Here is a 58,721-nt window from a genome sequence, read left to right as displayed (position 1 = left end):
CCTAAAAATAAAAAAAAGGGGGAGAGGCCAGGGTGAAAACTTGCAAAGAGCACCTTGAGACCAAAGGGATTTTGGATTGAAAACCCGTAAAGGGCGATTCAAATTTTGATCAAAGCTGGGGCATGCGGTAGTCTTATGATACCTAAATTAACAAGGAAGAGAGATGTTACGTCTTGGGGCATCTACAAGGGTACTCTAGATCCCCTAAACACATATTAGGCAAAAAGGTAGTCCTCAAGAAGTTCGTACAAAGAAGCTCACACTGCAATATCTGGGGCACCTATTCCCTTTTATTCATTTTTTATTCCAGCAATGTTTGTTGACTGTAATTAATCTATTCCCTTCAAATGTTGTTTCTGATAAATTTCAGTTTTGTCATTATTATGATCTTTTTCAAACATTTTGCATTGAAATGATGATTAATGGACTAAAGCCATTTTCGTAAAAAGAGTTCTGCATATTACCCTGAAAGTTTCTAAATAGTACAGGAACCTGAAACAGGACTATTTTTTAGAACTAACCAAACTCAAAGATTGGGAGCATCTGAGAAGAAAGAGTTTAAATTGGGACTACCTTTTCGGGTTTTCTGTTCAAGATTTGAGTTGAACAAGAAGACAGGGTACCATTTTTGTGCAGGAACCTTGATGAACAAAGAGCAATGGCAACCTAAACAGGGATTCACACTCACAACATGCTGCACTCATAAATTCATAGATCATTCAGAAGTGCATCTAATTAGGAACATTTGATTCATTTTGATCATAGCATCCTAATTCTTTGACATAAGCATAAATACATGGAACTGATTCTACAGGTCATGTCCCTAGAATCAGTGAATTTGCAGATCTTATCTCCCTAAACAGTAGGGTAATAGGTTGAATTTACAGATCTTAACCCCCTAAACAGTAGGGAAACAGATCGAAGGCGATGGACCTTAACCCCCTAAGCAATAGGGTAACAGGCTGAAGATTTACAGATCTTAAACCCCCTAAGCAGTAGGGAAACAGATCGAATGCGATGGGCCTCAAACCCCTAAGCAGTAGGGTAACAGGCTGAATTTACAGATCTTAACCCCCTAAGAAGTAGGGAAATAGATCAAAGACGATAAGCCTTAAACCCCTAAGCAGTAGGGTAATAGGTTAAATTTACAAACCCTAAACAGTAGGGTAACAGGCTGAAGATTTATAGATCTTAAACCCCATAAGCAGTAGGGAAACAAATCGAATGTGACAAGCCTTAACCCCTAAACAGTAGGGTAACAGGCTAAATTTACAGATCTTAACACCCTAAGCAGTAGGGAAACAGATCGAAGACGATGGGCCTTAAACCCCTAAGCAGTAGGATACCAAGCTAAAAATTACAACTTTTTTCTCCCTGAAATGGCACTGGAGAGGCTCGAAGCCACTATTCGTACCTCCTTGAAGTTTTAGCGGATCTCTTTTCCTTGAAATGGCTTGGATTGGTTAAAAGCCACAGCAGATTTCCTTGAAGTTTCGGCAGAGAAGATTGAAGTCACAAGTCTTATTTTTCTGAAGTTACAGTGGAATGGATCGGAGCATCAAGATGTAATAGACTAAAGTGAGGCTACATAAAGAAGTGGAGCACAGAAGAATTCGAGACCAGGTGAGACCAGGCAAATTTGGCTCTTTTTAAGTCTTTGCTCCATTCTCGTTACACGACAATGAGCAAAAAGGGGCAGCTGTAGAGGCCCAAATTTGTCCGGCCCAACAAATTAAAATCAAACCTAAATCCTACCCAATTCACAAACCCAATTACAAAATCAGACCCAAAACTAAGCCCAAATAATAAAAACCCTAGCCCAATACAACCTAAACTTATTTTTTTATTTTTTTTTTAAAAAAAAGACAAAACCCTAGCCATCTTGCCTCCCACTTGCACCTACTCCACCACCTTGCCTCCCACTTGCACCTACTCCACCACATTGTCTTTCACTTGCACCTACACCATCAAATGGAGAAGAGACATAGAATGATAAGAAATGTATGCAAGATGGCTATAAAAGAAAAACCAAAAGTCCATTTTTTAAAAAAAAAAAAGAGAGGAGGAAAGAATTGTATTTTTGAAAGGTTTTTTTTATACAAAAAAAGAGAAGAATGTAAAAGCAAAAGGTTTGCAAGCAAATCTGAAATAAAAAAAAGCGAGTATTGAAGAAGAAAAGATTCAAACGCGTTAAGGTTTTTATTTATTTTTTCCTTTATATTTTCACTTTTTTTTGTACATATAAACATTTTTTCTTTTTTTCTTTTCTTTCAAAAATAGTATACATATATTTAGATATAAAAATAAAAAAGAAAACAAAAAATAATACATTTTTTAAATTTCAGCCACCGCGCACGGTGGCCGGCGACGACGGCAAAGACGGCGGACGGCGCCGGTCCGACGCCTGGGTACTGACCGGACCATGGCCGGAATGGGGAAAGAGGGAAAGAGTTGAGAGCTTTCTTTTATTTTAAGCCATTTTATTATTTTTACTATTATTTATATTATTATTATTATTTCTCATGTATATATTATTATTTATATTATTATTATATTATATATACTCTCTCTATATTTATTTATATTATTACTATCATTATTGTTACTTCTATTATTTTTTATTTCTGACTACTATTATTATATATATGTATTATTGTTTGTATTATTATTATTATTATCACCTCTATTGTTATTACTTTACTTTTGTATTCTAATATATTATTAATATTACTCATATTTTCATTATTTTTGTTATTACTATTATTATATATTAGTGTATATTTTTATGTATATATATATTTATATATAGTATTGTTTTTTATTACTTTAATTTAATATTTTTATTATATTTGCTTTTTGTATTTCTATATTTATTATTATTACTATATAGTAGTGTGTATTTCTATTATATACATATATATATATGTATATATATTTATATATATTATTATTATTTACTTTACTTTATTATTATTATTATTATTATTATCATTATATCCAACCCAATAATAATTCTTTCATAAAAATAATATTCTGTATTTGGTAATTCGAGACAATCGTGCCCTAACTTACTGGGTTTCGATTTTTCTCCTTTAACCTAAATAACGAAATACTCTTTTAAATCGCGACATGAGTTTTGAAAAATGCTTATTCTCGAAGATATGAGGTGTTGTGCCCTAACTTACCGGGTATGACATTTTGTTACCTCGAAATAAGATTTTTGCAAGTAAAGGCAATATTCGGTGTTCGGAAATCCGAGGAAACGTGCCCTAACTTACTGGGTTTCGATTTTCCTCGTTCACCTTAACTAACTGAATAACCTTTTGAAATACACGAATTTTTATATAAAAGGCAAGCTCGCTCTCGAAAATTCAAGATGTCGTGTCCTAACTTACTGGATGTGACATTTTATATTGTGAGACGAGAAGGTCTTTAACATTTGAGCATTTTCTTTACAAAGAGGGATCGTATTTTAAATTCTTTCAAGTTTTAAAATTTTCGACACTAAGACACTAATTAATCAACTAGGTACCAATTTTGGGCGTATCGAGGGTGCTAATCCTTCCTCGTGCGTAACCGACTCCCGAACTCATTTTCTGATTTTCGTAGACCAAAAATTATCGTTTTAGTAAATCTTAACTTTTATTAAAATGATTAATTTAAGGTGATCCGATCACACCTCATCAAAAAAGATTGGTGACGACTCCTCTATTCATTTTCATTTCCAAAAATCTAAGTCGATTCCCGTTTTTTCAAAAAAATGGTTGTTGCAGGCCCATTTGCCCGGGCCCAAGAAAGAAATAAAAGGCCCAGCACTCTGGCCCAACAGCCAAGCCCACATCAGACTAGGGTTTCAGAAACTGAAACCCTAGTATCCCACTTGCCGCTGCTCTCTGTCAGCCGCACGTCGCATCGCCACCCACCTGCTCCATCGCCTTGCAAACGTTGCCCACACGCCACCACCAACTCCTCTGGCACCTGCAATCAAAAGAAAAAGAACAGAGCAGAGCAAAGCAGCAAGCAACAGCAGCCACATTTTCTTAATATTGTAATCGGCTATAAAGCCTAAAGTGAAAAAACTATGAGGGGAATACAAAAAAAATCTCAAAAATTAAGAAAAGTTGTTCTTCTTTTCTTTTCTTCTTGTTTCCTGGTTCGTCTCTTTTTTCTTTCTTTCGTTTTTTCAATCATATATATATAAGAACATATACAAAAACAAAAAGGAAAAGACAAGGAGAATCCTTACCTGCGCTGCGCCGGAGGAGAAGCCGAAAGGTTTCCCTCCGATTCTGGGGCTCGCAACCACCTTTCACGAGGTTCAGCCTTGAATCTGTGTTCTAGAGGCTACTGGCTTCAAAAAGGGACTGGAAAGGCTTGATTTTGTACCTCCGGCCGCCGCTCGCGGTGGCTATACGACGGAGGTGCGTCGGAGCCGAGGCCGGACTGAGGAGAGGGGTTGAGAGAGAATGAAGGTTTTTTTTTGGAAAAAGAAAGGGGAAATGAAAACTTTTCTGAAAATTTTAGTTTTTATACGGTTTCAAAACGGCACCGGTTTTCCCTTCTAACCCGCGCATCGACCCGACCCGCAACCCAGGGTCCGCGTGTTTTTGTGCGAGTGGGCTATTTGCGCTGCGGATCCTTACGCATTTCGCCCATTTTGTGATTTAGTCCTTTTTTAGCAAATTTCTCCTATTTCTAATTTCGCCCTGAAGTTTTGTTCCGATTGCATCGGAGTCCCTCGAAGTGCAGCGTTTTGTGGATCGGGATATTTCCCGCTTTGATCCCCATGTTATTCTCGCGCTCCTCTTTTAGTCCTAATTCTGTTTTATTTTCATGCTTTTAATTAAATACGATTTAATCCATGCCTATTTAATTTAGTGCACTTGATTTTTTTATTTATCCTCTTTAAAATTCATTTTCTGTTGTTTTTAGATATATATATTTTAATCTAACTTTTAATATATTTTTAGTTTGTTATTAATACTATTCCAATATTATAATATATTATTATTTTAAATCTATCATTAATATTGTATAAATTTACCATGTATTATTATTATTCAAAATTTATTATGGGTCATCCTTTAAATTTGTCACTTTTTCATAATATACATACGCACATGTATTTTATACTTTATAATAATCTTAAAATATGTATATGTACATAAGATTTTTTCATATTTCATAATTTTATACATATACACATATATTTTTTTTATTCATATCTATGTATATATACATACTTACATATTTTTCACATATTTTACACATATACATATATATATCTTTTACCTTTTTAAATCTTGTTCATTTCTTTATTTATTTCTTTATTTACATTTTCATCAACATTTTATTTTTACGGGATGTTTTAATTTTATATGCATTGTTATTTTGTATGCTATTAATTTGCCCCTTTATTTGTCTTATTTTCGTTATTATCGCCCATATTATTACACCATTGTATTTATTATTATTTTGTTATGCGTATCCAATATAATTTATTTTCGCATTTTTCGCAATATCATATTTTACTTTATTCAATATATCAAAACTCATTTTCTTTTTCTCGTATTTCAATATTTGAAAAATCATACCTTAACTTACGGGATTTTGATATTCTCGACAAATTTAAATATGCGAATCACTTCAAACAAAAGTTTTAAACGATCTCGGCAATTAAGAAAAGATCGTGCCCTAACTTACTGGGCCTGATTTATTTCTAAAACCAAGATAATAAAATATCTTTTAAATAAGCATTTTTCATCCGCGTATCGGGAATTTGAGACATTGTGTCCTAACTTACTGGATATGATTCTCTTTCTCGAATAACGTGAAATATCCCCTTTTTCCTGAAAATTTTCAACGTTTTAATACAAGGATCGTATTTTTAAAATTCTTCAAGGTTCTCAATTTTTGACATCAAGACATTAAGTAATCAACTAGGTACCAATTTTGGGCGTATCGAGGGTGCTAATCCTTCCTCGTGCGTAACCGACTCCCGAACCCATTTTTCTGAATTTCGTGGACCAAACTTGTTGTTTTAATAAAATCAAACCGTTTATTAAAAACAACCCCTCTTCGAGGTGATCCAATCGCACCTCATAAAAAAAAAGGAGGATTGGTGGCGACTCCCGTTTCTTTTTTCAAAACCCAAGTCAACCCCGTTTTTCATCCAAAAAATGGTGTCAACAGCTTGGCGACTCCACTGGGGATTCTACACGAGAGTCAAGCCATGAGTTGATTACTTTTTGTCTTTTTGTCAAAAATCAAAAACCTAGTTTAAATATACGATCCTTTCATTGTATTTTTATTTATCTTTATTATGATCTTCGTCATTGTGATTCATAATTGCTGTGTTTAAGTTCAGATTTATTTTTGCACATTGCATTGCATGACCGTTGGTCATACCCTTTTAAGTGGGAGTGAGAAGCTACGCCTTCGTGAGGTTTTCACCTCCGCATGGGATAGTGAATCGCTTTCGGGATACATCCGTACCTATGTCTTCGTGAGATTTTCATCTCCGCATGGCCATAGGGAAATGTATTCCCCTGAACTGAACTCAGTCCGTATGAGCCTATAATGGGTGAGGATCGAGGAATCTGCTGGTTCGGGTACCCTTACTTTAGAACCAACCCTCATATAGTAGACTTAGGAACTTAACCTAGGTAGAGCCACTCCAAACCCCTAGTATCTACCCGATTAGGTACTTTTTGTTTTCTGTGCTTGCTTATGTTTTGTACTAACCCTTCTTGTTGTGTTTTGATTATGATTGCATTACATTGCATTTGCATCTTAGGAAAGAGATATGGATTCAAATCCAATTACTAAATTAGAAAGCTTGTCATGGAATACGAATTCCTTGATAAAGTGGAAAACAATACGACTTCCCAAACATATTCTGAGAAACACAAGAATGGCGATGGAAGAGTTCGTGACCTTGTTTGGTGGCCTGGGGATTCGAGACGATTGTCCAAAAGCCTTCAACAAGCTGACGAGCCTTATGAAGATGGGCAGATGATGGATCGCGACCAAGATCAAGAAAATGAGCTAGCAATGGCATCTATTGGTGAGATTACCTCAAACATGCGGATGAAGAAAAAATCGATGTTGTTTCTTGGAATATGAGGGTAAGATCGTACATGTATCCGTTTTATGTAAGGGAATTTGCTTTCTAGAAAAGTTTCCTAAATGTAATTGCATCAGAATCAACGTCTCTTTAGGCATTCATTTCATGCATTTGCATTACATTGCATCATATGCATTAGATTTTCACGAAGTGACCCTAATTATGTAAAATTATTTCAGCTAATCTGGAAAACCAATCAACCAAACATCCTTACGGTACTCGTCGCAAAGCCAAAGAAATGGATCAAAGATTAGAGAAACTGGAGCAAACGCAAAAAGAGATGCAAGACCAGTTACAGGTGCAAATGAAAGAACATATGGAAAAGATCCAGAAAGACATGGCACAAAAGATGAAGGAGTCTCAGGATGAACTAATGACTAAATTGACGCAATTAATAACCAAGGGAGTGGATAAAGGGAAAAATCCTGTGGTTTGCGATGAAGAAGGAAACAATGATGAGCCACTTTTTTCTCCAGGATACACGCCTCCGCAAGCGCAAATTCAGATTGAACCACATCCACGAAGATCTTCTGTTTCGATTAGGCCTCAGCACTTTCAAGGTGACGCTTCAATACCGAAGAACCTTCAGGTCAGATCTGGTTCTAGTCCTGACGATAATCTGGTTGTCCCGGACTTCGATGAAGTAGCGGAGAAAGACAAGATGAAGGAGGAGTTACCAAAGCAGTTTGAGGAGAAATGGAAATGGATTGAAGAGAAGTTTAGGGCGATAGAAAGTATCGACAGCTATCGTGGAATAGATGCGAAAGATCTGAGTTTAGTTCCGGATTTGGTACTTCCTTACAAATTTAAGATGCCGGAATTCGAGAAATATAATGGGACCAGCTGCCCAGAAGCTCATATTACTATGTTCTGTAGGCGTATGGCTGGATACGTCAACAACGACCAACTGCTCATACACTGCTTTCAAGATAGCCTCACAGGGGCAGCGTCTAAGTGGTACAATCAATTGACGCGTATCCAGATTAGCTCTTGGAGGAATTTAGCACAAGCCTTTATGAAACAATACAGTCATGTAGCTGATATGGTCCTTGACAGAATTACCCTTCAAAATATGGAGAAAAAGCCTAATGAAAGTTTTAGGCAATACGCACAAAGGTGGAGGGAGGTCGCTATCCAAGTTCAGCCGCCACTCCTAGAGAAAGAAATGACGATGCTCTTCATCAACACATTGAAGGCCCCGTTCATCACCCACATGTTAGGAAGTGCTTCGAAGAGTTTTTCAGACATAGTCATGAGCGGTGAAATGATTGAAAGTGCCGTGAGAAGTGGAAAGATTGATGCTGGAGAAAATAATAGGAGGTCAGACTTAAAGAAGAAGGAAAATGAGGTGAGCAATGTGAACACCTACAACAAATCGATTGCACAGCCAAGAAAGGTGATTACTAGTCAGCAAGGTTCATCTAGACAAGAATTGTATGTGAAGCAAGGCACTGAGAACCTTCAATTCACGCCAATTCCGATGTCATATAAGGAGTTATATCAAAGCTTATTCAACGCACGTATTGTCGCCCCTCTCTACACGAAACCTCCACAGCCTCCGTACCCCAAATGGCACGATGCGAATGCACAATGCGAGTATCATGCGAGAAATACGGGGCATTCCATAGAAAACTGCATTGCCTTTAAGAAACTGGTTGAAAGGCTTATCAGTATGGGCATCGTTAAATTTGATGATTCCTCCACTGCGGAAAATCCATTACCCAATCATAATTGACGAGTGGAGTGAATGCAATGCACAAGCAACTGAAGAAGGGAGCTTATTAGATGTTCGCCCTTATAAACCTGGGAGTGTTCTAAAGAAACCTTTGTAGTATTTAGAGCTTACTCAGAGTAATATTCAAAACACACTTGTTACTTTCAGCCTAGAGCAACAAGAAGTCTTTCGTGAAAAAGGCTTATGTCTGAACGTCATTATTTTAATGGAATGCATCTTTGCGATCTTTTGAACTAATATTTTTTCATTGATTATTCTTTTATTCTTCCATCCAAATCATTCTTTCATTCATTCATAATCATACTGTGCAGATAATTATTCTTAAATTCATACATTCTTTATATATTATTTTGTACCTACAATAGGTCCCTGGATATCAACGACATGAATGACACTTCTACAGACTTAGAATCTCCTTTTGAGCGAGACATGTGTTTAGAGGGATCTCACGACTTTGAAGATGACACAGATCGTAGCTTATCTCCAAACTTGTTGAGGATGGTAGAACAAAAGGATAAACAGATCCTACCTCTCAGTGAATCATTAGAAATTGTGAGCTTGATGAAGACTAGAATTGACCTGCCTACAGAGACGAAAAATTCAAAGATGTCTTTGTATGATCATACCAGGGTATGCCTCAATTCTTATAATAAAACCTGCACAACAGCACGATGTCAGAAATTTACAGTGCGAACGATGCAATTCTTTGCCGGGGCAATGCCTCTCTCGTTGAGTCAGCATAGCTTTACCCATTTGAAGTTGAGTTTCCATCCCTTCAAGATGTTGTTGGATTTTATCCTGATTAAAGAGGAATATCCAAATTTTTCTGTCGTAGTTGCGTCCCAAAAGGGCTCTATGAAAGAAATCTGGTACCAAAGAAGGTTTCTCACATACAAGATGAAAGTGGAAGATCTTATGTGGAAGACTTTAGAATAACATTGATTCTGGTCGAAAAGCATGACCAGAACTTGCCTAATCTCATGAATTCAAAAAATCAAAAATCAAAAAAATCAAAGTCAAAATAGAAAAAAGAAAAAAAAAGGAGAGGCCAAGGCGAAAACCCGCAAAGGGCGCTTTGACCAAAGGTGGATCTGAGTTGAAAACCCGAAAAAGGACGACTCAAATTTTGAGCACAATGGGGCATGGACATCACCATTATCGAAGACTTCTAATGGGCATTGTTTCATTTTGAGAGGCTACTTCATGAGCTAAAGTCATCGTATACCGATACAGAATTTCAGAGAAGAGAGTACTGGAGAATGCATTGAGGTTAAACAATAGCACGATAGCTGAAGTCTCAAATTAGCTCAGAAGTGGACACCACGATTCGTCACTGAAGTTCCTAGAGTTGAACATCAAAAATTGAAGGAAAATGACTGAGACTTACGAGGATTGACGTGAGAAATTACCATTTACCCTCATTGTTTGTCGAACATCGGCACTGGGGCAACACTTCTCTTTTTGGTTTACAGGATTGAGGTAGTTCTACCTATTAGAATCCCCTCATTGCTTGTTGAAGGGATCCAATCGCAATGTGATCAGTTGGCCCTAGAAAAAGGGTTAAAAGCTATTCATCAGGGTCAGATGTACCATAAATAAATAATATGAGCCCATAATAAACATGCTCGTCTCAGAGAATTCCACAAAAGGGCTGGATGTTGAAAAGATTCTTCCTTAACGAAAGGATTCTAAAGGGAAATGAATGTCAAACTAGGAAAGTCCCTATGTTGTAAAGAAGACCATTTTTAGAAGAGCACTGATCCTGAGTGAGAATGCTAATCCTATAAACTCGGATCCAGTCTAGAAACACTTCGTTTAAAGAAGAAGGAAGGACCCAGGTGAAAACCTGCAAAAGGGCACTTTGATTCAAAAAAAAAAAAAGAAGAAGAAGATGAAAAAATGAAAAATGAAAAGTAAAAATGGAGAGGCTAAGGGGAAAACCCGCAAAGGGCACCTTAGGCCAAAGGGGATTTGAGTTGAAAACCCGAAAGGGGCGGCTCAAATATTGATCAGAATGGGGTATGAAGTGATCAGATTGGGGCATGTGGTGATCCTGCTATACCTGAAAGAGTAGGGCGACATCTTGGGGCATCGACAAAGTCCTATAGGTCTCCTAAACACATGTCAAACTCAGGAAAGTCTTCAGAAAGTTTGTACAGAGAAGTTCAAGCTGCGATATCTGGGGCACCTAACCTTCATACTATTTATATATTGAATTTGTTGTTGTTCTTGGAATACTTCATTCTTTTTCAAGATACGTGTTCCAATCAATTCATCTTTTATTACCCTTGATAATTCATTCATTTCGAGCTTGCTCTCAAATCAATTCTATTTCATCCATTGTTATATTCTTTTTTGCAAGTATGTTGCATTGGAATGATGATACTTTCACAATGAAAGTTTTGCATATTACTCTAGAAGTTTCTAAATAATATAGGAACCTGAAACAGGACTATCGTTTCGAACGCACCAAGTTTAAAGGGTGAAATATCTAAGAGGGAATAGTTTAAGTTAAAGGCTATCTTTTCAGATTTTGTTGTCCAAATATTGATTGAGCAAAATGACAAGATGTCGTGTTGGTGGCAAAGCTTCAATGAGCCAACAAGCGATGTTTACTAGGCAATAGGAAGAGGTTACCTCGGAGAAGAGAGCCTTCATTTGTGCATGAGTCTTTGAAACGACACCCTGGAAATGGTGTAAGGGGGACCAGAAAGATTAAGATCCTATATCCTTGAATTGTGATAAAAGAGGATTGAGGAAAAACCATATTTCTACCCTTGGATTGTAGAGGGAGAATGATGGTACAAATTTTGTGCCCTAATGGATTAAACTTTAAGGTTTACAGTGGGGGGCAACCAGATTAAGTGTTTCTTTGGATATACCAGACGAGCAAAAAGGCGTTGTAGTACGTCAGTGATAAAACCTTAATAAGTTTTTACGTGATGTTAACCTAAGCATTAAGGAATCATCTTCATGACATTTTGCATTCATTCAAATGTCATTCATACATATCTAGTTAGGAGCATTTGATTCATTCTGATTATGTCATCCTAATCACTAGGCACAATTAGGTTCATAAAATAGAACATACAGGTCATGTTCCCCAAGGGACAGATCAATGAAGACAAAAGATCTTGCCTTCCTACATTGACAGCGAAGCAGATCGAAGACACAAACCTTGCCTCTTTCGGTTGTGATAGAGCTGGTTGAAGACAAAAGATCTTGCCTTCCTACATTGACAGCGAAGCAGATCGAAGACACAAACCTTGCCTCTTTCGGTTGTGATAGAGCTGGTTGAAGACAAAAGATCTTGCCTTCCTACATTAACAGCGAAGCAGATCGAAAACAAAGCCTTGCATCCATCGATTGCAGTGGAGCTAGTTAAAGAAGCAGATCTTGCCTTCCTGCATTAACAGCGAAGCAGATCAAAGACAAAGCCTTGCCTCCATCGGTTGCATTGGAGCTGGTTAAAGGTTACAGATTTTGTCTCCCTAAGCCGTAGCGGAGCAGATTAAAGACACTATCCTATCTCCCTAAAGTTACAGTGGAGTGGATTAAAATAAAGGATCTTATCTCTCTGAAGTTACAGGAGAGCAGATCGCATCAGGTCTTATCTCCTTGAGGTTACAGTGGAGTAGACCGAAGAATTTCAGATCTTATCTCCCTGAGGTTACAGTGGAGCAGATTGAAGCCAGAGATCTTATCTCCCTGAGATTGCAGCGGAGCAGATCAAAGACACTATCCTATCTCCCTGAAGTTACAGTGGAGCGGATTGAAATAAAAGATCTTATCTCTCTGAAGTTACAGTAGAGTAGATCGCATCAAATTAAAATAAAGGATCTTATCTCTCTGAGGTTACAGCAGAGTAGGTCGCATCAAGTCTTATTTCCCTGAAGATGCAGTGGAATAGATTGAAAACCACAAACCTCGTCCCCCTGAAGTTGCTACGAAGAAGATAAAGGCTACAGGACGCATCTCTCTAAAATGCAGTGGAATGGATCGAAGCAACAAGACCTAGTGGACTGGAATGAAACTACTTGAAATGGAGAAGTACCAGAACAAGTCAAGACTCGGCGAGACCGGGCAAAATGGGCCTTTCTTAGTCTTTGCTCTGTTATCGTTACACGACAACGAGCAAAGAGGGGCAGCTGTTGCAGGCCCATTTGCCCGGGCCCAAGAAAGAAATAAAAGGCCCAGCACCCTGGCCCAACAGCCAAGCCCACATCAGACTAGGGTTTCAGAAACTGAAACCCTAGTATCCCACTTGCCGCTGCTCTCTGTCAGCCGCACGTCGCATCGCCACCCACCTGCTCCACCGCCTTGCAAACGTTGCCCACACGCCACCACCAACTCCTCTGGCACCTGCAATCAAAAGAAAAAGAACAGAGCAGAGCAAAGCAGCAAGCAACAGCAGCCACATTTTCTTAATATTGTAATCGGCTATAAAGCCTAAAGTGAAAAAACTATGAGGGGAATACAAAAAAATCTCAAAAATTAAGAAAAGTTGTTCTTCTTTTCTTTTCTTCTTGTTTCCTGGTTCGTCTCTTTTTTCTTTCTTTCGTTTTTTCAATCATATATATATAAGAACATATACAAAACAAAAAGGAAAAGACAAGGAGAATCCTTACCTGCGCCGCGCCGGAGGAGAAGCCGAAAGGTTTCCCTCCGATTCTGGGGCTCGCAACCACCTTTCACGAGGTTCAGCCTTGAATCTGTGTTCTAGAGGCTACTGGCTTCAAAAAGGGACTGGAAAGGCTTGATTTTGTACCTCCGGCCGCCGCTCGCGGTGGCTATACGACGGAGGTGCGTCGGAGCCGAGGCCGGACTGAGGAGAGGGGTTGAGAGAGAATGAAGGTTTTTTTTTGGAAAAAGAAAGGGGAAATGAAAACTTTTCTGAAAATTTTAGTTTTTATACGGTTTCAAAACGGCGCCGGTTTCCCCTTCTAACCCGCGCGTCGACCCGACCCGCAACCCAGGGTCCGCGTGTTTTTGTGCGAGTGGGCTATTTGCGCTGCGGATCCTTACGCATTTCGCCCATTTTGTGATTTAGTCCTTTTTTAGCAAATTTCTCCTATTTCTAATTTCGCCCTGAAGTTTTGTTCCGATTGCATCGGAGTCCCTCGAAGTGCAGCGTTTTGTGGATTGGGATATTTCCCGCTTTGATCCCCATGTTATTCTCGCGCTCCTCTTTTAGTCCTAATTCTGTTTTATTTTCATGCTTTTAATTAAATACGATTTAATCCATGCCTATTTAATTTAGTGCACTTGATTTTTTTATTTATTCTCTTTAAAATTCATTTTCTGTTGTTTTTAGATATATATATTTTAATCTAACTTTTAATATATTTTTAGTTTGTTATTAATACTATTCCAATATTATAATATATTATTATTTTAAATCTATCATTAATATTGTATAAATTTACCATGTATTATTATTATTCAAAATTTATTATGGGTCATCCTTTAAATTTGTCACTTTTTCATAATATACATACGCACATGTATTTTATACTTTATAATAATCTTAAAATATGTATATGTACATAAGATTTTTTCATATTTCATAATTTTATACATATACACATATATTTTTTTATTCATATCTATGTATATATACATACTTACATATTTTTCACATATTTTACACATATACATATATATATCTTTTACCTTTTTAAATCTTGTTCATTTCTTTATTTATTTCTTTATTTACATTTTCATCAACATTTTATTTTTATGGGATGTTTTAATTTTATATGCATTGTTATTTTGTATGCTATTAATTTGCCCCTTTATTTGTCTTATTTTCGTTATTATCGCCCATATTATTACACCATTGTATTTATTATTATTTTGTTATGCGTATCCAATATAATTTATTTTCGCATTTTTCGCAATATCATATTTTACTTTATTCAATATATCAAACTCATTTTCTTTTCTCGTATTTCAATATTTGAAAAATCATACCTTAACTTACGGGATTTTGATATTCTCGACAAATTTAAATATGCGAATCACTTCAAACAAAAGTTTTAAACGATCTCGGCAATTAAGAAAAGATCGTGCCCTAACTTACTGGGCCTGATTTATTTCTAAAACCAAGATAATAAAATATCTTTTAAATAAGCATTTTTCATCCGCGTATCGGGAATTTGAGACATTGTGTCCTAACTTACTGGATATGATTCTCTTTCTCGAATAACGTGAAATATCCCCTTTTTCCTGAAAATTTTCAACGTTTTAATACAAGGATCGTATTTTTAAAATTCTTCAAGGTTCTCAATTTTTGACATCAAGACATTAAGTAATCAACTAGGTACCAATTTTGGGCGTATCGAGGGTGCTAATCCTTCCTCGTGCGTAACCGACTCCCGAACCCGTTTTTCTGAATTTCGTGGACCAAACTTGTTGTTTTAATAAAATCAAACCGTTTATTAAAAACAACCCCTCTTCGAGGTGATCCAATCGCACCTCATAAAAAAAAAGGAGGATTGGTGGCGACTCCCGTTTCTTTTTTCAAAACCCAAGTCAACCCCGTTTTTCATCCAAAAAATGGTGTCAACAATGGTTACGACAATGGGGTTTTGAAAGTGACATCTGGCGCATTTGTGATATTGAAGGGCATCAGGAAAAATAACTTGTATTACTACCAAGGTAGTACAGTTATTGGAGTAGTAGCTGCAGCTTCCGGTAACAAAGAATTGGACTTCATGCAATTGTGGCATATGAAGTTGGGACATGCCAGTGAAAAATCCTTGCAAATTCTGGCAAGGCAAGGATTGTTGAAAGGTGCAAAGGCTTGCAAATTAAAATTTTGCGAGCATTGTGTTCTGGGAAGGTAAAAGAGAGTGAAGTTCGGCCCTGCTATCCATAATACAAAAGGTATTTTGGTATATGTTCACTCAGATATGTGAGGGCCTTCCAAAACACCTTCATTGGGAGGAAAACACTACTTTGTTACTTTTGTTAATGACTTTTCCAGAAGAGTTTAGGTGTATACCATGAGAACTAAGGATGAAGTGCTTGGTGTTTTTCTTAAATGGAAAACTATGATCGAAAATCAGACTGGCAAGAAAATCAAGCGGCTTAGAACGGACAATGGAGGGGAATATAAAACTGATCCGTTCTTCGATGTGTGCCAAGAGTATGGTATTATTCGACACTTCACAGTTAGGGATACACCACAGCAGAATGGAGTGGCAGAGCATATGAATCGAACATTGTTGGAGAAAGTTTGACTTATGTTGTCCAATGCTGGGTTGGGCAAGCAATTTTGGGCTGAGGCTGTGACATACGCTGGCCATCTTGTTAATCGTTTGTCATCATCTCCATTAGAAAGGAAAACTCCTATGGAGTTATGGTCTGGAAAATCGGTTACAGATTATGATTCCTTACATGTGTTTGGATCCACTGCATATTACCATGTAAAGGAGTCAAAATTAGATCCGAGGGCAAAGAAAGCTCTCTTTATAGGAATCACCTCTAGAGTAAAGGGATTTCGTCTTTGGTGTTTAGACACAAAGAAAATGATCTGTAGCAAAGATGTTACCTTTGATGAATCTGCCACATTAAAAATGGTAGTAGATGAAGATATTCAGACAAGCGATACTCCACAATAGGTGGAGTGTACTCCAAAAAAGGTGGAGTTTGAGCAGGTGAGGATTTGCCTAGTTAATAAGTCTAATTCTCTAGCCACAATGGAGGAATAGAGGTTGAAAAGGTTCTGACCCAAGAACCGTTGAGTACACCAGAACCAGTTGCAGTTGCAAGGCCATGGAGAGAAATTCGCAGACCTGCTCAATTTACTGATATGGTAGCCTACGCCCTTCCCGTTGCTGCTGATGATATTCCTGTCACTTATCAAGAAGTAATTAAAAGCTTAGAAAGTGACAAATGGAAAAGCGCCATGGATGAAGAAATGCAGTCTCTCTGGAAGAACAATACTTAGGAGTTGGCGTAATTACCAAAAGGTAAAAGGGCAATCGAATGCAAGTGGGTATTTTCCAATGAAGATGGATCTCCTAGCAAGAAAGATGTTAGCTACAAGGCAAGATTGGTAGCTAAAGGCTACATTCAAAAGGAGGGAATTGACTATAATGATGTATTTTCCCCTGTTGTGAAGCATTCCTCCATTAGAATTTTGTTGGCCTTGGTGTAATAGCCCAAAATTGGGTCTAGTTGGAACAGAGGTTTCGGGACCACAAAATCTGAGATAGAAATAATTATTTTATGATTATTTTGAGGTCTATGATATGATTGCATGATTGTGTGAAATTTCGTGAAGAAATTCTATGCATAAAGTGCTCAATTTGAAGTTAGGGACTAAATTGAATAAGTTGCAAAACTTGCATTCTAGAAGTTTCTAGTATGAAATTGCTTTGAAATATTAATTAGGAGGTCTTAAATAGAAATTTGACCAATTTCTAAGTGATGGACAAAAATTGGACATGGATGGAATTTTTGAAAGTTTAGTAAGGAAGGGCATTTTGGTCATTTGGTAATTAAAAGAAATAAAAAGGGAAAATAAAGCCAAAATTGACTCATCTTTCTCATGGAGGCCGAAATTAGCATGGGGGAAGCCATGGCTAGGGTTTTCAAGCTTTCCAAGCTCAATAGTAAGTCCGTTCTAACCCCGTTTTTCAAGTTCTTTACGTTTTTGGAATCCCGGTAATTTGATTAAGCTTATTCTAGTAATAATTTAAGCTAGGGTTCATATTTGGAAAAATACCCATAGGTGAAATGTGTTTATTTTGCTGTTTTATAATAGAATATGAGGTTTTAAATTATGTTAGACAACTTGTGCTACTCGGTTTTGAGTGAAAACGAGTAAAAGGGCTTAATCGGTAAAAATAGCTAATAGTCATAAGTATATGTTAGAGTGAGAATTTGATGTTTCCATAGAAGGGAAAAGTGATCAGCATGTCATAAAACATAAAAATAAGGGATGAAGTTTAATTCCCGAGCCTAGGGGCAAAAGTGTAAATATGCAAAAGTTTATGGGGCAAAATTTAAGGACTGTTTTGAATAGTAAATTAATTAAATAAGTAAAATATGATGTTTTAGATCCCGGAAAATGAGATTTGAACCTAGAATGAGAGAAAAATCGAAAATTGGGAAAGTTGGTAAAATGGCCGTTTTAGTATCGAGGTAAGTTCATATGTATAATAAGCATTAATTTATGCATGTTTCAATGTAAAATTGATATATTCATTATGATTTCCGAGGTGTTGAAAGTATGTTTGGTATGATAATAATACAGCAATAATGCTATAATTTATATTTGAAAGTTAAATTTAGTGAATTAATTGAATTATATTAAATTAAATGATTATGGTGCCAAGTTTATGAATTGATTTAAAAATATGTCTATGGTACATGAAGTGCATTGAGTTATCATATATAAATGTGATTTCTATGATTATGGATATTATGGGAAATTGTAAGTTCATATGATTTTTAATAAGGCAATGTGTAATTTAATGTTATTGCCTTGATATTAAATGAGATGTAAGTTTATATGTAAGTAATACATCATTATTACTTGTATTATGATATTTTATAATAATATTGGAAATATGTTTGTGGATAATTACTTGATTAGTGAAATTATTAGAAAAGAGAGAGAAATCCCGGTTGAACCTTTGGAAAGATTGGATGATACAAATAGTATGTAGCTAGGTCACATGTATGGTGCTGAGTGCACATCATGTGCACAAGAGAGCTACAAGACATTATGATGTAGCTAGGTCGCATGGGTGATACTATGTGTACACCATGTAGAAAAGAGAGCTACGGGATATATGTAGCTAGGTCGCATGCGTGGTTTTAGGTGAAGGACACCATGTAGACAAGAGAGCTAAGAGATAAATTGGCTAGGTCACATGGGTGGTACTGAGTGTTCACCATGTGTACAAGAGAACCGAACTATATGATGGGTGGAGCTATGTGCTGAAACCACCAAGTATCGAGGATTGATCCGAAGTGTTCAATGGGAGACTCTCTATGTATTGCTTTGTGAGTTTTGTGATGAATAAGTGCAGGAACTTGTTTATGTGAATGATGTGTTCATTAAGTGACCAGGATGTGGTGAGGTTATAAACAAGTAAGTTATACATGAGGATGATTTTATGGTGACCTTGTGATCATGGACCTGTACTTGTGACGTATGAAATGTGGTGAAAATGATTTGTGATATGTACGTTAAAACGAGGTTAATACAAAAAAAGTGTGAAAGAGTGAATTAGCAATAAAACTATTTTGGATAGTAGCAGTGACGTGATTTTGAAAAATAACCAAAAATAGTAGAAATTGAATCAGAGACTGAATGAGATATCAAATTAAAGCTTAATGCGTCTATTTTCATATAAAAGAAACAGAGCAAGAAAAGGAGTTCTATATTTTGAGATATTTCTATTTTTGTGAGACTAGTTCAGAATGATTACGTGATCCCCTGTTCTAACTTTGGAAAATCAAAACAATTTGGATAAAAATAATTAGAGGATTAAACTATATTTTTAAAATCCCTAATGAGTTTATTTTCAAGATAAATCAACAAGAACATTATTCGAGTTCTGTACTGTGAGATAATTAATTTTTAGTGAAGAGAGGTCAGAACTGTCAGAAAGTGAAACAGGGGAAATTTTAATGAATAAACTGTACTAATTGGCTAACCAAAAATTATGAAAATTTTATGGTGGAAAGATATGTGAGTCTAGTTTTAGGAAAAATTTACGGATATTAATTTGGAGCTCTGTAGCTCGAATTATAAATAAGTAAGTGACTATGACTCGTGTAGACAGTTTGATGTGAACATTTATTAGTAAATTGTGAAATCGTACTTACAAGAATGCTATATCCATTAAGGATGTGGAATGGAGAGGAGGAGGAGGAAAATAAATATATGTGGAATACATGGAAACTATGGTATATGAAATATTGATATAATGAAATAAATGATATGTGTTTATAAGAAAACAGAAAGAGAATGATATGTATCATGACATGTATATATATATATGACTAGTCTCAATGTAATTCTTGTTGGGTATGGAGTTGAATTGAAATGTTTCAGGCAAACATGTTATTTTGCGCATCTGAATTGTGGTATTTTATAAAGATATGATCTAGTTTTAAATATGAATGCTTGATGATTAAGCTGAAGATATTTGGTAAGATGATAATCTTGGTATAAATGTATAAGTGGTACTATAATAAACAAGGTAAAATGAGTATGAGAGACACATGTATGATGACATACAAATGCTATGTTTGTGGTTTAATTGAGAGTATTTAATCATTAAATGAATATCATGTTATATGCTTTTGATTTTGTATAAGTGTGTAAGAGATTAAGGTTGACCAAAGCTTGGAAAATAGCCTAGGTATATTCCACACAAGTAGAAACACGACCATGTGTCTCAGCCGTGTATGGAACACGACTTTGGGACACGGGCATGTGGAGCCTTAAAGTATGAAATTTCCAAGATTTTCGTAAGTTCTCGGTTTAGTCCCGAACTCTTTCTAAAGTATGTTTTGGGCTTCGTAGACTCAAATAAGGGACTATGTGTAAGTGAATGAACGTTTTGAAATATGAATGAAATTTTATGGCCCGTATTTTAGTTTAATGTTTGTATGTTTGTCCGGTAACACCTCGTACCTTATCCCGGCCTCGGGTACGGGTAAGGGGTGTTACACTTGGTAGCACAATTGAATTTGGAGCTAGCTCAACTTGATGTAAAGACAGCTTTCTTGCATGGTGAGTTAGAAGAGGAGATCTGTGACAGCCCTAATTTGACCCTAGTCAGAAAGTGGTTTTGGGATCACAAAACCGAGTCACAAAAATAATTAAATGTTATATTCTGTGATTATTGCATATGAAAGTGCATGTGTGAAAATCTCATGCTTTGATTTTGCCATTTGTGAGTGAAATTATGAAATAGGACCTATGTGAAAATTTTTGAAAATGCTATAGGCAAATTTGTAATGGCCAAATAAATGGTAGTACAAAATAGGAGGATTTGCATGTCAAACTCCCCATTTTTTTGTGTAGTGGCCGGCCATGATGTTAATGGTAGACAACATGTGCAAAAATTTTTTATTGAAGTTATGGCATAGGTATGGCACAAATTAATATATGCCATTTTGTGTCATAAAATGTTTAGGAATAAAGAATAATAAGAATAACAAAATGAAAAAAAAAGGAGAAGGTTTGTTCATTCTTGTTCTTCATAGCCGAAATTTAGAGAAAAAGAGAGGAGGAAACTCTTGAAAAATTCAGTCACTAAGGAGGGAGAAGATGTAAGGTAAGTTCATGATAGTTTGCTTCTATTTTGATGTTCTTGAGTTCTTCTTGATTCTACCTTAACCCATGAAGCATATTTTTTATTTTTAGTTGTGTTGTGAGCATTCGGTCATGAATGGAAATGAAGGAAATGGTTGTTGTTTCATGCTCTTTTGATGAATAATGGAAGATAGGTGAAGTTGAGCCAAACAAATGAGCATGCATGTACATTAGATGCTAAAGGGAAAAATCGGCTAACATGTGTGTATTATGGCCGAATGTGAACTTGGATAATATTGAGTAATGTTTGTGCTTTAAAATGATGAAATGGAGATTATACTTAAGTAAAATCATAGATATGTGATGATTGATTGGTGATATACATGTTTAAATAACATGCATGCAAGGTATGTGTGAAAGAGCAATTTGGTAATAAATCTGCTTGGGACAGCAGCAATAACGTGACTTTGGAAAATCACCATAAATTGTGGGAGATGAGTCTAGTTTCTTATAAAAGAAACCATGTAAGCAAAAGAATTTCCGATAATGAGATATTTGAAGTGATGTGGGATAGGGTCAGAATGACTTCTAGATCCTCAGTTCTGTTTTTATAAAATCATTATAAATTGTAAAAAAATGGTCCTAAGATGAAATTTATATGCTTAGACTCCTTAATGAGTCTAGTTTCAAATGAAATAAACTAGAATATATTTTGAATTCTGTACAATGAGAAATTTGATTCGTAGCGAAGAGTGGTCAGATTAGTCAAACAGTGGAACAGGGGAAATTTTAAGAAAAATCTGGTATTGATTTGCTAAACAAAAAATTCTGAAAATTTTATGGATGGAAGCTATATGAGTCTATTTTCAGGGAAAATTAACGGCACTTGATTTGGAGTTTCGTAGCTCCAGTTATAAATGATTTAGTGACTGTTGCTCAGGAAGATAGCTTGCAGTGAAATTATGATTATGTGGTAAACATTGACAAAAATTTGTTAATGAGTTGCTTATTGATTTCTTATAAGCTTACTATGATCAGTAGGTGTGAAATTCGAATGTATATATATTATATTTTGAAAGTGATGCTTGAATAGTCGAATAATGACTAGTTTAAAATCTTTGAATTTAAGCTCAAGAGCATAGAGGGGCAAATTCAGATAAGGAAAAAAAGAGAGAAAGTAATTGAATAGCCGTTGTAATCGTTCGGCAACATTCAAGGTAAGTTCTTAAGTTTTTAAGCTTGATTCCCTTTTATATGCCTAAGAGTTAAATTAATATGGCAAGGAGAATGTAAATTTTATTTAGTTAATGTGCCGAATATGTAATGATTTAAGGCTATAAGCCGATTATGACTATTATGCTTAAGTTGAATTGGATTTGGAAATTTGATTATTGATGTGAATCGAATATATAAGAAATGGTTTCATGTTTACGTTCAACTATGAGACCTTGTGTTAAATCGACAATCCATTTCGTTCAATACATTAAGTTGGTCAGGTATGCGATATGTACTTATGCATATTAAATCGATTGGAATTGAATCATGAATGTGAATTGAGAAGCATAGGTAAAAATGCCTATGTCATATATGTGAGTAAGGGTAAAACCATCGTAAATCATCGATAAGGATGGGCTATGTGCGGAACCATCTTATAATTGCTAATTTGAAAGGTTATGTGCGAATCAGTCAGCAATATGTATATATTAGACAAATTGTGACCTTTTGGTTCTACTTGAATTAAGTTGTGCGATAAATAATTTATGTATATGACTTATAGTCGAATGGTCACTATGGGTTAAGTTTGAATGGTGAAATGGATATGTGATATTTATGTATGACCTTTGAACCGAAATGTAAATGATGGTGTTCATATGGAGCTTATATCCGAATGTAGCAAATGACTATTAATGTGATATTTTGAATGAGATGTATTAATATATGATTAAATATGCATGATATTTGATGTGTATCCGGGTTAAATCCCGCAAGCTTCGTGCTGGTATTATATCCGGGATAAATCCCGCAGGCCTAGTGCTGGTATTATATTCGGGCCTTCGTGCCTAGCAGGCTACGTGCCGGTGATGTGTATTCGGGCCTTCGTGCCTAGCAGGCTTCGTGCCGGTGATGTGTCTTCGAGCCTTCGTGCCTAGCAGGCGTAATGCCGGTGAAATAATATGTTACGTGAATTCGGTGTTCCTTGTAAGATAAGGGTTTAGTCGAATGTTAAAGATGAAATGATAGTGTATTGTATCATGCTTATATGGCGTAATGGCAAGTATAACATGTTGGTAAATATGCAATGTGCTTTTATAATCGAACGATAAGTTTGAAATGAATGTGAGTGAAATGTTATGCTTAAGCTATCAAATGCTGATGTGTGAAAATGAGATGAAAGAAAAGTGTTTGAGATGTATAATTACATACGTTCGAATGATGCTAGTACTTAATTGATATGAATATGTTATATGGAACTTGTTGATTTGATTATTCGAGCCTTTGAGCTTAGCAGACTATAATGCCAGTGAGATACTATTCGGTGATTTGAGAAAAGCCTATGACTAAGGTACCTCGTGTTAGATTGTCAAATGAATACATTTAATACGTTAAGTGGGCCAGGTACACAGTAGGTACTCATATGTGAGTTTGATTTGAAGTGAATCATAAGTGAGTAATATGATACGTACGTGAATAAATGTTAAAACTATACCTATGATCATGATACACCTGGTCAGGGTGTGAAAGTATGTGAAAGTATTTGATTTAATTATGTTATATGAATTCAGATTAAGTGTGATAAGAATGTTGAACGTGCATTATGTGCTTGTGTATATTCGGCCAGATGGCAATATCCCTAGAATTTGGCCTCTTAAGAAATTGAAAAATCAAAGTATAATTGGATTTATTTGTTTGCATTGCTTATGACCTACTAAGCTTATGAAAGCTTGCTCCGTTGTTACATTCCTCTATTTTATAGATTGTTGACTTCAGTTACCTGCTCGGGTTGGAGTTCGCCGGAGATATTATCACACTGTCTAGCTCACGCTATTGGTGTAAGTAAATTCTAGTATTTCGAGTTTATGGCATGTATAGGGTTTTAATGTTGAGTATGTGATATTATAATTTAGCCAAAGGTGTTGGCTAGTGATGTTTTAGGCCTCGTAATCCCATATATGAGACAGATTGCATGTGAAAAGAAAAGTTTTAAATTAATTGAAAATTTTTTTTGGCACGGTTTTTGTATGATTGACTGAGTTTAAGTCGAGTAACACCTCGAACCCTATTCCGGCGAGGGATACAGGCGAGGGGTGTTACAAGATCTATATGACTCAGCCTGAAAGATACAAAGATGCTGGTGGTAGAAATTGGGTTTGTAAGCTGAACAAATCGCTATATGGATTGAAGCAATCCCCGAGGCAGTGGTACAAGCGATTTGATAGCTTTATGAGATGGCAGAAATACACAAGAAGCAAATATGACAATTGTGTGTATTTGTAGAAGCTGTATGATAGATCTTTCATTTATCTACTCTTGTACGTTGATGATATGTTAATTTCTTCAAAAAGCCAAAAAGAGATAGATAAGCTGAAGGCTCAGTTGAATCAAGAGTTCGAGATGAAAGATCTAGGTGAGGCCAAGAAGATTCTCGGCATGGAGATAAGTAGAGATAGACAGAGAGGTAAGCTTTGTTTGAATCAGAAGCAATATCTGAAAAAGGTATTACAATGTTTTAGTGTAAATGAAAACACAAAACATGTAAGTACCCCACTTGCTTTTCATTTGAAACTTAGTGCTCAATTATCTCCGAAGACTAAAAAAGAAAGAGAATATATGGAAAAAGTCCCATATGCTAATGCAGTTGGGAGTTTGATGTATGCAATGGTGTGTACGCGGCCTGACATTTCACAAGCTGTTGGAGTTGTGAGTAGGTATATGCATGATCCTGGAAAAGGATATTGGCAAGCTGTGAAATGGATTCTACGGTATTTTCGAAAAACCGTAGACGTTAGTTTAGTTTTTGAGCAGAATGAAGCACTTGGTCAGTTTGTAGTTGGATATGTTGATTCCATCTTTGCTGGTGATTTAGACAAACGTCGTTCAACTACTGGGTATCTGTTTACTCTTGCTAAAGCCCCAGTGAGTTATAAGTCTACCTTACAGTCTACAGTAGCTGTGTCTACTACAGAGGCAGAATATATGGCAGTTACAGAAGCTGTTAAGGAGGCTATTTGTCTTACTGGATTGTTGGAAGACTTGGGAGTTGTTCAAAGTCACATTAGTCTATATTGTGACAGTCAAAGAGCTATTCATTTAACAAAAAATCAAGTCTATCATTCAAGAACCAAGCATATCGACTTAAGATATCACTTTGTGTGGGAAGTCTTTGAAAAAGGAAAAATTCTACTTCAGAAGATTCCGACAGCAGATAATTCCGCAGATATGATGACCAAGGTGGTAACAACAATCAAGTTCAATCATTGTTTGAACTTGATTAACATCCTAAGAATTTGAGCACCTTCAGGTGTATGGCGCTCGTGAGCGCATTTGGAGGCACTACAAAAGATAGCTTTATCGGATTTGGGGAGTTGAAGGAAGTGTGTGAAGATGTGATAATTCTAATCAAATCTTCAAGGTGGAGATTGTTGAAAATTGCATGGTTTTGTAGCATAAAATTGCATGGTAAATTGTTGACAAATTGCATGACAATTAAATGGCAGTCATTAAAATTGACTAACAATGTAATAAATAGGAGGTGCAGGCTTTGCACCGAAAATTGACTTGAAACGTTGGCATGGAATAATTTCTTTTTTGGTCCTTGAGATAATGGGCTATTTATGGTTTGGTCCTTGAACCTCAAATAGGCCTTCCCATTTCTCATTTTAATAATCCCAACCATTCTTTCTCTCTTAGTTTTCTCTTTTCTCCCATTTGAGAATTCTTAAGGAATTCTATTTGTTTGTAATATTTTGGAGATAGTGAAGTTATCATCTGGTGTTAGTGCCCGAGGACGTAGGTATAATTTACCAAACCTCGTTAAAACTCTTGTGTTATTTCTTGTCTTATTTTTCTTTCAGTATTTGAGGGTATAATAGTAGTATTTAATTGTGCTATTAAATTACTATAGAAAGGATATTCTAACTAAGGAAAGACTTGGTACTTAAGAGATCCTTGTGATCCACCTCTCTTTCTTGGGAATTGAACTTTGAGTGATTTTTTAGTACAATAATTTACACGCTTCCACCCCTATTGGAACAACAGGTATTACTTTTGATTGAGGTTTCATTCCCAACTTTTTGAAGAGTTCAAATACTTAAGGTGGTAGGTTGAATAAAACGAGAGAATTTTGTTGGACCGGACTACACATAGAGCATAGCAACCCATCAAGGGGACCTTAGTAAAGATTAAACTCATGCCCTTAAATGACATTAATGGGTAAGTGTACTACCACTTGATGTCATTAATAACATTTGAGAGTAGCGGTTCAAACCTTAACAAGTGCAAATAAATATTCTCCACATCACAACTAAATAAATTTTCGATCATGATAATATGTTTGAAATTGAGATGAATCATGATAATAGCTCGAATAGGGATGGAGCAAGTACCATTTTTGAGTAAGCTGAGCATTTTTAATAAATGATCTTATGAAAAGTCTAATTTTATTGAATCAAAATTCTACTTAACTGAAAAAGAAAATTAAGATGGAGGAATTGGAAATGATTTGTTTTAGCATATATTCAAACAAAATTTTCTAAGCCACCATTTGCGGGTACTATTATTTCCGAAGAAAAGTGGTAAAGGAGAGGAGAAACAAAATTCATGATTATTAATGATGATGAAGATCAGGTTCCCCTGGACTTCGTCGTTTCGTCTCGTATGGAATTCCTCCATTTCTTTCAATGCTTGCTTTAATGGCTTCCATGCCTTCTTCAATCAAAGCACGCTTGGGTTTAATAATGGCTGCTTTAAGGTGTTTTTCATTACAAATAAGTATTTTCGGTTGGATCTTTCGTCGGAAATAATTATGTCACTAATAGTTTTAAATTAGAAAAAGATTTTCTATTTACTTAAAGCTTTTTCCAAAGGAGAAGTAGGATGAAATTAATTTCTATCACTATAATAAAATTATAAATTCTAGTATTTAAAAGAAAGTTTCCACTAAACAAATAATAATGGATAGGGTAGTGTTGGATTGAATTGAATGAAAAGATGATTGATGCATCGACAATTTCTCCTAACCTTAATTTTTTTGCTTCCAATCGTATAAATGGTAGTATGTTGTAGCATAAAATGAACAAAGAGAAATAGGATCTCATTGTCTTCAACTTTTTCGAAGATAAATGGATTCTGATAAGCTTCCATCAATCAAATTTTCGATAAATAACTCTACGGATACATTGGTTAATAAACTATAATCAATGTAAACCATAAAAATCATTAATTCAGGTTTTATATCTATAAAATCTCAATTGATCTGATCATAAATTAGTTTTAAATATTTTTTAATCTACTCGGATTAAATCATTATTTACTATTCAAGGAAAAAAAAAGAAGAAGAAAGGATAAAAAATGGGTTTAAAATTTCTATTACAAATCTTCCTTCTATCATACAAATATTGGTGAATAAAAAAGCTTAGGACGGAATTTCAACTACTCCCGTCTTACCATCAACAACGAAGCCCATTTCTTCAAGCACTTTGACACATGCCTTAGTATCAACATCCTCCGCCTTTATCTTGAACCTTAAACTGTTGGTCTGTCGAGTTAGATCGGTCACCCCATCTCTTCTCGTCAGCATCACTCTGGCTTTCCTCCACGATTCCATCATCTCATTGCAATTTTTCCTCGGGCTCTCTATCAAGCTCACTTCGCGCAGTTCGTCCTCATGATCACCTTCCACCGGGATGCTATACATTCCCAATTTGTCTGAAACCGCGTCTTTGCTATATACTATTCGTTCGTCGGTTCGATTCTTACATTCCAAATGCACTTTCACTTCTGCAAATAAAAAAGAAGTAAACGTATTTATGTCCGAATATATGACGAATATAAAAGTTTAAGTGAAGTTAGATATAGTTTGCATATTACCATTAATAGGTTGGCTAAGTTTAGTTTCAAATTCAACTCGGCAAGTGTCACAATAAACTTTTCCTATTACATCTAACAAGCATGGGATAAGCTAAGGAGGGACTAAATTAGGCATATTGCCAATGAAATTACAAGGGCCACGATTGATGTTTTTCCCATTTTTTTATTATATTATTATATTTTTTTATTTTTTATTTTTATTAGTTTTCTTCTAGTTATGGAAGTTTGTAAAAAAAATGGTAAATTTATAGTGAGGGACTGAGCTATTTTTCGGCTATGGAAATTATTCAATTTTTTTTGTTTTTAAGGGAATTTTTAATTAATCAAACCAACCTGAAGAAAAGCAACTAAAATTATCTAAAAATAGTGAGGGAGACTTGTTCTTTATTCTGCTTTTAATTGGTTTTTTTTAATTTTGTTAGTGAAATGATAATTTTTTATTATTATTTACATAATTAAGAGGAAAATAAAATAACTTTAGGTACATGTTTTATAAGGGAGAAAAAGGAGGAAGAAACCAAAAAAGGGTTGATTTTAAAATCTAAATTTTAATTTACTTTTAAGAAAAAAATTGTTATAAAGTCTTTATTTAAATATTTATTGTACAATTTAATAAAAATTTTAATCAATCTATAAATGAATATATATTATTTACCTCGTAATACGAAAATCTACATAATAATTAAAGAAGTTCATGAGGGCTGAGTTTATATATAATATTGATATATTTTATGTTTGTTTAAGCTCAATCAAAATATGAATCTCAAATTTTGTTAAAACTCATCTATATTTGTAAATTTTAATTCAAGTATGTTTTAGGGTATGCATATTTCCAGCATCTTATATATTGAAAGATACACTATATTATTATATATTTAAATTTACTTTATATAGATTCTATATATATATATATAAATAAAATAAAACAATATATTATAAAGTAGAAAACAAATCGAGCCAAGCCTAAAATTAATTTATATTTGAAATGATTTTACATTTTTTAAGCCAATTTTTCGGATCCGATCACCCAAATCTTTATTAGAAATTTGAACACTTGCAAGAATTTTGTGGAAGTGCTTTTGTCAAAAAAAAAACAAAAAATTAAGGGAAATTACATTTCTGACCATTTAACTATTAGTCTGTTTTTGTTTTAATCATATGAAATTCTTTCATTAGATTAATACAAAAATACATGCATGCATAAAGAAGCTGTAAATTATATAAGCTTAAAAAGACCCAAGATTATACGTAAAAACAAAAACCAGAAGCCTCAAAAGGCATTCCTTGTATTTAAAGCATAATGGATCAGTTCCAATGGAGTTCCATTCCAATCCGCTTTTGGGCAATAATAAACACTTGCCGCAATACATATATATAAAAAAATAAAACGAGTCTTAAAAGCATAACAGCATAATCATACAGCTTTAAAGAGCATTTATATATATATCCGCCTCTTTTGTTTACCTATAAGAAAGGTTTTTGCCGAAATGACATCAGTCTTTGATGAATAATTCATCTTCTCTGGACTTAAAAGACTATAAGCACACCTCGTGTAGTAGGTCGGTGTTTAACCGGTGTTTTGCATGCCGGCAGCAATACCCTTCATGGTCAAGATGAGGGTGTCCTCCAAACCAGGGGCATACTCGCTTGTTGGGTTCAGTTTGACAAGTTCATCAGCAGGTTTGCTTGATTCCATGATCTCTCTAGAGATATGTGGCCGCAACTTCACGCTGTAATTTGGGTCACGGATACGTTTGAGTGTGTAGGCCTGGCAGACATTTAGAGTGGTGATGTATGAATCACGTAGCCGGAGTCTTTGCTTCAGGTAGGGATCCCCTTCGAGAAGATCCTTGTGCCCAGCAATCTGATAAACAGTAAAGAAGAAAAGAGTAAGTTGCTCGATTTTTTTGAAAGATGTAAGTAACCAGAAGCATCTATATGCGATCCAGGCCAAGGGAATTTACCTGGAGGAGAAGGCTTTTAGTTTCTTCAAAGTTGGTTCTCAACCGCTCTCCGAAAGACCAGAGTTCCTCAGAAACAAGAAGCTTATCGTATAAGGCTGCAATCCCGGGATCTCCTTTTGCAAAGACCATTTCAACCAAATCAATTGTCACTCTGAAGAAAGGCCATTCATTGTACATCTCCTGCAGCATAAGGAGATTCTTAATGTCCTTCTGAATGACATGTTTAAATGCAGCTCCAAATCCGAGCCAAACAGGGAGATGGAATCTTGTCTGTGTCCACGCAAAGATCCATGGGATTGCACGAAGAGATTCGATACCCCCACTTGGCTTCCGCTTTGATGGTCGGCTTCCAATATTCATTCTACCATACTCCAACTCTGGTGTAGCCTACAGAAAAAGGAACAGGTATTAGTTAATCCAAAACTGCTTTAATTAACTTGAACAAATGGCATGGTGTTCAGAACATGATAATGCAAGTTCACTTACAAGGCGGAAATATTCAACAAATCGAGGTTCTTTGAAGACAATGGAACGGTACTCCTCAGTAGCAACGACAGCCATTTCATCCATCAGTGCACGCCATTCTGGTTTTGGTGAAACTGGTGGGTGCATGCCATGCTCAAGTGTGGCAGCAGTAAAACGCTGGAGTGTTCTAAAGCACAAGTGTTCCTCTCCAAACGATTGCTCAATAACTTCACCTTGAACTGTAACCCGAAGTGAGCCGTGAATTGTTTCTGGTGGTTGAGATAATATAGCAAGATGGGTGGGACCACCACCTCTTCCAACAGTTCCACCACGACCATGGAACATCGTTAGCTTCACACCAAATTCCTTAGCAACATTGATAAGCTCCTCTTGAGCTTTGTATAACTGCCAGGCAGCAGAGAGACGGCCAGCATCTTTACCCGAATCAGAATACCCAATCATGACTTCTTGCTTGCCATTGATCCGATTTCTGTACCAATCTATCGAGAAGAGCCGAGCCAAAGCAGCAGGTGCAGCCTCCAGATCCGCAAGCTTCTCAAACAGTGGAACAACTCTTAATGGTTGCTTCACGTGGCATTCACGCTGTAGGAGCTCAACAGCAAGAACATCAGAAGGAGCAGTTGCCATTGAAATGATGTATGCTCCAAAGTTGTCTGCCGGGAGCTCTGCTAGGACACTGAAGGTATCCAAAACATCAGCAATTTCTTCTGTTTTAGGAAGATCAGGACCAAACAATGGACGCCTTCCACTTAGTTCAGACAATAGCCATTCCTGCTTTTGTTCTTCAGACCACTCTCGGTAGGAACCAATTTCCAAGTGCTTGGTGATGGCATCTAAGACATCGGTGTGGCGGTCAGACTCTTGCCGAATGTCAAGTCTGACAAGTGAGAGGCCAAAAGTTGATACTTGCCTCAAGAAATCAAGAAGACTTCCATCAGCAATTGGCCGGTCACCACAAGAGCAAAGTGACCTATAACATAGTTCAAGCGGTTCCAAAAACTGCATAAAATTTAAGATCAAAGAGTTAATTAGGGCAGATGTTACAATGAGGGCAGAGAAAGTGAAATGGAAATTTTCAAGGCATTATTGTCCCAGCACATAAAACGAAAAAAGGAGAAGAGTTACAAAATCGGGTTTTCCAGGCCGTTTTCCAGGCCGTTTTCCTATTGTTATTAAGGCTAGATGTTAGCCGAGGGGCAATCTAATGTAAATCTGTATTTTACTCATGATGAGTAGGTGGATTCCAAACTCATAATAAGACTGATATATGATAAACTGAAAGAGACCTGCTCAATGTTGGTGAAAGTTTCCTCCTCTGGAATGTCAGAGATACCATGAGACAACATTTGGCGAGACCTTTCACGTGTCTGATACAGCTTGTCCCTAACATCACCAAGAATAACACGGTAGGGTTCATTTGGAGGAACTTTTTTCCAGAACTCTGCATTGAAGTAACATCAAATGAGAACTGAACCAGTGACATGAAATCAATTGAGCAAGATATTATAGAAACTATCATTTCCAAGTCGCGTAAATCATCACATGGCATTGGAAATCTTGTCAGAGAAGCATATCTAGTTTCAACTTCCCTAAAGTCTAAATATATTCTTTGAGCATTTTATAAAAGATACACTATAGAAGATTCTGTCCCGTATGGGGAATTAGAGAGAGAAACAGTATTCTCAATACTTCAAAGTATATTCTGAAAACACATGCAAAAATAATAGCTGGACTTACATTTTTGTTCACATGGTCACATGAAATGTATGTAAAGCCCATTCGGAACAGCTATTTATGTAAAAAGTGCATCATCTATATTTAGGAAAAAAGGTAAACAAAATGGAAACCGGCATATTTCTAAAAGTATACCTATGTAGTGTTTAGCATCTCTCCTTGAAGATCTATGAAGTTCATCTGCACGAACACGAAGCTCATCACTGCAACGCCACATTGACAACTGCAAAGATACATCAATAAGGATTGGCCCAAAATGGATCCTTCAAATAAAGCTCATAAGAAAGTGTTACATGATACAAGCTAAATACCTCAAACATCAGATCCTCGATTTGGGAATAGTACAAATTGGCAGCCATCATTCTAGCCAACAAGCAAACATCCCTTGTGACCTCAGGAGTTACCCTTGGATTGCCTGCATTATATATCAAGCAAATATTAACAAGAAAAGCTTTTGAACTACAGGGTAAAGCCTTTTTTTATATTCAGTTATCCAAGTAGGAATGTACCATCGCGATCACCACCCATCCATGAAGAAAACTGAATAAGTGGCGCATTATAGGGAACACGTTCATTAATTCCAATGTTCTTCAAAGCTGTGTCAACTCTCCGCAAGAATTTGGGGACACCTTTCCATACTGTTTCATGGAAGTAACTCATTCCCGCCCTCATCTCATCTTGGGGAGTTGGAGGAGTCCTTCGAATCTCATCTGTACGAAATGCGGCTTGAATCTACATGGAAAAGGAATTGAAACAAAACAAGTGAGAACAAGTCATCTCCTTTGTGAAATGGATAGCAAGTTTATTTACAGATAAACAAATATCATGACACAGTGATATACCTCACGCTGTAGAGCTTCATCAAGCTCCTGCTTATCATCTGGAGTAATATCTTTAGCATACAACTGAGCTAAACAGTTCCTTATCCTGGATGTAATGAAAACAACAGGTTTTAAATTCAAAATTGCTTCTTTGCTGTACTTCTCAAGATGTAATAAAAAAGACATTAAGCTACAAGAATCGAAGAACAAACCTTCCGTGCTTCTGAAGCAAAGATCTACGAACAGATTGGGTAGGATGAGCAGTGAAGACCAGATCCACAGTCTGGTTCTTAAGTGCATCAAAAACTTCCTCAGGAGACTTCTTGAGATCAACCACAAGTCTCTTGAGAGTTTCTTCAATATCCGATTCAGTTGTCGCAGAGTTCTCATCGGCAAAATCACCTTTCTTCAACTTGATCCTTCGCCGGTAAGCAATCTGAACTTCCTCAGCCAAGTTAGCCAAGTTAAGCATGTGGGAGAAAGCCTTAGCTATAACAATGGAGTCCCCTGGATCCAAACTAGTTAAAACATTCCCCAGCTCCTCAAGTTTCTTGGGGTTACTGTTCCCTTCATACTCAGCAGAAAGTTCATAACATTCTTGAACCTAATCAAATCAACCACACAAAAAGATGGTACAATTTTATCACTGTAATTCACAACACAAATTTCAAGATCAAATCAATTTATTGAGCATCTTCCAAAGAACACTATGAACCGTATCTGAAAGTAATACATAAAACCAGGAAATAAGATTCTAAGTAATCCAAATGTGAAACTCTCACAAATCAATGTACAAACAATTGATAATAAAGTAGTATAATGTTACCATATGCATTAGTTTTAAACATCAAACTATGTATATGCAATTCTTGAAGAATGACATACCGTTTCCCTAAGATCCTCGCCGTGTAAGTCTTGAAGAATATCGAGGAACCGGTCCAAAAGCAAAGCATCATACTCCACCAATTTATCATCTTCACTCACTTTAGCGGGAACCAAAGCACGTAGCTGTGCATCAATGGAAGCCAACTTCTCTAACTTGCTATTATTGTTATTAGTAGCCATTGCCACACCCGAATATAGAACTTAGCTTTTTTTTCTTTTTAATCCCTGTACACCATTAAACAGGCTAAATTTACCAAAATAATAAAAACCAAAATTGGGTTTAAAAATAGCAACAAAATCTGTCCAAGACCCAGAAAAGTGGAATCATCAAAAATCAAAAGGTTTTTACACAACCCATAGTTTTAGGAGAAAATATAGCTCTTTGCCAGAAAAAAAAAACAAACTTCAAAGTTTTTGGAGAAAACCCAGATTTGGATATGATCAAATAAAGATAAGGATAAAGAAGTGTACCTGAATCAGGGCAACTGAGAACCCAACTTTGAACCAGAAAAAGAGGGAGAGAGAGTGTGTGTGAAGCTAGTTAATGAGCAAGTGAACAAAGGAAGACGATTATTTATAGAGGAAAAATAACAAATATTGAAAAAAATTGGATTTTTCTTAATTTTTATATTGTAGAAATTAGTGTGGACGCCATTGGAGTAGGAAAGAAAAACAAATTAGAAAAGTAAAAAGCAAATGCAAACTTCTTCTTCTTCTTCCTCTTTTTTTCTTTTTCTAATTTTAATTTCAGAAGTTGAGTTTACTTTAGTTTCTTCTCCTTCTATTTTCTAAATTGTAATAAAGGAAATTTAATTGATTTAATGAAGTAACTTTTTTGAGTTTTTGAAAATTAGAAATTTTTTTCTAAAAAAATTATTTTAATTTTTATTACCAAATTAAGCTCAAGATATAGGTACTTACTATCCTCCTTAATTTTATAAAATTAACAAAATTTGGAGGAGTTATAAGATATTTTTTCGAATTCAAAAATATAATCACTCCTCAATCCATCAATATCTAGAACTATTCATAATTCCTTCCCAATCCATTAATAGGTAAGTAATGTATTTCAGCACACTCGAACTTACATCTTTCTATATTGACAACAATATTCATAACAAATGAATTAAGATTCAATCCGCACTTAAATATTCATACCAAATGAATATTTTATATAATAAAATGTAGAAAGCAGGTTAAGAATTGATTCTTCTTTGTTCCACTAATAGACATTGATGCTTACATTGTAAACGCATAGATCATGAAAAATGTAATATAAATTAAAGCATAAAACTTTAACAAAGGATAATCTAGTGGATATGCTGATGAATGGGATACCAATTAATCGATCTTAATCAAAAATATATTTTAATTTGATCAATACTGTACTTTTTGATGGGTTATCAATGTATAAAAAAAAGTTGGATCAAAAAGCAAAAGCCAAAGCAACCAATTTTCTAAATTGTAAATCCTCATAAGCACACACTATTAAAAGTTGAAGAATATATGTAAAAGGTTAAAATGCTTCTACTTTTTTGAAAATTAAATCTTTAGTTTCTGTATTTATATTTCTAATAATTTAGTCGTTTAATTTTTTAATTTTCAAATTTCAAGTGTAATTAACCTAAATTTAATAAAAAATTAATAGTATTAATAGTTAGATTCAGGGACGAAGCTAAAAAATTGATTAGGGGTGGCCGAAATTAAATTGCAATTTTTACGATAGTAAAAACGCATATTCACTATTTGAATACCCTATATTTTTTATAATTTTTAAAAGATTAAATTAAAATTTTATCATTTTTACGGGCAATCAAAGTGTAATTTTATCTTTACTAATTTAAAATTTTAAAGTATCCTTATCAGACCCTTGCCAAACTCCTTAGATACGCTTTTAGTTAGATTTAAATTTTAAAATCTAAAAATTAAAGAAGCTAAATTCCTAATTTTTAGAAATTAGAGAGATTATAGGCACACTTTAACCAATATAAAAATATATAAATTTATTTTGTATTTTGAGGTGCTAAGTAATAGTAGAAATTTAATAAGACTTGGAAACATAAAGTTTAAAGTTTTAATATTATTTGTTTTTGCACTTTGATTGTTAATGAAATTTCATTTCTCTCAAAAAATAAATTTAATATTATTTTCATAATATAGACTTGAAAATTTATATATACACATATTTAAAAAAATTAATTTAATATTGATCGAAATCTTGAAATTTTAATTTAATCCTTGTTAAATTATAATTATGTCTTCACATGAGTGTTGCCTTCGATTAATAAACCATGTTGGTGAATTGTCAGCACTCACGAGCATCAACATGACAAATAATGGTGTTTGAATAATCTAAATAATTAATGTAGTTTCTTAATTGGATCACTATCATCATCTTCTCTTTTATATGTATTAGGACAAATTGTTTGGACTAATCAATATGCATAATTTAGTGAGATATCGTATTTGATCATTATTTTAATTTTTTATTTAATATAAAATTTTAAATAAGATATTCAATTATCATATATGTATTTTTATTTAAAATAATATAAAATATTATATTAATAAAATTAAAAATTAAAAATTAAAAAGATAAATAATCTTTTAAAATCAGTATTTACTTTATCAAACAACATAATTGTATTCATTACTTATATTTACTAATTTATCAAACAAATTTTTAGTACAAATTCACCTGTTCCAAAATTTAGCATTAAAAATTTAATATTTTATTTTTCAACACTTAAATTTTTAATTTATCAAACAGACCTATAGTATCGATTCTCAATCAGGTTTCAGTTCAGTTGAACAATTATTAAATACTATTGCTTTTATAAAATAATAAAAGTTATTATAAATATATTTTTGTCATTTCAAATAATGTGAAATTTAAAAAAAAACAAGTAATTTTTAACGCCTTCACTATTTTAACTAAAACTTCATTTGATCTTTAATTTTATATTTTTTTCACTCACATCATGAGTTAGTGTAGCATAATTTATCAACACTTTCACCCAATATGGTTCACTTAATATAATTTCAAGGATGTTAATCACGTTACTAGCTCAGTAGTAAATTTGTGTGGGGTTCAAGTTAATTAGCATGAAGTTCATAATTCGATCTACTATTGTATTGTATTATTTATTTTACAAAGTACTAAATATTATTTCGAGAGTATTTATATCATTTTATATTTTGATAAATCTAGATAAATATATATAAAATTATATATTTTAAACCCAAAAATTTATGGGCTTTATTATCTTAGTTTTTACTATTTTAATCAAAATCACATTTAATTTATATATTTTTTAATAAATTTATTACATGGATAATTTTTTCAAATTTTAGTTGAAAATAACTTTGATTTTTTTTAAAAAAATACACTTAACTATGAGTTATTATGTACTTTATTTATTTACATGATGTTTTGTAAGTTTGATTAAAATTTACACATATAATTATAATCACAAAGTCTTATATATTTATTTGGATAAAAAAATTATTTTCCAAATACTAGTTATATGGTCAATCAAATCATGCATCCCTCATATGAAAAAAAATACATATTAGTTAATTGTCACATCACATTTATGCCAGGCTTCTTGTTTTTTTAAGTGATCATTGAATAAATAGATAAATAAAAAATATATCTATTAAACTACATGTTATGTATTTGTTAATATTTATGTGATGGTCAACCATAATGACAAATGTGTAGCATTATGTGCTCAAATAAGGGCATGAATGACACAACTCCTCATGCATGTGATGAAAAAAAGACAATCAAATGTAATACCATGTGGTTTGGTTGGTAATTTGGTATTAGTACAGACAATTTCCTAAGATATTAGGTTTTTTTCATGTTACCTTTTTTTGTTGTTAGCTCAACAATGTCCCCTTAAATATATTAATATGTCATTTAATAATAATAATAAAGGAAAGCTTCGAATACTCTTGAGTAGTTGGTAATCAAGTCCTCATTGTTATTTAATTTTCATCATTACTTTTTTTTTCTTTAGTTTTGTGGGTTATAATTGAGATATTTTGATACTGTGCCAACAATCCATTCTAACATTAAAATTAGATTTTAATAATAAATTATATTTAATTTATAGATGGGTTTTTTCAAGTTTTTGATAGTTATTTAAATTTAGCTTTTAATGTTTAAATTGGTATTTAAGTTACTCGAATTTTGTTTCATAGTTTAATTTAATTCAAATAAGTCATTTATCGTAAGTACTAATTTGAACCAACAACTTAAGTTTAGGTATTAATTTGAACTAAGATGTCAAAGTTTAGGTATTTAATTGGATCAAAATAAACCAATTTCAAATACCTAATTGAACAAAAAAAATTTAACTGCCAATTTGAATCTTAAAACCAAATATAGGTACCAAAATATATATTAACCCTTTTTCGTTTTATAGTTATTTAACCTATTGTGATTCCCGATACTAGATAGCATAGATATCATTATGGGAGAAGTATATAGTTGAAATGATAATTTATACGACATAAGTAGAAGATATCAATTTCTTTTACACGTTGAAATCTTTAAAAGAGGTCTATGGGGTCACATGGATGTTGGTCTCTAATTTGACTCTTGTATTGAGAATCACAATAGATGTAATTGTAATTGTCTGGTTATAAAGAGACGATACATAAAATTACTCATAGTCTCTCCCCCAACTCATAAATAATAAGATAATACGCTTCAGTGCACTCGAATCCACGTCCTTTTACATTAACAACAATACCTATACCAATTGAATTAAGACTCAATCGATCTCATGTACGCAAACTTAAATCTATTGAATTGTGACTAAAGATAAATTAATTCTTTTTCATATAAACAACTTATTTTTTATCCTCAACTATAATCTCTTTTGTAAATATATATTTTTTAAAAATTACTGCTTTGCTTCTCAAAAGTATTTAATTAATGATAAAAGAGGATTTACTCAGAATAGAGCCTAATTTTCAAAGTGCAATGAAGTCAAATATTGACTATGAAGGATACGAACCAAGGGTTATATAGGGAGGTAAAGTTGCATGACGATAGGGTCGGTTGCTTATTAATTCAACCATTGACAGCTTATCAAATTTATATTTATTTATTTATGTATTTCTGAAAAAGATGTGATAAGTGAAGATTGTGTGTGACAGTCAAAAACAGCATATTACCGGATATTCTTTTGAGATTCTAGTCGCCGTAACTTTCGTTACTTGACCAATTGACAAAAGGAGTTGTCGGTCCACAACGGAAATAAATTTGAGGCCATAATAATTTGCCTTTTATTTAATAATAAAAATTATAATAAACATAGTATGATTAGGCCAAATTCTACTAGGAGTTTATTCAAATCATAACATTGTTATAAATTTTTTTAAGTTATAAGTAAATTAAAAAAATATATTATAACTAAATTACTAATTAATTTAGTTATGATTTAGTTCATAAAAAATTTAATTACCTAAAAAATTTTATGTTTTTTTAAATTATTGTGTGGCTAAAAAAATACAAACTTAAGGGACTTTTTCAGCCACATGATAGTTCAAAAATACATAATTTTTTTAGTTTACAAATTGGGCATTCTAGACTATTACATAATAATTAATTTACGAATAGATATAAACTAGTAAGGTTTTCATGTAGAACATTCAGAGCAAAATGAGGGGGTTAAGACCAAAGGTGCCAATGTCCATTCTTTCTGCAACCTTTGCTAAACAATTAGCCAACCTATTGCTTTCACGTTACACATGAGTTAAACTAGCATTCCAATCATGCCTCAACAAATCTCGAATTGCATTTGCGATATGTGATTTCGATGGATTAATTATCAGATTCCCTTAATATGGTGCAACGCTTCCAAACAATCTGGTTCTAACAACATATCTCGACAACCAATCTTCTAAACCTATTCAAAACCATCAAGTATGTCCCAAAGTTCTACCTCATATGCTCCACACAATCCTACGTTCCTTACAAATCTTAGACATTACAAAACATTTGCATTTCTGATCAGACCAGAATGCATAATTTATTTTGGGGGGATAATTGATTTTTTTAGGTGCCAAATCAGTAATAAGTTTATGACTGAATTTTTAAAAAATAATTAACCATACTAACAATAATAACACATAAAGATCCCAAAACACTAGATCCAATACCCTATTATAGAATAGGTTAAAGTTTTGGATCTAGATATATAGTTGACTTGCATAAAAATTATATTATGATTATAACGTGAAGACCATTATTTTTATTTTTAATTCGTTGGAAGATTCAACAACAACCACTTCTAGGATGGCTTATTTTATCTTTCTTAATTAGCCCATGCCAAATTCAGCATTTACAAACGTAGTAAATTAATCTTAACCTCAAAAAATAAAAATAAAAATGCATTTATTTACATTAATATTGTCTGGTTTAAATAAATGTAAGTTGGTAAGAAAAATATTGGATTTAAACCCTAAACCATTTTCAATTAAAAAATAATAATTTTAAAAAATTTGACCTCAAATAGCACATATATTAATTAAAAGAAAAAACTTTTTTAGAAACTTCTTTAGGTTTATTGATTATTTGGGAATGCTTTATGGAGTATAATATTCCATCTATTATTAGATTTTACCCTTTTTTTGTTTATCTTAAATTCTCAATAACGAAAGTATTATTATTGTGATTGGCTGATTTTTCCTTAACAATGGGAGGCTAAATATTTATAGTCAATGAATGAGTTATTATTGCCTAAACTTTAGTTAAATACATTGAATCTAGCATGCTTCTTATGGCCCATAAGGGGACCATTTTGAAAATCATAATGCATGGTGGTGGTTGATTGCCCTTGTTGTGATTTCTATTATTTTTTTAAAAATATTCATCTAAAATTTGTCAATTTAGAGGTACCTTTATTTCTCTTGTTCTTTTGTCCCACTATAATCTTTTAAAATTTTTGGTTGGAAGTTCAACTTAAAATCTTTTAGTGTGTGAACTTGTGTATGGGTATGATAGTTAAGGTGTTTACTATTTTAGGTGTGGTTTGGGTTCAAGTCGCGTTAATCACATTGCTATTAAGGTTTTACCCTCTTCTTGTAATTCACCAAAAAGATGATCAAGAGTAAGATGTTTGGGTTCACATTTTATTATTCTCATAATGAGTAACTTGATCTAAAATATTCATGAACTTGATATGTAAATTTTCCTTTTCTGTTGGCAGATGGAAAAAAGAGTTTAAGGGTGCCGCCTGACAGTGTGGCGACACCAAACTGTAAATGAGTAAATTATTCCATAAGTACAAAGCATGCAAATGAGCTTACTATTTTTATACCTGATGTTGTTTAAACTAAAATGATTTTATTATGAAATTTCAGAAAGTCTTTGAAAGTTTAGAACCTCACTTGGTAGAACATTCACACTACACCAAAACAGACTTTTAGAGGCGTTTTAAAAGAAAATGCCGGAAAAAATCAAATAGATGGAGTTTTAACGGCGTTTTTAAAAAAACGCCGCTAAAGGTCGACCTTTAGCGACGCTTTTTCAAAAACGCCGCTAAAAGTTTAAGCAAGACGTTTTCCCAAAAACGACGTCGTTTTACATGAGCTTCATTGGCAGTAGCGACGTTTTCCCAAAAACGCCGTAACAGATCAAACTTTAGTGGCGTTTTAAAAAAAACGCCGCTAGAGTTCTGCCTTTTGCGGCGTTTTTAGAAAAACGCCGCTAAAATGTTAAACAAAACGACGTCGTTTTATATGAGCTTCAATGACATTAGTGGCGCCTTCCTAAAAACGCCACAATAGCTCGCACTTTAGCGGCATTTTTGTAAAAAACGCCGCTATAGGTCGCATAATTAGCTGCGTTTTTTTGTAAACGCTGCTAATAGGTTAAGGCAAACGACGTCGTTTTAAATTAGCTTCAATGGCATTAGCGGCGCTTTACTTAAAATGCCGCAATATATCAATCTTTAACGGTGTTTTTACAAAAACGCCGCTAAAACATTAAGCAGACCGACGTCGTTTTGTTTGAACTTCAATGGCATTAGCGGCGTTTCATAAAATATTATGAAGTTGAAAACGGATTAGACCAAACTCAAGTATTAAATGTTTCAGTCTAACTTATTTTTTAAATGAATTTAAAATTTTCTATTTAAACTAATTTTTAAATTTAATATTTTTATAGGTTTAAGGGTTATGATTTATGGTTGATGATTTATGTTTTATGATTTAGGGTTTGAGGTTTATAATTTAAAAGGTTATGGGTTTAGGGTTTAAGAGTTAGTGGTTAGTGGTTAGGATTAAGGGATATATATATGGGTTTAAGGTTTATGGGTTAGGTGTTAGGGGTTTATATGGGTTAAGAGGATAAAGGATAGGGGTTTAGTGTTTTAAAGTTTATTATTTAGGGTTTATTATTTAGGGTCTAAGATATTAGTGTTTAGTGATATTAGGGTTTAAGGGTTTAAGGTTTAAGGGTTAGGAGTTTAGGGGTTAAGGGTCAATGGTTTATGAATTATGTTTTATGGTTTAGGGTTTAAGGGATAGATGTTGGTGTTAGGGGTTATGGTTTATGATTTATACTTTAGGGGTTAATTAAGGTTTATGGTCTAGGGTTTGGGGTTTAAGGTTTATAGTTTAGGGTTTATGGTATAGGGTCAGGGTCTTAGCACTGTTTAAGGATTTAGGGGTAATGTTGTCAGGGTTTAATGTTATGGTTTTTAGCTGGTAAGCAATAAGATTTTATTTTTAGCGTTTTAGGATTTTAGGGTTAGGGTTTAGGGTTATATTTAGTGTTTAGGGGTTAGCAGGTTTAAGAGTATACATATTTAATATTTAAGGGGTATATTGGGTTAGAGAGATTTATGGTTTTAGGGTTTAGGGATTGGGTTTTAAGGTTTATGGTACGGGGCTTATGGTTTGGGGTTTGGGATTTAAGGTTTAGTGTTTAATTTTGGAAATAAAAACTTAAAAAGTTAAAATTTAATATTTTAGTTACTAAGTTAAATAAAAAAATATAAAAAATGATAATCTCAGCAAGAAAATTTGAAATAAAAAAGCATAAAAAATATATGTTAAAAATGAAAAAAAAATTAAAATTGTGAATTAGTGGCGTTTTTTCAAAAAAAGCCACAAAAAATGAGCATTAGTGGCGTTTATAATAAAAAACGCCACTAAAAGTTGACCTATACCGGCGTTTTAAATAAAAACGCCGCAAATATTTGAGTTTTAATAGGTTAAACGGCGTCGTTCTTCTTTCATTCTCTTTATCCCCAAGTTAAGCCCCGATACTTAGTATTTTTTCCCAAAACAAATTTTTCCCTATACCCTCAGTTTCCCCAAATCAAACCCTAAGTTGCTTTCCTCCATATTTCACCGATTGAAGGCCTGAGCTTGGTGTTTCTTCTCAATCGATCTTCATCCCCTTTTTTAACTCTCTTTCTCTCTCAAATCCTCGATTCCACTTCACTCTCCAGATCTCCCTAGGTAATATTCAAACCTTTCTTACGTTTTTTTTTCTATTATTCTTTAAATTTATCATCTTTTCAGTTTGCACTTCTTTCTCGTTTGTATTTCATCTTAAAATTTGAAATTGTTGTAGAAATTCATTATCAATAAAATGTCAAAATTTATGACTATTTTAACACAGACCAATCTGACGAGCCTTCATTGTGCTGCTGAACAATCTGCTTGTTGTCTACGGCAATATAAATCGTAAGTGTTGCTTTAAATCCTAATTGATGCGCAGTTATTTGGTTTCTGAAGTTCTATTAACACTCCTAATCCTGTTACTTTCATTTATTTTCATGGGGAGTGGTGGTTTTTTTTTCCTTCACTGGCAAACAGAAGGTCAGGTAACTTTAATTTCTAAGTCTCTGTTTCTTTTAATTTCTAAGTCTTTGTTTACAAATACAAATACATAAGCTTATGTTCATTGTTGAACGTATGGCGTTCCATAAAGGTTAGGCTGATTGGATGGTGCTGTAGGTTTCCTTGCTTAAATATTTTGTTTCTTTTAATGGTATTGAGCTTGGTCCTATTTCTTCTCACAATGGTCTTCATTAGGGTGACCTGATTTCATTGTATTTGTTTATTTTGTGCACAAAGGGCTTTAGCTATTAGTTGCGAAAAGTCAAGAGTAGAGGCAATTTGCATGGTATCAATATAGGATGGATTAGTAATGATTAAATTAATAATAGATTGATGAGGAAAATATAGTTATTTTCATGTGATCATCCTTGGGGAAATTAATAATTGTCTTTGTTGATATATATAAGGGGTAAGTTGGTGATTAAGCTTAGATAAATTTATATCATATTAGTTGAATTGATTATGGTAACATTTGTTATAAAATAATAATACTTGATTTTATGGAAGGTAAAAAAACTTTGGTGAATTAAAGTATATATATATTACTTACTTGTGACTTGGTGATTTATTGAGTTAAAATTTGCTTAATTTTGCATAAATTGATTGGTGTTTGAATGCATTTAAATGTTCATTTTAGTTAATATCACATTAGTGTTTTGTCAAAACATAATGATTATGTCTTGAGATCCTAAGAACAAAAATAATCAAATTGTACATTTCTGGGTACAAGTCTCTAGACTTACCAAGCAAGCCTTAAGATAATCATGATCGGAGTCTTGAGACACAAAAGTTTGTGTCTCAAGACTGTAAAACATCGAAACTAAAATTATTTTCGATTTTTCAAAAAATTGTACTATCTTTGATTTTAATATTGCTCTCAATCATGGAAGATACTGGGGCTTACTGTTACTTACTAAGCATAATATTAGAAGCTTTAATTTTTTGTCTGAGTGTTCACTTTTTTCTTAGTCCAAATCTTAGTCTACACATTTGCAGGGTAAGTAGTTTCAGTCATGGCTTTATCTCGTCGTCTTTGCTTGCCATTCTTATGGTTTCTCCTCCTGTGCTTGCTTTTGCTGATTCATTTAAATATCATCACTGTGATGCCGCAATAACACAATCTAAACAGGTTTAGTTAACAAGAATTTTAATCATCACTTTATACAAGTAAAGACTAATTTAATAATTTTTATAATTAAAATTTGTTTATTATAAAATTCTGTTGTTACGATTGAAAAGTTCTTAGATATTATTATTTATTATTTTAATTAACTATGAATAAATCGTATATATACAGTGAATATTAATTGAAGTTCATTTGTATATATGATATATCAAATTATGACCAGTTATTATTTGAATAAAAAATTATTTTAATAATTTACAAATTTATGTAAATTAAAGTTTTTTTAAAAAAATTATTAAAGTAAAACATTGTGTTGACGTAGCTTTATTTTTAGTAATTCTTGTAGCTTCTATTTTTTTTATCATTTTATTTGTTTATTCCTACCTGTTATTAGCAAATATAATTAATATTATACCAATCATTAAATGTTGTTTATTTTTAGAACTCATTTGATTGTTTTGTCGACCAAAAACAGACTTCTGTTCTTCAAATGCAATGAGTAGGGAAGTCTCTCGACATTATTAGAGATCAATCCCAAGCATCTCCAAATAAACCCTCAAGAAAACAATTCCAATTCAATCAAGGTAAACATTGTCTTCCCTAACATTTATGTTTCTTTCAACATGTTTTTCCTTTTATGTTTTTAATGTTTATGATGAAAGATTCAACATCTCTAGAAACTGAATCATGCATTTTTTCTGCTAGGATTAGCAATCTAGTATGAATAAGTTTGATCATTGTTTAAATATATTATAATATAAAAACATAATGGGTCTTAAGATTTATTCTACTCCACTTTCAAGATCGGGTTAGTGTTCAATTAGATGACGTAAGCCTACCACTGTTAAGATTTCTCTTATTGCTGCAACAAGCATAATGGGTGTGACCTCATTTGCTGCTTAAAATATAACAGCCCAAAATGGATTACAGTGATAAGGAATAAATAAATCTGGTAAATCAGTATGTTGTTGTTAGGAGTTACTTGTGGAATATTTTTGACATCATGTGAAACTAGGGTGTATAGTGTTTCCAAGTAGAAGCAGAACAATGTGCACCTGCTTCCTGCTTCTAAAGTTCCATCTATGTCAGCTTTTCTCCATTGCAGTGAAAATGGAAGATGTATGCCTGTGTGTTTGTGTCTTTATATATGTATGTATTTGGTACTAGATGAAAGCTTTACTCCAGTTTTGAAATATAGACCAAGTTTTGCATACATTGATCATTTTCTGCCCCTTTTCCTTTGAATACATGGTTCTCTTGATACTAAATACTCAGGTACTTTCTGCATATTCTGTGATTCTTATTAGATAAGTTATATATCAACAGTTATGTTAGTTTTCATCAAGGCCTCTGTAAACATAAAGTTGGTACTCTGGTTAGGAGAAGTTAATGTTTATGAGTTGTGTGGAGTATGATTCTGCACATGCAAAGTTGGTTTGTTTAAAGCTGTGCATTTTGAAGTTGATGTTCAACGGCACAAAGAAAAGAAAAGAAAAACTTAAAGCATTTGTTAGGTTAATTAGTCTTTGCTTTAGTATGATTTTCATGTTTTCATAATAATGGTGATTCCATTTTGTTTTTTTAGATGTTCTTTTGGTCTGTTTTCATGTTTCTATTATGTGTTTAGTGTGGACTTAGATTGATTGAAGAGTTTAATGCTGTCCTGTTGCTTATGTTTTATATAAAAAATTGTTATATTTTGTTTGAAAATGCTTTTCAATTTCTAATTATAAAATGAGATGTGGATTGAAGGTAATAAATGCTATAGTGAAGGAAGAAAATGGCACTGATAATGGTATTTAGAATGGCAAGCTTATATTGGATATAGTAAATTGCAGTAAGACTCAATATATTATGATGTTTTTCATGGTCATTGGCAAATTCCAGTTGATTGGCGTTGAAGCAATTGATTTTAATATTTAATATTTTTAAATGTCTTTAAAAGTTATAACTAATTTTTATCAAAATAGTATTAATTATTATTTGAAGTATGAATAAGTATGAATAAGAACACGTGATAATCAGTGTCTTCTTGAGTAGTTCTGTCATCACATTCTTAAGTTTCCTTTGTCCCATTGATGATAAGTGTGCTTTCTATACAGTGCAGTTTTGGCAGATTTTGCTGAGGTGTACAGCTTCATTGGCAGTGTCTTTGATCCTGGTACAAGTGGGCACTTGCAGAAGTTGAAGTAGATGGACCCAATAAATTTGGAAACTGTATGTCATCCAAATGATAGTAATAATTTTATTGTATACTAAATATGAAGTAATATATATGAAGTAAAATTATATTGTATACTAAATATGATACATATACTTTAATTCCTTGTGTTTTGACTTTTAGGATATAGTTCCATGTGTCTGTATTAGTGAATTAATGTTGTATGTATTTCAGTTACTGCTTCCTGCTCCTCTTGCAAGTATTGGTTCAACTGAAGCTGCCATTTAATCTTCGAATTAATATTTGGTACTGATATAGATAAAGTTTTTATATTTGCTTAAACTGAAATATATTTGGTGCTACTCTTATAATCTTACATATGTTCTAAGTACTATCGAGGACCTGAAATAATATTTGGTGCAACTAAATACACCACAGCCATTGACATTTGTTCTAGGTACGTACAGGTTTCGTTGCTAAATTTTTTTCCTTATTTCTATGCATTTCACTTTAAGTTACTTAACAAATATTACTTTTTGGACTCCAGCCTATGTTTGCTGGTGAGAGTGGAGTAGACCAGGTACGTTTTATTAAGGTACGTTTTATTTCAAAATTGTAATCAATAATAGTTTTATCATGGAGATTTTGGAAAATTTAATATTTTGGGGATGCGATTTTGTAAAGATTTAATTGCTGGTTCTGTTTGGAGCAGAACTATTTTGTTTCCAAATTAATTTTTTTATATTTGGTTCAACTTAATTATTATTTGATTCAACTTAAGTATGAATAAGTATGAATTAATTTTATTACCATATATGTAGCTTGCTTGTCCATTATAATTACAACAATAGCTGACCTTCTCTCCAACCTTATTTTAAATATTTTAAAGATTCAAAGTATATAGGCTGGAAACCTGACGGGTTGCCTTATATCGAGCTGCAAGATATAATGGATCCTCCTTAGGTGTAACAACGCCACGTATGATGAATCTTAAAAAATTCAAAATGACTTGAAAAAAGTTCTATCGCTATTGAATATTTATATAACCTTAATTTATTTCCAATTTACTTATAAAAATTAAACTACGATTCTTTTTTGATATTATTATATTCAAATTACTATTTTTTTATATTAATAATGTTTTATTTTAATATTTAATATTTTTAAATGTATTTGTATAAAAAAAGATTTCAAAAAAAAGTTCTATGGAGCTTATAAACAATTTTATTACCATATATGTAGCTTGCTTGTCCATTATAATTACAACAATAGCTGACCTTCTCTCCAACCTTATTTTAAATATTTTAAAGATTCAAAGTATATAGGCTGGAAACCTGACGGGTTCCCTTATATCGAGCTGCAAGATATAATGGATCCCCCCTAGGTGTAACAACGCCACGTATGATGAATCTTAAAAAATTCAAAAAATCTTGAAAAAAGTTCTATCGCTATTGAATATTTATATAACCTTAATTTATTTCCAATTTACTTATAAAAATTAAACTATGATTCTTTTTTGATATTATTATATTCAGATTACTATTTTTTTTATATTAATAATGTTTGATTTTAATATTTAATATTTTTAAATGTATTTGTATAAAAAAAGATTTCAAAAAAAGTTCTATAGAGCTTATAAATAATTTTATCGACCTTAAAAAAGAATTAAAAATTTCAACGACTGAAGGGCCACTTATAAATAATTTTATCAATATAATAATATTGATCATTGTTTAAATATATTATAACTAATTTTTATCAAAATAGTATTAATATTGATCATTACTTAAATAAATTACATAACTCACATAACGTACATAACAACTTACATAACTTAACTAATACATGTAGTTTAATCTAATAATTTCCTTAAAAGCATATAGTTTAAAGTTCAAATTTCATAACTTATATAATCTACATAACTTACATAAAACATAAATATATATTATATCAAGACTTACATAATAAACAACTTACCCGTGTAACTTATTGCCAACTTTAGACTTCAACAACTACGAAATGGATAGGACTTGGATGAATTTCTCAAGGGCAAGCAACGAGTATCAAAATGGAGTGCAATCTTTTTTAGATTTTGAATTTCACAATTCAAGCCAAGAGAATATGATTCTTTGCCCGTGTAAGAAGTGTGGCAATATCTATTGGCATTATCGTGAAGTTGTCTACGAACATCTAATTGTTGACGGCTTCATTCGGGGGTATAAAAAATGGATTTTCCATGGAGAGTGTACACCTAGTGGAGCCTCTTCGACGATTAATCTGGGTTATCCTTATAGTGGTTATCGTCAGTATGTTAGAGAAGATGACATGGAAGGTATGATGCGGGATGCATTTAATATGCGGAGTGAAGGTTTCCAATCATTTCCACCAAACTATGTTGCATCCGATGATTATAATATCGGTGGGAATACTTTTATGGAAACGAGAAGAAGTGTACCGGATGAACAACCGAATGAAGAAGCGGCGAAGTTCTACACGTTACTTGGTGAAATGAATGAAGAACTTTATGAGGGATCAAAATTTTCGAAAATGGCATTCTATATTCGCCTTTTCCACTTAAAATATTTGGGAGGGTGGACCGGAAACTCTTTGACAATGCTGTTAGAGCTTTTGAGAGAAATGTTCTCATTTGCAAAAATCCCTCAATCATGTAAAGACATGAAGAAAGTGATAAAAGATTTGGGCCTTGGGTACAACAAAATTCATAGTTGCCCAAATGATTGCATGTTGTATTGAGGTGATCGGAGAAATCAACAGTCTTGTCATGTTTGCGGTAAATCTCGTTGGATGAATAGAGATGCAGAAGATGCTAATGAGGATGAATATGAGCCACAGTCAATAAAGAAGCCGAACAAGATTTTGCAATATTTCCCGCTAATCCCAAGGCTTCAAAGGCTATTCATGTCGCCAAAGACAGTCGAGTTTATGACGTGGCATCATGATCAACGAACAGATGATGGATTATTAAGGCATCCTGCAGATTCTTTAGCATGGAAATCATTTGACAATAAATTTCCAAGCTTTGCAAGTGATCCTCGGAGTGTAAGGCTCGGGTTAGCATCTGACGGATTTAATCATTTTAAAATCATGAGCACCTCGTATAGTACTTGGCCTGTGGTCCTTGTTCCTTATAATTTGCCTCCATGGCTCTGCATGAAGCAATCTTCTTTGATATTATCTATGATTATCCCCGGAGAGAAAGGCCCCGGAAATGATATTGACATATATCTGCAGCCACTTATTGAAGAGTTAAAACAATTATGGGCGGGTGTTGAGACGTATGATGTATTGAGAAAGGAGAACTTTTACCTACATGCTGCTTTGCTGTGGACAATTAATGATTTCCCGGCATATGCGAATTTATCTGGTTGGAGTACCAGAGGACATTATGCTTGTCCTTGTTGTGCTGCTCAAACGTGTTCACAGTGGTTATATAATGGGAAGAAGTTCTGCTATATGGGGCATTGTTGGTGGTTAGATGAAAATCATAGCTATAGATTTCAGAGGGCTTTATTTGACGGTACTGAAGAGTTGAAAAAAGCTCCTGAGCTGACCATTGGATCTGAAATCTTATTCATGTTAAAAGATATGGATTTCAGTTACGGGAAGCTGAATCAACCATCTAACAGGCAAACAAATAGACGATCGAGGGATGAATCTGATGATGAATCTGACGAGGAGGATGACCTTAATGAGGCGGACTTGTGGAAGAAAAGAAGTATTTTTTTTGAGTTGCCTTATTGGGAGCATCACATATTACGCCACAATCTTGATGTGATGCATATTGAAAAGAATGTCTGCGAGAACATCATCCAAACAATTTTGAAAGTCGATGGTAAATCAAAAGATAATCTTCAAAGTCGACTTGATTTAGTTCACATGGGAATTAGGCGTGATCTTCATCCCCAAGTACGTCCTAATGGAAAATATTGGTTGCCGCCTACAATTTTTTCAATGTCAAAGGAAGAGAAAGAAATGTTCTGCACGGTGTTGAAGGATATAAAGGTTCTGGATGCGTATGCATCAAATATATCTCGATGTGTAAGTCTTAAAGATCGAAGACTATATTCATTAAAATCACATGACTATCACATCTTGATGCAAGATCTACTTCCAGTTGCTTTACGGTGCTGTATGTCAAAGAAGGTAACGTCCTGTATAATTGAACTGTCCAATATAATGAAAGCAATTTGTGGCAAAGTTCTGAATGTTGAAGAACTTGAAAAAGTACAAGATCGAGCCACTTTGACATTATGCAATTTGGAGAAGATCTTTCCACCTTCTTTCTTCACAATTATGGTGCACCTTGTCATTCATCTCCCTCGTGAAGCAATAATTGGTGGGCCGGTTTTCTATCGTTGGATGTATCCAATTGAAAGGTGCTAATTTATTTCAAAGGCATTCCACCGTTATACCTATAGTTACCAGTTTTGATAATGTTGTATATAGTGTTTAGGTTCCTAAGCAAATTGAAGTCTTATTGCCGTAACAAACGTTATCCGGAAGGATCGATTGCTGAAGGCTACTTGGCAGAGGAGTGTATGACATTCTTTTCTAGATATTTAGAAGATTTTGAAACAAGATTGAATAGACCAAGTAGAAATGCCGGACTCAATGATCCTAGCTTGGCCGAAACTTATTTATTTCAAAGTTATGGAGAACCAATCGGGAAAGTTGAAATTGCAGAATTAGATGACCGATCTTGGATACAAGCACATAGATATGTTCTTTTCCACCAAGATGCACTTGAACAATTACGTAAGTAAGTTCTAGAATATGATAAATATTCATCTTTTTTTGATTTGTTTATTTTTTAACGAATTAAACATGTTTTTAACATAGTGAGTACAAACAAGTCTTAAGATCTCGTTCACGCTCACGAAGATTACAACATCACGAGATTAATAGGTTATTCGCAGAATCTTTTCATGAATGGTTAAGCCAAACGGTATGTAACTCAACATTTTATTGACAAATAATAATGTTTTCTCATAACATTTACAATTACTCAATTTACTTTTGATTCAATAGGTTTGGAGTGGGGATATCGTTAATGACGAAGTTAAATGGCTTTCCCAAGGTCCGAATCGAGTAGTAAAAAGATATAGTAGCTTCATCATGAATGGATTCAGATTTAATACCAAATATCGCGAGAAATTGAGGAGAACTCAAAATTGTGGAGTAGTTGTTAATTCTTTAATTACAAGTTACGCTAGTGCTAGGGACAGTAATCCTGTCGAGGGAAATGTGGAGTATTACGGACTTCTAACAGACATTATTGAGTTGGATTACTATGGAAAATGGAAAGTTGTCTTATTTCGATGTGATTGGGCTGATGCTAATACTGCTCGCGGAATTAAAAATGATCAATTTGGTTTTACAATGGTGAATTTCTCTCGATTAATTCACACTGGAGAACATTTGATAGACGAGCCGTATGTATTTTCTTCTCAAGTTAAACAAGTTTTTTACTCGAAAGATCCAATTGATGAGGGTTGGTATGTTGTACTCCGAAACACCCCTAGAGACTTATTTGACATGGGGAATGGAAGTAGAGATGACATCGTTGAAAGATCAGAAACTTTGCCTTTTCCAGAACAAAACTTAAATGAAAATATCCCTAGTACTAGTACACAATTTCAATGGGTTCGTCAGGATGTGGACGAAGATATTTACGATTTATGATGTAGTAAGATTTTATGAGTTTTTATTTATATGTAATGTTATAATTTTAACATTGGTCATGTTATATAATTTAACTATTTTATATTTACTATTGTTGTTATTTCTTACTAAAATTTTAACTATTTTATGTGTTACAGGAAAAATGCCTAGAAGAAGATTAAGAGATCTTAGTATTGTACAGAATACTACAAATTCGGAAAAAGTAAGTACTGAACAGCAGACAGTTGTTGGATCTTCAAGCGTGCCGGAGACACTTGACGAGTCTATGGAATTTCAAAGTAATGTTAAGTTTATTTTACAAATTGTATTAAATTTTATTACTGATTTATTTTTAAATTTCAATATAGTAATAATATATTATTTTTCAGCTGAAAATGGTCGAACGCGCAGAGGTCGAGGACGTACGCTCCTTACAGATTTATATAACTTAAATTCTGTCGAGCGTGTCAAAGTAACTAGAAACAGCCATGGTCAGCCTGTTGGACAAGAAGCTTGACTTTTAGCAGGCTATTTGGGCATTATAGCACGAAATGCCAATATGTTGCCCATCAACTACGAATCATGGCATAACATGCCTAATAGCAATAAAAATCAAGCTCGCTCTAATATTAAGGTAACAAAACGTTAATGTAATTTATAATACTTTGGTTTAAGTTTCATTTATATTTACTTCCTAAACTGTGTTTTTTAGGAGAGGTTTGCTTTAGAGGTCTCTGATGCCTATATCAAGAAGGCATTGGGTAAAAAATGGAGAGACCATAAAAGCATTTTGAAAAAAGAATATTTTAAAAAACCCATAAGCCTCGAAGAAAAATTGCAAAATGTCCCACCGGGAATGTTGAGGTACCAATGGGAAGATGCGGTTCGATTTTGGAATTCGAAGAAAGGAGAGGTATTATGTACTTGCAAACTTTTATAAATTTTTTGGTTTATAGTATTTATTATATACGTAATAATAATTTCATTATGTAGGACCGTGAGTGAGTTGGAACAAGCAGCAGGCAAAAACAAAAATTTACGCACACGGCAGGATCGAGAAGTTTTGCTTGTGTAGCTCAGGCCGCGGTACTATGGATTTATTAATTCTATCAAGTATTAATGACTTTTTACTATTAAATAATATTTACTACTATATTGTAGGAAGCCTCGTCTGGTCAAAAAGTTGGACGCCTTCAGCTTTTTGACATTACGTACAGGAAAAAAGATGAAACTCCGATGACATCTGAGGCTGTAGAAATTATGGTATATTTACTTAATAAAATTTGATTCATTATAAATATTTATAATATTTAATTATAATGTTTTAATTTGTCGTTTTTATTAGTTTAATTTAAATAATGTTATGTTGTATTCCTTTTTATTATATATTTCGTTTCTAACTCTTTAACTGATTTATTAGGAGAAACTAAAAGATAAGAAGGCAGAGTATGAAGCGACTGCTTCGACTGATAGTTCTCTTAATTTTGAGGATATTGATAACAGAATTATTAATGAAGTTTTGGGTCCTGAAAGGTATGGTCGGGTTAGATTTCAAGGATCTAGTGTTAACCCTACCCAATATTTTGGATCCGCCTCGCACCAATACATGCCTTCCGGGAGTCAAAGTCAAGCTGAAGTTCAGAGGCTAAAAGATCAGATAGTTCAGATACAAGCTAGCACAGATGAGCAAATTTCTCAACTTAGAGCGGAGGCAGCAGCGCGGGAGGCGGAGGCAGCAGCGAGGGAGGCAGAGCAGAACAGAAAATACAATGAACTCCAGCTACAGCTTCAGTCTATGATGACTATGTTCCAGCAATTTCAAAATCCCCCATCTTAGACATTTGTTTTCTTGTAACTTTTAACATTATTGTAAGAATATTTTGAATATTCATTTACAATTTATATAATATATTTTTCGTATAATTTTGTATTATTTAAATTTACAGGTTTTGGTTGGATTTCATGGTATATTTGCTGTTTTTGGTTGAATTTCTTGCAGGAGGGTTGGATATAGGTGCAAAAATACATACTGCAAAACTGGGCAAATTAGCGGCGTTTTTTTAAAAAAGTGCCGCTAAAAGTACTGCAAATTAGCAGCGCTTTTTTCAAAAAAACGCCGCTAATTTTACCGGCGTTACATATAGCACGTTTTTTGCGGCGCTTAAAGACGCCGCTAAAGGCAAAAAAAAACGCCGCTAAAAGTCTATTTTCCTGTAGTGTCATAGGAAAATTTCATTGATATGGGATAAAAGGGGCCTACTAATATCTTTTATTCAAGTGAAAATTTGAATTCTTTGTAATGATGGTGAAACTTCAGTATCTTTTCTTGCCGATCCTAATAATCTTGCAGGTAAGACCAAAAGAAGTGGCCATTTCATACGGGTCAATTTGAATGAAACAGAAGCATCAATTCATTTGGGAGAAACATCACAGTAGGAAAAGAACAAAAATTGGAAATGTTGTTCTTTTTCTGCCCATTTAGGAGGTAGCAGTTAAAGAGTCTGAGAAGTTGCAAGTTCCATATTTTTTTCTGAAACCTCAAAGCATATTTTCAGCATGCTTATGATTGAAAAAAAAATAAGAATACCATATGTGTACTTGTATAAGTATGGTGTTGTTATTCCTTTTTTTCAGCAGCCAATAAAAACAAAAAATTTACATATCAAGTCTCTAAAAATTTTAGACCATCACATTTCAGTCTAGTGCAGCCAATTTGGCAGGCAACATCGTCAGAATACATCAACAAATGCCTATTTTTGTAATTAATTGATTTTCTATACCTTTTTCGTAATTAATTATTTTTTTATATTAACGGGATAAAAACCCTTCTATTTTCTAAATTTATTAAAATATAAAAACCTTTATAGTTGAGTATGCCAAGGCAAAAAAAAACTCGGTTGACTTGAATGGTTTTTTTTTATATATTAAACTTTCACAATATTAATTAATTAATTAATTTTTTTAGTACGTAGTAGTAGCCCTTCAATTAGGCCTCATATATATATATATATATATATTTCAATTATGCATATTTATTTATTTGATTTTTATGATAAGTTACCTGAATAAGCTATCTCATTCTCAATTATTAAGTGGGCGGTTTATTAGATAATCAAAAATTAACTTATCACATCTTATATATATAATATAGTAAGAGAGGTTGTGATCCACATAATTAAAAATTCAACTACAACAAATTTGTGGAATTAAAAATGAAAACTAAACTCAATTATTCATACACTCATGCTCATATCACATGACATGCTCAGTTATATATAATTATTCATATTTTCAATCATATTGGAATAGTATAAAATTTTAATCACAATGTTCCATTTTAGTCAGATTCATGACAATATGTGTGTGTGTTGAAGTTATATATCAATAAAAAATAATGGAAGGAGATGATAGTTTATGATCAATAATATTCGGACATAATAAATTAAAGTGAATTTGATTGAGACTGGGGGAATTGAAATGTCAAATTTGGGACTGAAAAATGAAAAGAAAAAATGAAGGTGAATAAAATGCTTAAAGAGGACAAATTATATTCGTATCTTCTACTTTCTTTTTTGTTATCTTTAAATAAGTATATATTCTTTTTTTGAAGGAATATATATATATATATATTCATTTAAAACACTGTTTTTATGGTTGAGAAAAAAAATGGAGAAAATCAAAAATTCATTTTGAATTATATTATTAATTTTTGAAACAAAAGTTGGTGATATCTTCCTAATATCACGGTTATGTTACAATCAATTATACGGAAATGTCAAAATTTATTCAACTTTATAACCACTCTTAAGAGTAAAAGGTTTTGTTTTTTGTTCCCAAGTTCTCTTTTTTCTTCCCAATATCACGGTTACAATCATTTATACAGAAATGTTGGAGCTATCTTGTACGTGATTAATGATTCAACGTGTGGTGAAAGAGTGATTTTGAGAATTTTATAGAATAGGGGTTAAAATTTTCTTTTGTTTTTAAAAGTGTTTTCACCAACAGTTGCTAAAAGCATTAAGTTAAAAAAATATGCTTTTATTATTGGGTTCAAAATCACTTCTAACCTCAAAAGTTGTTTGTTTAGTCTAAAAGCGCTTTTGAGATTAAAACCGCTTTTTGAGAAACAATGTTGTTGAAACCATTTTTTTGATAAAAAACAGGGATCAACTTTTTGAAAACAGAACGTGGAGTCGCCACTAATCTTTTGTTTAGGTGAGATTGGCACACCTGATAAAATATTTTATTTCATTTAAATCAATTTTGACCTACATAAATTTGAGAAAACGGGTTCGGGAGCCGGTTATGTAGGAGGAAGGATTAGCACCCTCACTACGCCCAAAATTAGTACCAGATTGATTAAGTACTGTCCTTATGTCTGAGATTTGAAACTATTTTTGAAATATGGTTTCTTCGAAAACATTTGTATAGCTCAAGTTGATCGTCAAAATATATCCAACACGATAATTCAAAAATTTATACGTTGAAAATTACAACAGGATGCCCAATCATTTATTCCAACGAAAAATCAAAACCCAGCACGGTAGGGCACGATTTCTCGAATTCCCAAACATTGAACATTGCCTTGTTTTAGAATTTAAAGAATACGAATGAAATTCTAAAAGAATATTTGATGATTTTGGATAAACGAGAAATCGAAACCCAGCACGATAAGGCACGGTTCCCCAAATTTCCAAGCATTAAACATTGCCTTGTTTTAGAATTTTTAAAGAAAGCGAGTGAAATTCTAAAGGAAGGTTCGATTATTTTGAACAAACGGGAAATCGAAACCCAGCACGGTAGGGCACGATTCTCAAATTTTCAAACACCAAACATTACCTTCATTTTAAGGAATTTTTTAAGCGAGTAATTATAAAACCAGCTTGAAATGCATTAATTTGGTTTGAAATAAATAAGGAATAATTAGTTTTAAAGAGTTGGAAAACATAAAATGATATTTGTAAACCCAAAAGGAAAAATAAAAACATGGGATAACATGCATGTGTGAAATATGACAGATGAATGAAGATAACATAGTTCATTTAATCAACTAACAAGATAAACAATTAAATTAAACCAATCTAAAAACATTATCAATTTCCTAAACATAAATGAATAATAATTAATATGATAGTAATGCATAATGAAAACAATGCACAACGATAATATACATGGCCTAATACAACACAATTAAATGCCAAATATATAAAACAAAATGAAAACAAAAAAATGTATGAGACAAATTTAAAAGGATGAACACATAATATATTATAAATGAATTGTTGAATTTGAAACTATTTGTAAAAGCAAACAAAAGATATATATGCATTAATGAAAACTTTTAAATGAAATAATATATGCATGAAAAAATGTTTATTAAAATACACTTAATAACGAAAAATGGATACATTTAATATCAAATAATATGTAGAATGTGAAAGTATAGCAAGGATACATAATAAGATATAACTTTAAGAAAAATACATAATAGGTTCACAAAACATATATATATATATAAATGGATTTGGGAATTATTAGTTGTAAAAAATTTGCATGAAATTAATAATGTATATGAGACTAAATTCATTTTTCCACAAGTCATATATGTAACAGATTTAAAAAACATAATAATATATTGTAATGGGCCAAATCTGCCCGGGCCCAATAATCAAAAATCAAACCTAGATACCCATTTACAATGGAGCCTAATGACCCAAAAACCTAAACCTAAGTTTAGCCAAACAGCCAAACCCTAGCAG

The 58,721-nt window shown here is 33.3% G+C and overlaps 1 protein-coding gene and 2 long non-coding RNA genes across 3 annotated transcripts in view; all 3 read right to left on the bottom strand.

Annotated features, from left to right (window-relative positions):
- Positions 1-27,708: 27,708 nt before the first annotated feature.
- Positions 27,709-28,446, bottom strand: LOC121204698 (uncharacterized). Its single transcript, XR_005899887.1, has 2 exons — positions 28,234-28,446; positions 27,709-28,143 (listed from the first exon to the last, which is right to left on the bottom strand). It is a non-coding gene; the product is annotated as an uncharacterized lncRNA (long non-coding RNA).
- A 1,036-nt stretch (positions 28,447-29,482) lies between these two features.
- On the bottom strand, positions 29,483-35,029 carry LOC107917197 (phosphoenolpyruvate carboxylase). Its single transcript, XM_041075041.1, has 11 exons — positions 34,595-35,029; positions 34,124-34,348; positions 33,451-33,842; positions 33,260-33,344; positions 32,927-33,149; positions 32,729-32,832; positions 32,553-32,640; positions 31,970-32,124; positions 30,684-31,682; positions 30,198-30,584; positions 29,483-30,097 (listed from the first exon to the last, which is right to left on the bottom strand). The coding sequence occupies exons 2-11, from the start codon at positions 34,301-34,303 to the stop codon at positions 29,801-29,803; spliced, it is 2,910 nt and encodes a 969-aa protein (XP_040930975.1). The 5' UTR covers positions 34,304-34,348; positions 34,595-35,029; the 3' UTR covers positions 29,483-29,800.
- Positions 35,030-58,534: 23,505 nt separating this feature from the next.
- Positions 58,535-58,721, bottom strand: part of LOC107916921 (uncharacterized) — a 1,184-nt gene continuing 997 nt past the window's right edge. Inside the window, exon 2 of the long non-coding RNA XR_001689638.2 lies at positions 58,535-58,721. This exon is cut by the window's right edge and continues 85 nt beyond it. This is a non-coding gene — a long non-coding RNA (uncharacterized lncRNA).

Source organism: Gossypium hirsutum, chromosome A01 (genome assembly GCF_007990345.1).
Source record: "Gossypium hirsutum isolate 1008001.06 chromosome A01, Gossypium_hirsutum_v2.1, whole genome shotgun sequence".
Taxonomy (NCBI): domain Eukaryota; kingdom Viridiplantae; phylum Streptophyta; class Magnoliopsida; order Malvales; family Malvaceae; genus Gossypium; species Gossypium hirsutum.
This window is presented reverse-complemented; position numbering and strand designations above follow the sequence as displayed.

Coding starts and splice junctions, on each gene's coding strand:
- LOC107917197 (XM_041075041.1), bottom strand. CDS start 34,303: ATGGCTACTAATAACAATAATAGCAAGTTAGAGAAGTTGGCTTCCATT. Junction 32,833..32,926: donor GATGGGTGGTGATCGCGATG/GTACATTCCTAC, acceptor TATATAATGCAG/GCAATCCAAGGGTAACTCCT. Junction 32,125..32,552: donor AGATGCTAAACACTACATAG/GTATACTTTTAG, acceptor ACTTCAATGCAG/AGTTCTGGAAAAAAGTTCCT.